Source organism: Arvicanthis niloticus, chromosome 1 (genome assembly GCF_011762505.2).
Source record: "Arvicanthis niloticus isolate mArvNil1 chromosome 1, mArvNil1.pat.X, whole genome shotgun sequence".
Taxonomy (NCBI): domain Eukaryota; kingdom Metazoa; phylum Chordata; class Mammalia; order Rodentia; family Muridae; genus Arvicanthis; species Arvicanthis niloticus.
The window spans coordinates 73,080,968-73,151,689 of NC_047658.1; the positions used below are offsets into that span (position 1 = coordinate 73,080,968).

A 70,722-nucleotide genomic window follows, 5' to 3' on the forward strand; every position below is an offset into this window, starting at 1 on the left:
TGCAATAATTACATATGAAGGTCTCATTAATATACCTATTATTATTTATATCATTGCTTCAGTTTTCTGAAAGTTTATTTGAGAATATGCTAATTACTTTGCTCATTCTTTGTAATTTCTCTATCCATGGTTCTTGGTGTCTTTAATGGGTTTGAATTTCAATAAATATGCTTTTGTGAAAATATTTATATGTTATCACTATATCTTTACTCATAGAAAGTATAATTGATTAGCCATTCCAAAATACAGTTTAGAAGGAAATACCAAAAAATAAAGCATATTCAAAATTATAACTATTTTTTGGGTAAGAAGATTCAGAATAGTGATTCATAGCACTTGCTTAGAAATTTACCTGAGGAAAATGCTAACCTTAAATTTTGTTTTTAAATATGACTGCATGGTGTTAAGATGGAACATACAGCCGGGCAGTGGTGGCGCAAGCCTTTAATCCCAGCACTTGGGAGGCAGAGGCAGGTGGATTTCTGAGTTTGAGGCCAGCCTGGTCTACATAGTGAGACCAGGACAGCCAGGACTAAACAGAGAAACCCTGTCTCGAAAAAAAAAAAAAAAAAAAAAAAAAAAAAAAAAAAAGACGGAACATACAAGACCATATTCATAGTTTCAAAGCAGAAAAGTGTTTCACACAATTTGAAATTAAAACAAAGATAAACAAAGTTGTTTTATTTAACTCATAGTTAATTAAATATTGAGTATGTGAAATTCACATGCTATCTCACACTTTCCTATTTGTAGAAGACTTAGAGTTTAACTTATTCAAGTTCTAATTAGAAAGCACACAACATTGAAACAGAGGGAGTCACTAATGTTCACAGAGGTTTCTTGGAGAAAAGCATTTTCAGGACCTGGTCACGGATTTGTTTAGTTTTAACACCATAGACAATGGGATTTAGAAAAGGTGGGACTAGCAGGTAAAGATCTGACAGGAGGATATGCACATAGGAGGGTATGTGAGCCCCAAACCTGTGTGTAAAGAAGGAGAAGAAGCCCAGAAGGTAGAATTGTAGGAAGACACAGATGTGAGCAATGCAGGTATTGAAGGCTTTGAATCGAGCCTCCTTCTGAGGCAGCTGGAAGACTGTGATGAAGATTCGCACATAGGAGAAGGCAATGAAGACTATGTCAAACCCTAAGATCGCAAAGGCAACAAGGAGGCCACATATCTTGTTGATTCTGATATCTTGAGCTGCCAATTTCACAATGGCCATGTGTTCACAGTAAGAGTGGGAGATAACAGTAGTTCTGTAGTACTTTAGGCGACATTTGATGAGCAGTATCATTGGGAATGTGAGAATGAGAGACCTGAGTAGGACACCAGCTCCAAGGCAAGTCATGAGTTGTGGAGAGAAGATAGTCGCATGTCTCAGGGGGTTGCAGATGGCCACATAACGATCCAGAGCCATGGCCAGGAGGATGCCTGATTCTGTTGCCTGGAATGAGTGGATGAGTTCCATCTGCAGCAGGCAGGCATCAAAGGAAATCTGTGGCATGTGAAACCAGAAGATACCCAACATTTTGGGAAGAATGCATGTGCTAAGGGCAATGTCTGTGACTGCCAAAATGGCCAAGAAAATATACATGGGTATGTGGAGGCTCTTTTCACTTTTGATTATAACTAAAATTAGGGAGTTCCCAATCATAGCAATAATGTACATGACACAGAATGGAATTCCAATCCAGCACTGCACTGACTCCAGGCCAGGGATCCCCACTAGTGTTAGGACAGAAGGCATGAAGACTGAGCCATTGAACTTGATCATGGTGAATCTTTCAGTAGAAATGTGTAGTAGTATTGCTGCTTCAACTTCTCCATACTAATACTAGATGCATTAAATATAAAAGAAATTAATTCATAAGCAAAATAAACTCTATGTCAGTTAGGAGCATCCCATCTTTTCTTCACCCCAAACCATTCTTTTCCCCAAAGAGATTTAAATACCAGTCACATTTTTTCCTTACCTGAATCATCTCTGTAAGTTAAATTCAGTAGATAGTTTGCTTCTGCTCCAAGACCAAAAGCCTTTGATCAAAAATGCCTTTCGCTTGATTCTTGTCCTCTCTGCACTTTTCTGGTTTTGCAACTGGAATTCACAGAATGAAGCTAGTATAAGATTAAATTTACCTGTATCTAGACATGAACAGTTCACCAGAGTGGGAGTTTATTCAGTTTTCTCAGGGCAGGTCTGTCAGGAAGATCTTCTATGTCTCTCGTTCTGTAAATGTTGTGGACCTTTTATAGACTGGTCCTTCTCTGAAAGGATCTACTAGATCGTATGCAAATTAGTTTTTTAGGCATTCATTTTTTCCCTCAAGTTCAACTGTTTGTTTTATACTTTTGTCCATTCTCTGAAAACCTATCCATTACTTTTTTACTCATCAGTCTTTTCTATTTTGGTCACAGGTGGTTCTTATCTTCCATTCTCTGCATTTGCCCATTATTTATGTTTAACACATCCCTACTTGCAGCCTCTGCTATCCATTTTTGTTTATCAGGAACTACCTCACCTACCTAAGGCTACCATGCATTTCTGTCTAGGTATTTGACTAATTCTGAAGGCTCCAGAAAGAGGAATTTCTAAAATTTTAATATATCCTTTGTATGCTGAGGAAATATTTCTATAGAGATGACTTTTTTTTTTTTTTTTGCTTTTACACTATTTGCTGGGAGACAAGTTTCATACTATTTCTCTTCCCCTTATTCTCCTTCTTTACTTTAATCATTCTCATTTAGGACATTATGTCAGACTTAAAGACATGCTTCTGTGCAGGAGGCTTTAGCTTTGCCATGTACCCAGAGGTACATGGGTGTGGGTGTCTTGCCTCATGGTTACTTGAAGCCTGTCTTTATAACTTTTTCAAGAAGGGTTTTCACTCCAGAAGATGTAATGTAATAAATAATTTAGAAAGGACATTTATTTCCTTTCAGCCATTCACAGATTTGTTCCCTGAGATGGTTTTAAGTATTAAATGCTAAGAGGATGAATTAAAACAGCAAATCAATAAAAGACACATCAGGTAAATGCGCTCTACTTTCCATTCTGCAAATATGTTAGTTGTTGCTCTTTTTGTTTTTCATATTATAAATACAGTTTGTCTCTGAGGAAAGAAAGGGGGTCCCTTCTCAGCTCACTCAGAAAAGAATAGTCTGAGTCCCTTTCTTTCATCCTTATCTAACTCTCATAAAGACTCTTGTTTCTGAATTTTCTTACACAGATGTTTTTCTTTAAATCACAATATTTTAAACTTTCTTATTGTAGAAGGCAGTGTTAATACACATAAATTGTAATTTTATATAGTACCAATTTTATTAACAGGCATTCTCCATAAAATCCAAATGTTCTTTGAAGTATTTGAGGAAAAAAATGAAAGTTTATTTATTCTACTTTTATAAAAATCAATGTTATGTTTGTTGTTTAGAATTGAAATAATACATCTACAATCCATTAAAGATATTTTTAAATATATTATCACTCTGCATAGAGTATGAATATTTTAGATTGCTTTCTTTATTCAGTTTGTGGTATTAGCACCAATTTTCTCTGATATGTGAGGGTGAGGAGAGAGAGAGGGGCAAGTCACAGTGTTTATCTCTATAGCTATGGTTGGTCTAAAACTTGTTATGCAAATAAGACTGTTCAGGAATTGTATTATCCCTCCTGTCTCTCTCAAGTACTAGCTTACAGGTGGGCCAGTATACAAAGTTACAATATGCTATCAATGGAAATGAAACTTGACAGTTGTTTACTGCACAGAGGATGTTACGAAAAAAAAGTAAAAGTAGATGATAAACAGAGAAACAAGTTAGTGAGAGCTGCTGAATGCTGCAGGAGAAACAGAAAGGTAAGGCAAAGAGATGGTCTCTGGTTAAGAGTGACTGGACAAGATGAAAAAGGGCAATCTAGATAAACACTGTGATTACAAATTACACATATTTAAGAGAAGAAAAAAAAGTCCTTTTTTTGGTTGATATCCATTAATACATCTGAATTTGTATACACAATACAGCAATTTAACTTTTTACTGAAGAAATACACCAAAAAAAAATGTTTCTTAGAGCTCCTTTTCAAAGTCTGTATTTTCCCAAGGTTATAAGAATTTAAGAATCAAAATTCATACTCCTATGAAGCTTAATCTTCATTCCCTACTACCTCAAGGATCTCTTTTCCCTAGTCTACCTCTCCTATGTTCACCATGTGATATCTACCAATATCAGTAAACCTTTGGATATTTTCTGGTGCAGTCTTACACATTGCAGGATAACTCTCAAGACAAGTGGATATTCTTTATAATGAACTTCAAATTAGCTCCTCCTTATTTCCCACGAACATTTTAAATCCACATTCCCATGATAGACATTTCCTGTAAGACAAAGAGTGAACTGCTTAAAATCTTTAGCGGGACACGACAATCTAAACTGCTGATTATTTTTCAGGCTCTGGAGCTAGTTAATAAATTAAGTTATTCATTTTCAACATAGGTAAAATATGAATAATATATACAAGCACATCGAACAAAGGTCACAAATATACTTAGAAATGATTTTAAAACACATTGCATCAGTAAATAGCAGATACTTGCAGAACTAGTTCCCTTGGTAACCCTGTAACTTCTGACATTTTTTCTCAGATCTAAACATGATAAAACTCTTTTAACCACATAGTTAAGTTTTTCACTCATTTATTTTCACTTTTCTTCATACTGCCAACTCAAAGCCTCTGGTTTGTAAAAATACTGCTTTAATTTTGTTATCTAATACTTTATTAATAGTTTCTGAAAGATTCCAAGTACACAGAATCTTATCACTGAAAATATTTCTAAAGCTGAAACAATCAATGACATTTGATCTATCTCTCATCACAGGGTATCAAATTCACGTTTCCATGATACAACCCTCTACCTCCCACTCACAGAAAAAAAAAATCCTAAGCCCATAGACTTATCTATGATCTATCTCTCATCACAGGGTATCAAATTCATGTTTCCATGATACAACCCTCTACCTCCCACTCACAGAAAAAAAAAAAAATCCTAAGCCCATAGACTTACCTGGAGCCATTTAATGAGATGTACACAGAGCTCATGAATAGAATCTTTGTGGTACTTTAGTCAGGGAACTAGTGTTTTATACTATAATGTGTCTCTGTGGAAATGAGTTTCCTAGTCCCTGTAGAATCTGAAGAGTGAAAAGAGAGTACAGCACAGCTGGCAGGTGGCTCTGTGGTGGAGACTTGTGTATTATTTGTGAAGTCACTATGTTTGTAACAGCTTTATCTGTGGTAGCCAGAAGCTGGAAACAACCCAGATGTCTCACAACAGAAGAATGGATATAGAAAATGTGGTTCATTTACACAATAGAGTACTACTCAGCTATTAAGAATGAGGACATCATGAGTTTTGCAGGAAAATGAATGGAACTAGAAAATATAATTCTGAGTGGGGTAACTCAGACCCAAAAGGACATGCATGTTATGTACTCACTAATAAGTGGATATTAGCGAAAATTGTGCAGAATACCTAGGATAAAATCTACCTAATTCAAGAAGGTTAACAAGCAGAAGGGCCCAAGTGAGGATACTTCAATCTCATTTGGGAGGGAGAAAACAATCACTGGAGGCAGAAGGAGGGAGAGACCTGGGTGGGAGAGGGAAGTGGGGGAGAAAAAGGGAACATGATCAGGCATGGGAGAGAAGACAGGAGAGAAACCCTGAGGGCCAGTAGAATGAATGAAAATATGCAACCTTTGTGGGGAGGAGAAGATGAGGGAGCCTCTAGAAAGTACCAGAGACCTGGGAGGTGAGAGACTCTCAGGACTCAAAGGGAGGGACCTTAGATGAAATGCCCTACAGTGGGTAGAAGAAACCTGTAGAGGCCACCTCCAGTAGAAAGACAGGGTATTAAGTTGAGGGAATGGGTTGCCATCCCACAGTGAAAAACTCTGACCCAGAATTGTGCCTGTCTAAAAGAACTTCAGGAACAAAAAAGGAGAAGAGATTGAGGGAAAGGTAGTCCAGTGACAGGCCCAACTTGGGATCCATCTCAAGGGGAGGCTAGGCTCCAAGGCCTGACCCTAATAATGATGCTATGGTATGCTTACAGAGAGGAGCCTAGCATGGCTGTCCTCTGAGAGGCCCAACAAGCAGCTGACTGAGTCAGATACATATACTTATGCCCAACTATTGGACTGAAGTTGGGGACCCTTGTGGTTGAATTAGGGAAAGGCTGGAAGAAGCTGAGGAGGAAGGCAACCCCTTAGGAAGACCAGCAGTCTCAACTAACCCAGACTTCTGAGATCTCTCAGACACTGATAGTGTTTCTCCCTTCTCACCCCCAAATTGACTTAGATATTAAAATTTGGTGCTTTTAAAGGTTAAAAAAAAGTAAAACAGAAAAAAAAAGAAAGGAAAGAGCATTGCTGAGTACTTAGGCAATCAATTACCTAAAAGAGGGTCTAGATCAAATTATTTTCTTTATCAAACTCTGCTGTGCCTTTGGAACATAGAAACAAAAGAACCCTAGTTTTTAAGGACAGTGAGAAAACATGGTATCTAGACGCCAAAATCAACTACATCCCCCCCCCAAAGTAATAACATAGAAACTCAAATAAAAGCACTTTAATGAATTCCTACTAATTGGTGTCTTCACAACTGATAGAGAAATGAGAGATTTTTAGCTGGAATTTGAGATAAATAAACAGATTTTTCATCATGCCCATGAATAAGAACTCAACTGACTTCCAGTTCCCATAATTAATCCTCTCGATCATTGGTGACATGAAGTGCTCCTGGTGTTTAAGCCAGTTCTCAGCAAGTTCTCATCTAAAGTTTGAACTAGCAATGTGTAGTTTAATAATTTTAATATCACTTTTAATATCAATTTCTCAGAATTTATGCCATAGCCTCTGCTTAATGAATAAAGGGGATATATGTTCAAAAACTTACTTTAGATGTTGAATTCTGGGTAACAACATATAAACCACTGATTATCAGAGGTTGAGTAATTAGACACTGGGAAGATACAGGTCAAAATTTCACTTGAGTGGATACAACAAGTTCAAACTAAATAAAGTTAAACAATATACTGTACACTAAATATCACTAAGAAGCTAGATTTCTAGGACTATTTTCATAAGTACTATATAAATTAGTACATATTTTAAATATCTAAACATCTTCATTTTATATCATGTACTTAAATTTGAACATGAAACACTACATTAATTTTTAATGTTTTATTTATATCTTTTGGCTGTGTGAAAATGTATGTGAATTTGTTTGTGCATGTGAGTACAGAGACCTCCTAGGCCAGGTGTTCATGTTGGATCACCTGGAATTAGAGATACAATTGGTTGTAAGCCACCCAAAGTGAGCTAGAACCAAATTTGTATCTTTAAGAAGTATAGCACTTACTGCCAGAGGGCCTGTACCAGCTCAGAGGAAAGAGGAAGAGGTATGGGAGAAGAAGGATTGTGGGAGGGAGTGACCAGGAGGGGGCCAATGAGCAAAATATAAAGTAAATAAGTACAAAATAAAATTAAATAGATTTTAAAAAAAGAACAGCACTTACATTTTACTTTACAGCCCTATGCCATAAACTTGATTGTATACATTTTATATAAAATAGATTTACTTATTTATTATATTGTCTTATATAATAAAAATCATAACATATAGTAAATTGTTAGTTATTATATATAATAATAACTTTTTAAAAAGAACTTATATAAGTACTGTATTTATATCATCTCTACCCCTCCCTCTCTCCTTCTAAACTTTCTGTAGTCTCCTCCACAATTTCTCAAATTCATGACTTTCTTTTCTTTAATTATGTGTATGTATCTACATATTTGTGTGTAAATATAACCTGATGAGTCCAATTAGTATTGCTTGCATGTATGTGTTTATGGCTAGCAACGTGATATTAGACAATCAGTTAAGGACCTTGTCCCTAAGGAAAACTGATTCTCCCTCTTACAGGAGTCAAGAATTGTAGTTGGTGAGATCTCCATCAGTGTTTTTAGGTCAACTGATCTTGTCATTGTTCAGGTCTTCTTTAGACAACCATTCTCCATACTGATGAGATTTCATGGATTTAACTTTCCTGTCATATATAAAAGACATAATCTCACAGTAAATAATGTATCTCTCCTCCTTTAAGCTTTCTATCCCCTTGCCTATGATGTTACACAGGCTTTAAGTGTAGGGGTTGTGTTGTAAATGTATTGACTAGGGATGGGTGACCCAAAGTTCTTTCTCTAGAGTTTGAGCAGTGTGGCTTTCTGTCATGGTCTTTCTCTTGCTGAAAAAAAAAATGTTTTTCACAAGGGATGAGAACTACTCTTTTCTGTAGGTATGATATGTATTTATCATTCAGAAAGAAATTATGCTGGCATGTGAAAGAGGCAACAGTAGATTCTCCTTTAGGTTCCATGGCTTCTTCAGTCAAAGTAATTAGATAGGATTATGGTACTGGACATGAATTTCCACTTATTATGTGACATTTAATTACAATTAGATAATGTTAGTTACTCCCAAGATATATACTTCATTATTGTACCTTTAGAGAAATCTTACCATGTTGGTCATTGTTGTGGATTGTAGGCATCACAATTGGTAGGATTATTCTTGGTAGCTTGCTGATAGCCTTTCTGATACCATGAGAGGTTGTCCTCACAGAGGACAATTTCAGTTAAGACAGACCTTGATACCTCCAAGGACTGTGTCTAGAGTATATGTTGTTTTCAACAATAGAAACATCCCATCAAATTCTGGGAGGAAATCAAAGATCATTGCAATAGCTTATATTATTTTGGGAGCCTTTTGGACACTCACTGCCAACAATTTAAGGGAAGTTTCCCGTATCTATAATATGCATAAAAGTCAATTCCAAATGGACCAAAGACTTCAATGTGGAACACACATGGTAACTACTAGAAGAAACCACGGAGAGGATCATATAAGGTACAGGTACAGAAAAGAACTGTCTTAAATGGATTTCTTCTGTTCAGGAATGAAGATCAACCACTGAAAATGGGGCCTCATTAAGCTCAGAAGATTCTGTACAAAAAAAGGAAAGGAAACAATCAATTGAATGAAACTCACAGAGCATAAGAGTGTCTTATCCAGCTCTTTGTCTGATGAATGACTAACATCTACAATATATAAAGGACTCAAAAAGCAAAGCTTCAAGAAACAAACAAGCCAATTTTAAATTGGCCTGTGGATTTAAACTAACAATTCTCAAAAGAAGAAATACAAATGACTAACATGTTTGAAGGCATTCAACATTCTTGGCAATTATGAAAATGCAAACTAAAACTACTTTGAGGTCCTATTTTACCCCAGTGAGATAATTATCCTCAAGAAAATAAATAACACCAAGTGATGGTGACATGACGATACTGTAAAAAGGAATCCCACTTGCTGCTGAAGTGATTGTAAACTGGTGTAACCATTACAGGTACCTGTGTGAAGATTTCTCAAAATGCTTGAAGTAGATCTTTTATGTGAACCAACTATACTATCTTTGACATATGCCCAAAAGACTTGACCTCTTATACTGCACATACATATACAATTATGTTTATTGCTACTCTATTCATAACAGCTAGGAAATGGCAACAATCTAAATGTTCTCTAACTGATAACTGGATAATTAATGTGATACATGTACACAATGGAATTCTACTTATCTGTAAGGAAAAATAAAATCATGACACTTGAATGTAAATGAGTGAAACCAGAAAATATAATGAATGAGGCAAATCAGACCCCATCCCCAAATATTGCAAGTTCTCTCTTGTTTGTGAGTCCTTGCTCTAAATATTTATGTGAGTCTATACCATGGAGTAACTGTAGAAACTAAGAAACGGAAAGAAGGTGAGGGTGGAACGGCACTCTAGAGACCGGGATAATAGAATTCATGTGCTATGAAAGAGAAATGGGAAGATGGATGGAGAGACTTTAACAGAAGTTGGGAGTGAGCTTAATACAGAAGAAAATAAATACAGCAGGAATAAGTAACACTAAGAATGTTTGAAAAGACCATAGGGAATTATTATTTTATATTTACCTAAAATAGAATATACATACATATGTATGTGTAAGTCATACATATTTTTCACTTAAATGAATTAATGTCCTTTGATTTGATAATGGACACCATAGACAATTTATGAAAAAAGCACAATAAAGAATTATATTAAATATTTCAGTGAAGCTTACCACCAGGAAAATGGATACCATTTTATGACATCATGATAATAAGTAGAAAGTTGTATGACTGTGAGTTGTCAGTAATGTTTTTATTTGTTAGCTACTTACTAATGATTATTTCTTTTATAATAACTTGGTTTAATAACCTTTCCTGTTTGTGAATTACATCTCTGAAATAAAAAATAATGTACATACAGCAGTGGCTGTATTACTTATCTTTTTATATTCACAAGTCAAAGACTAAAGTGCAACTTTCTACACATAGATGAGGTAAGAGGACTATCTAAGTGTATTTTTCTCTGAACTGTCTGGTCTGTTTATTTGTCTAGCCTATCTCATACAGAGAAAATTTTTGCTAAACTACTACTTTCTGTAATTGTCCTTAATTAAATATACCCATTAATGGCTGGACTGTCAACAGACTTCCACTATCAAAATTAATCTACAACACATTGTTCTTAATCTTATATTCAGTTTAATTTTATTGCTTATGATCCTTCATATGCAGAGGATGATGAATCCATGGTTTTATAAAGACAAAGATACATGGTATATACTTTTGCTGCTACATTCAGACAAATGTTTTGCCTTTCAGTTTATTATATTATTAACTAAATTTAGTCTAAGTTGATTTATGTACTTGTTACATTTTTTAATACCTACTACTTTGAATTGAGTTCACCCATGACTAATGGTGGCTTTTACTTTCTATTCATTTTGATTCTTATTAAACAATATCTTCTGTACTACTTATTTATTAACTTTCAAGTATTTCTGAAGGAATTTCTATATAGGCAATTGTTATTTCTTTTAAAATGCTGATTTCTAATGGAGTATTCATTGGCACTGTGTGTGTCAGATATTGGTATATATGATTCTGTAATGCATAATTAATCTAATCTATTCATTCATTAATTTATATTAGAGCATCCAAAATCTTTTTCATGCTAGCAACATGTTATTTTTATATTTTATCATTATTAAAACATCATAATATATTATATATTTATATATGTTACATATAATATATAAATGCATTATTATAATTAATACAGTTTATAGGTATTAAATTTTATTTTCTTATTTTTCTATTACTAATGTATATGCTTTGCATATATGTGTATGCATTTTCTTTCTTGTGCGAAAAAATTTGTGGATGTGCATACACATATGTGCATTGTGTGTAGAGGTGTGAAATTGATTTCAATAATCATCATCCATTGCCCTTCTACCTTGCTTATAGTAAAGCTTACCTTCTCAATCAAACCAAGAACTCAATGATATTTTTGCTCTCCAGCTTGAATTAGGGATTTTCCACACCTTTCTTTCAAGGCTAAAACTATAGACCGAATACTGTGCCAATAGAGCATGGAAACAGAATGTCTTGGAACAACCCCAAATCCTCATGTTTGTGCAGCAAACCTTAACATCTGATCCATCCCTCTAACACCAATACATTTTATTTTTATAACATGTTTGGGTTTTTACAGCTTTCAAAAATTCTTTGTTTAATTCAAGTCTACATCTTTCTATTAAATAATATTGTCTCATACATGTCTCTCTCTCTCTCTCTGTGTATATGTATGTATACATAAGAGAGAGACAGAAAGATAAAGAGAAATTCTTCAGTTCATTATTCATTTGAAGATTTATTTATCCAAAATGTGAAATCCAGATGATTTCCTCATCTACAATATTTTCTCTGTGTGCTTAATATTTTGTATTTATTCTTTACTGAAGAAAATTTAAACATGATGTCTGAAGATACATTATACAAGAAAAATTGAAAATGTAGACAAAGAAAAGGAAATGGTGTGAAGACAGACCCAGATTCCCTGCTCATAGTCAAGAGCCCAATTTAACATTACAAACTCCATTTTGCTTTCAGACTCCATTTTATGATTAACTTGACCTCTGAATGAACTCAACTACTGGAAAAATACCAACTTACCAAATACCAAATACCAAATAAATACCAAATACCAAACACCAAACACCAAACACCAAACACCAAACACCAAACACCAAACACCAAACACCAAACACCAAACACCAAATACCAGATACCAAATACCAGCCATGTCACCCTGGTAACAATCATAATTCCCCTGATCAAATACCCACTCTACTCCTAGCAACAACCAATCAGTTCTTAGAGAGAAAGTACCTAATGTCTAAAGTAGCTAGCAACCATTGTTCACACCAAGCTGAAATCATTACTAGCCAGTGTAATGATTTCATTACATTGTATCTACAATGTAGAAGTATACCAAGCAAATGTCAACCAATCATGTAACTGCCAAATTGACAAGTACCTCATCCTGCTACCATAAAAGGCAAGGCTGTTACCAGATCAGCACCATCCACACCTTCCACTGTGCAAGAGAGGTTGTAGGTTCTGAGCTTGAGCTTGAGTAAAAACAGTTTACTTTTGCATACGAGTTGGACTCCTGCTGGTCTCTGGTGGTCTATGGGGACCCAGTGATCTGGGAATAACCCATAGTCAATTGTATTAAATTCATGTTGGGCCTCAGGAACGGAGAATACTTTTCGTTTTACATTTTCTTTATTTCTGAGAATTTCAGGCGTGTATTCAACGAACTCCTTCGAACTCACTTCCTCCAACTTCCCTAATTCTCCATTTTCCCCTGAAAAGTTCCACTCCTAAATTTATGCTCCCACTTTTGATAATCCATTAAGTCCAGATAATGTTCATAGTGTATGAGTATAGGTGTGGGTGTGGGGTGACCCCGCTGGCTCATGAGAAACCTACCAGTGGCCAAATCCTCAAGAATAATGATTGCTCCCCAACCCCCATCAAACTGGGAGCTGGAGACCATCTGCCATATCTATGCTGGAATTTTGGCTGAATTATTTTTTGACAGGTCTTTTGTAAGAAACTATGGCTGCTGTGAGTTCTTGAGTGTAAGGATATAGCCATGTGATGTCGAGATGGAAACATTTCATAGCACACCTCACCATCCTCCAGCTCTTATATTCCTTCTTCATTCTCTGTCCTATTCTACCCTGAGTTGTGATGCGTGGATGTTGTGGAGGTGATATAGATGATATCTGGTTTAGGTTGACATCCATTTAGTCTCCCATTCTCATTACTTTTCCCAAATATTCATCTTCCAACCAATTGCTGCCCAGTGCTTAAAAATGCTCCACCTTAGACTGAAAATAGCCTAGGTCTGTGAGTCAAAATCCAAATATTTAGAAGACACTTTGATTCGATGACCAATTAGCAACATAATAGCAGGTTCTATGGGCCAATGCCCTCTCCAGTCATGAGCATTGATTAAAGTACCAACATAAAATTCTCTCCCATAGGGAGGTCCCAGAGCCAATCAGACAGCCATTATTTACACTAGAAGAGTCATGTAACTACTAAACCAATGGGTATATTTTACTAGCAGGTAGGTACTACAACATTTAGGTTTTGGTGTTGAATAAAACAATCTATGCAGGAAATTTCAATTCAAAGTTACTTTTAAAATTGTATTTGGACACTTGTGTAGTTAGAATATTTGTTTCAAAACAAAACCAAACACAAACAAAAAAACAAAACAAACAAAAAACCACAAGGCATCTCCAAGAGTGATTTTTCTAAATATAAACCAGAAAGAAGGCCTTAGCTTCCCAGGGTATGCAGGCATTGTGGCAAGAATTGCCATTGGACCAATGAGTGTAGGTCCAAAAAAGATAATTCAAGGTTATCTCTCACTGTTGGGAAACAGCCTTGGTGGCCTGGCTCAGACCTCTCAGCAAAAATTATGAGTCATTTCAGCCAAGGTGTAACATGCAGACCTAAAAACCTCAACACTCAGCAAGAGAGAAACACTAGGTTATAGAAAAAAACTATAGAATTAAATCAGAATGGAAGCCCACAAAATTTTATGTTGGAGACAAGGATTTGTTTATATTTCCACAGAAAATGAAAAATTGTGGATACCATCAAAACAGAAAAAGATTAGAATTGGACAGGAGAGGTCTGAAAACCTTGGCCACTGATCCAAAAAGCACTTATTTCATGAAAAAAAAAGTCTCTGTTTATAATTTCTCACTACATGCAACACAATGGCTTAAAACAGAAGGAGGGAAATGTAGTGACGATTTTGGAATTTTGGTTTCTTTTTTAAAAAACACAGAAATATTATAAGACTATATTTTCATTTTAATCGCAGGTGTGGGATATTGGTCTGCTTCAGATTGTCTACAGCAGCTGACTATGATTTGCCTGGTGCTCTAGCAGGGGTGTGGTAGTTTCTGCCATTGTGTGATGTTTGAAATTCTGGGGACTTTTTAGAGGGTATATAAATGCTAGGAATCCAGGAGTGGGGTGGGTTGTGGATTGTTGTTTGTTTGCTGTTGTTTGATCTTAGTTGCAGTTTGTTAGGTAGTCATGCTCAAAGAATAAACAAGAAGAAATTAGATATCCTGATGGCAAAAATCAAACTTGCACCAAGGAACTCATTACCCCTAATTAGTACTTTAATGATAACTTCACTCTTTCCTTTCTATCCCTTTTTTGCTCCTATCTACTGTGAGAAGGATAAATTGTGTAAATGGAATGAAAAAGAGAAGAAAGAAAAACACACAAAATAGCCAAAGTCCAGCTACGTATTAGCTTAGTCATTAAGGGTTTTCCACAAGTCTTTTATCATACATTCTTTTTTCTTGGATATTTTATTTATTTACATTTCAGATGTTATCTCCTTTCCCCAGTGACCCCAAACCCCCCTATCCAGTTCCCCCCTGCTTCTATGAGAGTGTGCCCCCACTCACCCATTTTCATACATTCTTAGTTCTCAATCAATACATTTTCTGCTCTTTACCCATTTCCCACATCCATACCAGTTTACTCTCTTCGTCCTAAATATACTCTTACCACTTTTATTTAAAAGGTATTCTATTATTAAATACATTTATTTTAATAACATTTTATTTATTTTTGAGAAATTTATACAATACATTTTGATCATATATTGACTTTTCACTTCAAACAACTGCTTGCTCCCAGTTGTTCCCTTATCCTCCAATTGTTTTATTTTATTAGATTGTGAGATAGCAGCCTTCCAGCTGGCTTTTTGTATATATTTTCTCTGAATTGGCCTTCTTCTCCACCCTGGTCTCCTATTATCTTTTCAAGTCTGCAATTTTCTTTTACCTTAAAAGTAATGAAGTAAAGTCATCTCTGTATGGATTATTTCAGTGTTTAATTATCTTTTGATTTGCTAGTTCTCAATGAAATACTTTTGACTAATACCAGGAAACAAATTTCATGTGTTCTAAACAGTGTCTAAGCAACCCTATGCTTCTTAGACAGATGAGCTGTTAGCACACAGTCCTCAGATGCTGTCATTAAGGCAATTTTAAAATACTACCTCGATATCTGACTGCTCTTTTTCTAAACTTTACTTAAAAATTAAAACTAAAATTTCATTAAAATTTACTAATGTTTGTGGCTCTAAGAATATTCTTTACATGAGTCTACTTTGTGTCTGCTTTTATGAAAGTTTCTTTAAGGACATGCTAATTAAATATCTTTCTTCCCATGAATCCTATACAAATAGTATGGTATCTTATATAGTTTAGGGATATAAATGAGTAAATTTGTATGCATGATAGGTTGTGCATTATCTTAGCATTGATAAACATTCACATAAAGCACATAAAAAGATAAATGAGCCTAAATCTATCACACTATAGATTGACAACACCATTAGGAAATGGAACAAAGCCCAAACTTCAGGTGCTTGGTGGACAGGAAATTCAAGGGTATTGATGTAAAAAAAATGTTTTCGTGGTTTGCATGAAGCAAATGCAGCTGATTGCAGTTTACTCTTAGAGAATCCACCTGTTCCAAGAATAGGTCAATTTAAATTGACAGACTCAAACTTGAAAAAAGACCATGAATTTGAAAGTGAGCAAGAAGGGAAATATCAGGGGGACCAGAGTGAAGAAAGGAAGAGGGGAATGATGTAATTACATTATCATCTCAAAATACAAAACAAATAATAAATTTCAATCACAAAGTCAGTAAATTATTCCACTGTATGTGATATTAACAGATTTATAATATTTAACATGGACCTCTATAAATTATGAATATCTGGAATTCATATACTGCAGTATATATTTATATTTAAGGAGAAAGATAAATAGTTCAACTCAATAAAGTTGTTCATTAGAAACCACACAAGTTTTCAATAGAGGGAGTCACTAATGTTTCTTGGAGAAAAGCATTTTCAGAACTTGGTCACGGATTTGTTTAGTTTTAACACCATAGACAATGGGATTTAGAAAAGGTGGGACTAGCAGGTAAAGATCTGACAGGAGGATATGCACATAGGGGGGTATGTGAGCCCCAAACCTGTGTGTGAAAAAAGAGAAGAAGGCTAGAAGGTAGAACTGTAGGAAGACACAGATGTGAGCAATGCAGGTATTGAAGGCTTTGAATCGAGCCTCCTTCTGGGGCAGCTGGAAGACTGTGATGAAGATTCGCACATAAGAGAAGGCAATGAAGACTATGTCAAACCCTAAGATCGCAAAGGCAACAAGGAGGCCACATATCTTGTTGATTCTGATATCTTGAGCTGCCAATTTCACAATGGCCATGTGTTCACAGTAAGAGTGGGAGATAACAGTAGTTCTATAGTACTTTAGGCGACATTTGATGAGCAGTATGGATGGAGATACAAGAACGAAAGCCCTGATTAATGCACCAGTTCCAAGGCAAGTTGTGAGTTGTGGAGAGAAGATAGTCGCATGTCTCAGGGGGTTGCAGATGGCCACATAACGATCCAGAGCCATGGCCAGGAGGATGCCTGATTCTGTTGCCTGGAATGAGTGGATGAGTTCCATCTGCAGCAGGCAGGCATCAAAGGAAATCTGTGGCATGTGAAACCAGAAGATACCCAACATTTTGGGAAGAATGCATGTGCTAAGGGCAATGTCTGTGACTGCCAAAATGGCCAAGAAAATATACATGGGTATGTGGAGGCTCTTTTCACTTTTGATTATAACTAAAATTAGGGAGTTCCCAATCATAGCAATGATGTACATGACACAGAATGGAATTCCAATCCAGCACTGCACTGACTCCAGGCCAGGGATCCCCACTAGTGTTAGGACAGAAGGCATGAAGACTGAGCCATTGAACTTGATCATGGTGAATCTTTCAGTAGAAATGTGTAGTAGTATTGCTGCTTCAACTTCCCCATACTAAGACTAGATGCATTAAATATAAGAGAAATTAATTCATTAGCAAAATAAAATAAAAGTAAGTAGTATACTTTTATTATCTCTTTATTATACTTTTTGTTATCTCAGCTCCTCCTAATTTTGACTTCCTTTCCAACAGGATTTAAACATTTTAGCCAGTACATTCCAAATTTGTCATCATTCTAATCACTTTGAATTAGTGAAGGCAAAATTGCTTTGTGGCTTTTTTCACCCCAGAAACCCTATCCCCCCAAATTCTTTTTTTTTTTTTGCTTATTATCTCTTTTCTGTGCATCATAATGTATGTCCAAGTGCAACTCATAGGATGAAGATATTATATGATCTCACACATACCTATTCTAGACGCAGACAATATGCCAGAGTGGAACAATTCTCAGTCTTCTCAAAAGAAGGCTAGAGTATTTTTGTTTTTGTTTTTGTTTTTGTTTTTTCTGGAACACCTTTTGGGTCTATACCTCAACTACTGGCATCTCAGGTATTCTCTTTATAAAAAGCCCATCTAGAGTTACACTCAAATTCATATTTTAAAAATTTGGCATTTTCCTAAACTCAATCATTTATTTTACACATTCTGCCAGTCTTGTGGGAACTTTTAACAATGAACAGTTACCCAAGTTCAAGGAAGAACAAACACATTTACATGACATAAGAAAAAATATGTAATAGTCTTGACTATTATACTTCTATTATATATAAAATTTTCTAAATTCTTTAAATCCCTCAAAACAGAAAAAAATTTGGAAAAACTTACCATGTTAAACTCAAGGGTAGATTTAGACATTTCTATAGAATGAACTACAATTTATCAATGAATAGGAATACAGTTATAATTGTTGCTAACACTGAGCAAATGAGATGAATACTGAAGACAGGTAAGTCAATAAGCTATTTAGCTTGCTTTATTCCTTCTACTTTCCTACCACGGTACAGAACCTTAAGCTCCTAGGCTTACCTGAAACCATATGATGAGACACACAACACTCATAGTATAGGATCTTTGTGATAGTTCAATAAGAGAAGGATGGTGGCTTTATATGATAGTGTGTCTCTGTGGAAATGAGATTTTCTAGTCCCTAGTGCATCTAAGGTCACTGTACAACAAAGTGAGAAAAGAAGCAGAGAAAGGCTCCAGGTGGCCAGTGGAGGAGAGTTGCCTATCATTTGTGAAACCATGGGTTTATTTCCAACAATGAAAAACAAAAACCAGAAAATGTTTGATAAATTATGTAATTAATTAACTAACAGGTGCTGATTATCAGATTATTTGTCTTTCTTCAACTTCTCTATTTGTTTGGATCACAGAACTAAAATCACCCTCAGTTTGAAAGCTAATGACAAGACAAGGTCCCTTGACGACATCATCAAGAACAGGCACTGATTTTCAAAATAACAACTTGAACATGAAAGTAAAATCTCCTTGAGTATGTCACACTTCTTTGACTTTCAAATGTACCAAGTTATCTTTAGAAATGTTGAACAGTTTTCTGAGAGATGGGATACTTATGTCCCTTATGGAAGTCTCTCACCTGCCTGAATTACAAAGGATTAAATTATATGTTCACCTGTCCCAAAGCCAGCAGAATTTCTGTTTATTCTTGCTAAATGGGTTGTGGAGGAAGGTTTGCAAGTAAAGGTTGTCAACATTGTAGGGGGAGATACAAGAAAAAGCTTGAGGACAAATTAGCCAGTATCAACTACATTGAGAAACATGACACTTTTAAAAGAAACTCTGGTGCAATCGATAGCAATTTCTTTTCAGATCCAGAAATGGGGTTGAGATAGTAAGTATACTTGAGAATTTCTATCAGCTTTCAGAACCTGGAAGTCTTCCATTTAAAAATAGATGACTTGAAGTCCTTCTGTATTTAATATGAATTTCATTGTGCTGTTCAAATTTTTAACTGCTATTAGGCACTTTTATCAGACTTTCATAACATTTATCATGTCAATAAACTCAGAACAAATGTCATGACTGGTATTTGCTTAACAGTAATGATGGTGTGAGCATTCAAAAAAAGACGTTAAAAGTAGAACTTTCAAAACCAAGAATAAAATATTGATTACTAGAGGCTGGGTGGACAGAGACATTGGGAAGATACATGTCAAAAGACATAAATTTTCATTTGGCAGGTCCAATAAGTCAAGATGATTAAAGACAAGAATAGCATGTTGCAATTTTACTTTTGTTGTTGTTGTGATTTTAAATTGCTAAGAAAAAAGATTTGTGAGGTATTTTTATAAATAATATACACATGTTCAATGTATGCGTATTTTAAATCTAACTGCACAAATAGATAACAAAATTGTATACTTTAAAATGTGTTTCACTTCTTGCTTAGGCTGCGAGGCTAAGCACTGCAAAGGAATATAAATAAAATTTTAAAATATGTTTCTGGGTTCCCTGAGGGACAAGCCTGACTGCATAGGGGTTGATGTCAAAAGTATCCCCTCTCCAGGAAAAAGACATTAGGACGGGTATGGCCCTCATGCCTCACTGGACAACAGGAGAATCGGAGCCATTACAAGGTCCCCTTTAATTACTGGAGGTCAGGCCTCTATCCCCGCCTTGGCAAGATTAGAATCACCATAGCCCTTCTATACTTGGAGAAGGGAGGAGATGTCAGGGGCAGCCCTGCTTATACACTGAAGGCCTAAAACCAGCCATAAGCCTAAAATCAGCAATAGGCCTGACATACATGCCTGCTAACACAAAGTCTTGGGTCTCTGTGGAAAAACACTGAAACAGATGGCTATAAGCTATTGTAAACAGGCAGCTTTTGTGGAAATTTACCAGCCTGAGTAGTCATAGACTTTATAAATAGACAACCTTGGCGGATAGTACCAACTTAGATAAGGACAAGTGAATTATAGGCAGAGTCATAGTGACCTGAACCTTTACCCAGCTGATACCCTGTTCTGAAAGATATCTGTACTCCCCCCTGAACACCTATGCTCCTGTGTCATCCTCTTCCTCACATCCTGCATTTTTGTATTTATAACCCCTGTGTTTAAAAGTAAAAATTATGATTTGATAATAATAAATAAATAAATAAATGTGTTTCACATACTTTGTGTTAAAAAAGGATTGAAAAATTTGGTTTCAAGAGATAAAATGAATAAGATTCCCCATTTCTGCTTATGTAGAAAGTACACTACTGACCGTCAGCTCTTTAGTTCTGCTTTAGAGAACATAACAGTGAGAGTCCAGCAAATTTCATTGTCTCACCATGTCTTGTCTTCTTCAAATGAACTCTTTACACTAACAGAATCTTTTACCATATGACATGTGCCCCTCCAATAAAACTATATCAGTTGAGAAACACTGGGATGGTTTGAGTAAGAACAGCCTCCATAGATTCCTCTATATAAATGCTTATTAGTCATCAAGGAGTGGTACTATTTGAGAAGCATTAGAACAATTAGGAATTGTGACTTTGTTGGAGAAAGTTTGTCAAGGGAGGAGTGAGTGGGCTTTGAGGTTTCAAAAGCCCACAGCAGGCCCAGACTTTGCATGGTTCTGTGGGTCAGGATGTAGCTCTCATCTATCTACTGTGTCAGCACCACACGTGTTGCTATGCTTCCACTGTACCTCCCATCATGATGACCATGGAGTAGCCCTCTGAAACTGCAAGTGAGTGAGTGCCTTATATAGTTTTTAGAATTTTCTGAATTGACTAAATAAAAAAAAAGAGGAATCATAGAAAAGTATGACTTAGCCAGAGTCATGCCTATAACATTCTGTTTTATTTCTGTTTTAAAAGGACTATCATTTAGCCATGAAAATAAATACAACTCTCATTTATCCTAATATATAAGTGGCTTCTGCAGGCAGTACCTCCTAGCCAAGAATTATTTCAGAAACCTTGTTGTGTTGGTTCATAATGACCTGGGGGAATATTTCAAAAGGATACTTCATTCCCACAAGCCTTTGCCTAGTCCCAGCACAGAAGCTGAGTGTGAGGAGAAAGAGAAGGAGGAGGAGGAGGAGGAGAGGGGAGGGGGATGGGAAAAGGAAGTGAAAGAGGAAGGGGAAAGAAGAGTACAAATATGGACTGAAGGATTCCCAGATATTTAGGAAAGAATATGAAAACTAGAACATTTTATTTTACTCTTCATTAATCTTTCCCAGTACCTAAATACAAAAGAGTTAGTACTGATACACATGATGTTTTATAAGATGCACAACTTTCCTTTATTAAATCTAATGCTTTATAAATGTAGACACTTCCTTCTATTGACAAAGTATTTGTCTCTTTTTCAAAAACAAAAAATAAAAATCCTGTATCCATAATTACTCATTTCTCTCATATTAGCCTTTGTTTTGCTCCTGTCTTATACTTCACAACTTTATTTTATTGATCCCCTTTCACAAGCTCAGTAACATTTCCAGAGAGTTCAGTTGTACAGACATGTCTAATTTCTGCCATGTAGAACTCTAAGCAAATTGCTGCACTTGGACTGAATCAATTCTCTCTCTCTCTCTCTCTCTCTCTCTCTCTCTCTCTCTCTCTCTCTCTCTCTGTGTGTGTGTGTGTGTCTGTGTCTGTGTCTGTGTCTCTCTGCGTGTCTCTCTCTGTCTCTCTGTGTCTCTGTCTCTCTCTTTCTCTGTGTGTGTCTCTGTCTCGGTATGTGTCTCTGTGTCTCTGTCTCTGTGTCTGTATTTCTCTCTCTCTCTCTCTCTCTCTCTCTCTCTCTCTCCCTCCCTCCCTCCCTCCCTCCCTCCCTCCCTCCCTCTCTGCCTGTCTTTCCCTCCCTCCCTTTCTCTCTCCCTTCTGCACCTTCTGTCTCTTCTATCTTCCTTCTTTTCCTTCCTTGTTTTCTTTCAAAAAGCAGTGCAATCTGTCTCCTAGGAATCATTTTACGTCCTCTGGATTTAAAAGAAATGGAGCAACGTTTAAATCAGCAGTCATATTATAAATTAATAAATCATTGAACAAGAAAAATCATAAAAATCATTTTTAAAATCCTTATGATAAAATGAATGTCAAACATTATTCCTTGAACATTTTTGTCAAAAACTTTTCTAGAATGTCCAGTCTGTAGCTGTGAGAAAATTGACATAACGTTCGGATCTTAGTAAATTTAGGGAAAATTGGAAGAGGGAAAGCCACTCCAGGTGTATACATTTGTGGATAAGAGATAAAGATGAAAGATTAGGAATCTGACATACTTTTAGCAAATCAAGAAATAATTATGCTGGTTGACACTTAATTTAGTTGATTTGGGGACAAGGTTGACCTCTGGGAAAATTCTCAATTTAAAAACACATCATCCATGAAAATGACTTTGGGCTAGAACAGGAAAGTTGGCTCAAATATTTTGGTCATCCTGATAAGCCCTTAGAAATAGTGATCATGAGACTGCTCACGAAATTTTGTTTATTGCCTTGCTTGTTCTTTGACTATTTGTGTTTATTGTCTTGCTTGTTCCTTGACTATTTGCATCTATTGTATTGCTAGTCTCTCAACCTAGAACTGATCTGAATACTTGCATGTAATTCAAATGGTATAAAAGCAAAAAGGAGGAGTGGGGATGGCATAGGGGGTTCTAGGGAGGGGAAATGGGGAAAAGGGATGACATCTGAAATGTAAATAAATAAAACATCAAATAAAAATAAATAAATAAAATCATGTCATCAACAAATAAAAATACATTAGTTCTTTTATTTTCTATTTGACTAACTCATGATAATGTCAGATGAAGTTATGTCCAGGGTCCTTTTTCCTCAAGCTATCCCAAAGCATTGGTCTTTATATACACAGGCCATGTGCCACCTCCATGCTGTTAACTGCTAGAGTTTCAGATGCAGATTTTATTTCTCTGCTCCAAGTAAAGAGTCAGAACTCCCTACCCTAATCTTAGCTCATGCTTGATGCTCTCGAAAAGGTCAGGGATCACTTCACTTTACTTCAGAGTTACAAAGATATGTTTCTAGTTCATGTGTGAGGTTTGAAGACATTGTTCACCTACATGTGTATCTTTCCACATACTTACTTCATGTATGAGGTTTGGAGATATGTTCACCTGCATATGTTCACATATTTTTGCTTCAATCTGCTACATATTCTTTATTGTGTTATAAATTCTAATTTGTTTCTGCCGAAGACTAGTTTCAACATCCAGGGTAAACTGAGGTGGGGCATAAAGCAGACTTTTCTTTGAGGAAATAAAAGCTTGATACACTGGGGTCGGCAAAAGAAATTCCTTGGAGACCAACAAAAAGAGGATAACACACACACACACACACACACACACACACACACACACACACACACACTGGGTGGATAAAGCAAGCTTCAGTAAGCTCTAACAGCTTTGCACATACACATACATACACCTTCATTCACACTTTTTGTGGATGGGTGGAGCAAAGCTCCAACAACTTTATTTTTTCTCACACAGCTTAAATATCAAAGCCAAATCTTTCATGCAATAAAGCAGTTACAATGTAACTACATTCTATTTTTCTTCTAGTGAATGATTACAATAAGCATAGATAAGAAAAAATGTTCTCTAACATTCTCACATGAATAAACATTTTATGTGCAAGTGAAAAAGAAACAAATTATTCCCAAGAACCCACATACATTCATAACTAATCAACTTGTTATAGATTAACAAAGTGTAATTGAGGTAATATCCTCAGCCAGTATCTTTTACTGGCAGGCTGCAGTTTGTGGTTACAAAAAAAGGCTCAATTACTTTATTATTCATCTTAAAAAATAATCTTAAAACAATCTTAAGAGAATCACAAATTTAAACTTTTATATGAAAATTCAGTCATTACTACTTTAAATCTTCAGGGTGCACATCTACTCATTAACAATTTCTTATTAAATCATTTCAGAAAGCTGAGGACAAAAACGATTACAAGAAATTAATCATCACCTTGATCACCAGCTCTGCTTCAGTAAGAGTTACATCAGCCAATGCTAGCTGGGCTTCCATTGTTCTTGTTCCTTGACCTTAAAAAAATCCCTCAATTTAACTATTATGAATGTGCCTTTCTGAGCTTCAAATTGTACTCTAAGATTTTTCTACAACAGAGCCATTAAAAAAAAAAAATCTTAACCTAACTTTACTAACAATCTATTTCTCCAAATTCTTTTTAAGGGTGGCGGTCATTGCTAGCAATGTACATCTCTAAATTATTTCCTGGGATGATGGATAAGTTATTAATCTGCTCCAGCAGCAATGCTTGAAAAAGACCAAGCACTACTATTGAAAATGACAATGATACTGCCCAGTGAGGACCTTGGAGCCCCCTTAGAGTTTTCATACAACTCATAGATTACGAGAGGTATGTACATGAAGGTAACAAGTAGAGCGATATTCTTTAAAAGCATGAAGTCCTCAGGTCTTGTAGTCCTCTGAGTTCTGCCTCTCTGAGGCACAACCATCATAGTTGGGCTAACCCATGGGCTGAATTCTAGGAATTTTAAAGCTGTTTCCTCTTTCTCTTGCAAGGTTCCCAGCATGTGTCCACAAAAAACAGAGAGACATTCATTCCAAATATAGGACAATCAAACACTCAGTAAAATCTATTAAAGTAAGTTTCCAAATTTCACATTTTTAAAAAGCAAAAATTAAAAATCATTTTGAACGTTGTATAAATAGGTAATATACATACTATCTTTCTCTTTAAGTATTTGTGGGAGTAAATAGTCATTTGTTCTAAAATGTCTTTCTCTATGAAAAATATGACTTAACATTGCTACCTTATGATCTTGGCAGTACGACAATGGCATTGTCATAAACTCTAATGTCAGTAGTTAGTATGGATAAATTATATAATACCTTTATGACAAGCCATCTGATAACCACTGCTTTGAATTCAAACTTCAAAAATGTTTTAATTAAAGGCCAAAGAGATGGCTCAGCTAACAAAGATGATTGCTGCCAGACCTGATAAGTTGATTTCTGTCCCTAGACTCCATGGTTGAAAATGAAAATGAGTGTTAAAAAGTTACCTCATAACCTCCATAAATGTGCATGTGTGTGTACATATTCACACATGCATTAAAATAGAAGAAATAGTTTTAATGCTTTAATTTGTATTATACTTTATATATTTTTAAAGAATTAACATTGTAATAGAATGAACAATTGCTTCATTTATTTTAAGCACACATTTTATTATTACTTAGAATTAGACATTTTCATAATTTTAGTTTACTATAAGTTGCTGCTGTTATGTAACATTTTTATATTATCAAGTGAAACTCATCTCCCATGCTTTCTGTCACATGATCCTGTCTTCATCAACAAATACATTTATCTGAAATAAAATGTATATAAATTATTATTATTAATTATCTCATTTCCACTAAGACCTCAATTACACTTCAGGCTTCACTCCCTGGGCTTTTGAAAAGCTATTGCAATTGCCACCACCAAAATAAATGATAATAATAACAGTAAAATTATATATCAACCAATTGAACAAACTAAAAGAAATGGATAGCTTTCTTGACAGATTTAACCTGAATTATTAGAGCCGAATAATGAAATATAAAACCTGAGCAGACAAGAAAAAAGACAATTGAATCAGTATCATAAATACATAATGTCTCTCATCACACAGACAGACAGACAGATATTTTAGAGCTGGGTATGGTGGTTCACTTAGAGTTGAAGATTGCTATGACTTTCTGTAAAATATGGATCACAGAATTAAATCTTGTCTCAATAAACAAAAAAAAAAAGAAAACAAAATAAGAGGAGGAAGAAATTAAAAAAAATAAGTTGAGACTATATGGCTTGACTTCAATGCTGAGTTATATCAATACTTCTTCAGCTTTTAACAAAATAAAAGCAGAAAAGATATGTAACAAATTAATTTTTTGAGGCCAAAAAAGACAAAGACACTGCAAAAAAAAAAAGTTATACCACAACTGTAGAGATAGATGTAGCCATATCTTCAACAAGATACTAACAACCAAAATGAAAGGATGCATTGAGACTAGTGCTCTATGGTAAAGCAGTACTTATACACAGGAAGTAGAGATGAATCAATGTTCCACATAAATTCATTTGATACACTTTGTTAACAAATCAGAGATATACTCATGCACTCCCATTAATATATGTGAAAATTTATTTTATGAAATTTGTCATCCTTTAATGATATTTCTTAACATATTGGGCAAATAGGAAAAGTTTCCCACCAACATAAAAGTCAAATTAGATAAGTCTGTGAACAGTATGACAGGACATAGATAGGTGATGGGCTTGACCCCACCCTACCTGAGGAGCTCTTGGCAGGTGATGGCCATTGAGGAAAGAGGAGTTCAGTTTCGTCCACAGTGTGGCCCATAGTACAGTGCTTGATTGTTAGAGCTAGCTGTCTTCTGTCCTCTCATGAGGCAAATAATACATAAAAGTAATATCAACTTTTTATAGCATTTGGTATATGTTAGTCTAGTATGGATATATGAAAATGCTTGTGCATACATAAGGACAAATAACTGTATGTACACACACAGTTATAAATAGGATAGTAACAAATTCTGACCAGGTTACAAAGTTATTAAGCTCACTTCTAATTTCTAAATGTTACTGAACTGTGTGTGTGTGTGTGTGTGTGTGTGTGTGTGTGTGTGGACATTTTTTTTTTTTTTACATTTTCTTGAATTTTGGGGGATTTATCAGAAAAGGGAAGGATTTTTAGCAAGTTGAATTTTTGTATAATGTGTTCACGCACATGATTAAATCCTTTTTTCAGTGGAAGTTTCTATGTTAATATTTCAATGAAACTTCTTTTGGATTTTTCTGTTAACTATTGGGGGTGGGACTTTCCAGGCATTTACTCTTACAGAGGCTCTGTTGACACCAGGATGCTCCCTAGTATCTTTCAACTAAAGTCCCAACACATATGTGGAAAATTAGAGCTTTTAGAAAACTAGAATGATATTGAGAGCTAGCTTTATCTTAGTAAAATATATTTAACTTACTATTGACAACTTATTTAATGTATACATTGTATAAGTTTATACATTGTTTAAGTTTATTATTTAAAGTGGCTTTTACTAATTGTAACTATACACACACATAGTTACCATTGCTGCATATATATATATATATATATATATATATATATATAATATAAATATATATACATACACAATTGCAGACAGTAACAACAGTTACAAAGGACAGGCAGATATCTCCATGAAACCTAGTCTCAAAAGAAAAAAAATAGAACTCCTGAAATATCAGGAAATCTTAAAATAAATGATTTTAGAGTTCTTAATTTAGTATAAGAATTATGTTGACAAAAATAACTATAATATAAAGACTTCTATTGCCTCATGTATCTGCTGATGGTCAGAGAAATGCTTTACACTTCAGCAGAAAGTGAGATCCTTTGAAATATCAAAATATAATGTAATAATTTCAGAGAATTAATAAAAATAGTCTTAAGATAGCCAATGGATTTCTGTTTTTACTTTCTTTACATAAGAAATTGTATCTTCACTGTTATCTATATATAAATATAAAATAATTTGAAGTCTACACTAATAGGAAGTCACTAAGATATTTTCCCACACTCTCTGGATGTATTAGATTATATAGTGAAAATTTGCATGGATATTATCGTTTTGAAAGTGAAGCATTTTAAGTAAATTTCATTTATTCTTATTTCTCACAGAGCTGACATTTAAAAGAAGTTTTGTTTGAGAATACACTATCTTTAACATCTGTTCTCATGTTAACATGTACTCACTGAAGAGAAAAGGAAAACCACTCGATCTTGGATATGCTTAGTCTTCACCCCATAAATGATGGGGTTAAGCATTGGGGGCACGACCACATAGAGGTTGGCCACTAGGATGTGGATGTGGCGAGGGATGGTTTTGCCTCCAAAGCGATGGGCAAAAAATGAGAAGAATGCAGGTGTGTAGAACAAAAGAATAACACAGATGTGGGAGCCACATGTGTTGAGGGCCTTATATCTGGCAGCCCAGGAAGGGATTTGAAAAACAGTGTGAAGGATCATGGTGTAAGAAATAATGATGAGTAGTATATCCATCCCTGTAGACAAGAGGGCCATAGTAAGCCCATATATTATGTTGACAGTGATATTGTCACATGCCAATCTGGCAATGCCCATGTGCTCACAGTATGAATGGGGAATTATGTGTCTCCCACAATACAGAAGTCGATATACAAGGAAGATGAATGGACCACAGATGAGAAAGCTTCTGACCACAGCTGCTGTGCCAATCTTGCCAATGACTGAGGAAGTAAGGATGGTGGAATATCTCAGTGGGTAACAGATGGCCACATAGCGGTCAAATGCCATGGCCAGAAGAATAGCTGACTCTGCCACAAAGATGAAATGTATGAAGAACATTTGGGACACACAACTACCAAAGGATATACCCCTGGAACGGAACCAGAAGATGGCCAGCATCTTGGGGGCTGTAGCTGTGGAGAGCAAGAGGTCTGCTAATGCCAGCATAGAGAGAAAAAAATACATGGGCTCATGGAGACTTCGTTCAGTCACTATGAGGAAGATCAGGAGGATATTGCCTATGATAGCCACAATGTACATAGAACAAATGGGGATGGCTATCCAGGTGTGTAGATCTTCCAGTCCTGGGATTCCAATCAGAACATACCACACATCCTGTGGATTGGTGTGGTTGTGAAAGGAAGAGGCCACCTTCATTGTATACACAAGCTTTGGCTCTTTAACACGCACTGCAGCGTTAAAGATTGAGGAGTACAACCAAGACTGGATGAGGTCTCATCATATCTTCCCCAATATTTGCATCTGTGTGAAAGCATTGAGGAGAATTAACTAGGCTAAACATGCTGCACACCTTTGATCAAGCAATTAATTATTGAACCTTGAAAATGGTTATCATTTAATAAATATTTAATATGTACTTTAGCACTTTATGTATATAAGCTTATGAAATTCTTATGGTGACCAACTCGGGGGTCTCTGTGTTAACCTATAGCATCCACATATTATTCACATGGGCAGAAAAGAAAGGGTTTATAAGCTTTGAGTCTTTTTCCATAGAACTCATTGAATCAAAAACTCAGGCAAAGAAAATCTTAGCTCTAATCTTAGTCATCCTCCACTACTTATATTTCAAAATAAAACTAGACACAGGATATGTATACCATCAAGTCTCTCATTCATCATATTCTTGAAAAAAAGATATGAAATTGAGATTTGTTACTCAGAAAATAAAGTTTGATAAGGTAGATTTCAAGCATAATAGCATAACATGCCCTCTTCTATCAATGATCAATGAATTGATGCTAACCCTTGTTTTAGCCATTAAGACCACAAAAATGAAGTAAATATATCCCTGTCTGCCTACAACCCAACTCTGAAAAATCTGTATGAGATTTTAAAGAGCTGAACTATTTGAAATACCAGATTTTATTGGGCTCTGAAATGAACAAGACCACTATGTCGTCAAAATTTTTTTTACTAGAATCAACTTAAGTTTCTATTGGAAATTAGACAATAGACCTTTATATTATCAAGCACAGAACATAAGCAAATGATGATAGCTACAAAAACAAATAGAACCTATCACACAGTCAAGAATGCATAGTTCTTTAATAAAAAAGAAAAGTGGTTTGCTGGTTACAAGTTTTACATGAGGGGATAAAAGATAAAAGCCAATACATTGCTAGACTAATGTACTAAGATAGTGTGTGTGTGTGTGTGTGTGTGTGTGTGTGTGTGTGTAGATAACACACAGAATAGACATCACTATGAGATTACAAATTAATAGACAGCTCCATAGTTCTCCAAGCCCAGATAGCAAAAATCCTTTATTGCCAAAATGCACATGGGTTACAAAATGATTATCTCAGTCTACTTAACAGAGAAAACTCTTTGTCAGCTGTACATCTAACAGGGAATTAGTATTGTTAATATATAAAGATCTCAAGAGATTAAGTATGGTAAAAGAAAGTCATCAATTGAGTATATGGGTTTTGGGACTGAATAGACGGTGATCTACAGGAGAAAAAGGGCAATGTTTGAAAAAGTGTTTGACATTCTTAGCCATCGAGAAAATACAAACGGAAACTGATTTGAGGTTTCACTGCATCTCAGATAATTGAAACTATGACTTTCACAGGGAAGTGAATGCCACTTGGGACTATTATGTTAAGCAAAGGAAGCCAGAATCAGAGATATAAATATTACATGTTTCCTGTCATATGAGGAATGTCATTTTAAATTTGCATATAGATGTATACATGCATATGATATGTAGGTCATCAAAATATAGTCAGTTTTATGAGAGGAGGAAGTAATATAAATATAGAGAGGGAGCTAGAAACAGTCGTGGAGTGTCTATGTCATGAATATATGTGGAAACGTGTGGTAAGAGAAAAGGGACTGACCATGTGGGGTGCGAGGGGAGCAGGGGATGAGGAGGAGAGTGAGGATGCTAAGTATAATGATATAGATGGAGCTACATACAATGATATAGATAGTCAGAACTAAATATAATAATATAGCTGGGTAAATAAGTTACAATAAAACACATTTGTGTGTGATTAACCAAATCGTTAACTAACAGGGGAGCAGATGCCCTTTGTACCTTGATTCCACTACAATCGTGTCCTATCCACTATAATTGAGCACCCTAACTGTGCACCAAGGCACTGTATTGTTACCACCTTTCATTTGTTACTATGTGCAAAGTTGCCTCCTTTATCTGATTGAAATATTAGGCACTGCTTATTTAATTATTAATTAAGTATATAAGTTTAATTATTAGTTAAATATATAAGTCGGTATCCGCCTATATGACTTTAGCATAAGTCGTCATGAAGCTGTTTAAAAACAATGAACATTAATAGATCTGTTTCATTCACATAAACCAACTGGTAAATGGGACTTAGCTGGGAAGAAGAATCTCCATAGGGGGGGGAAAAAAAAAAACAAAACATGGTGTAAAGATGTAAGGGAAGCAAACAGATTTTCCCTTCAGATTTTCCTTGTTGGCGGTGAGCATTAGCTACCAATTATATTTTATTTTATTTTATTTTATTTTATTTTATTTGTCTTTCACTCTGGGATTTGTGATTAAAGTGTTGGTTTGTGCTCCTTGTAAGTGCACTATGACTATATCGATTGCATAGTCTAGCTGCAGCTGCCCACATTGGACCTGAACACCATCAGCTAAGATGTACTTGGCTGTGTGCACAGACTGTTACTTACTTGAATTGTAGTTCTCTTGCTGATAAATTACCTAAAAATTCAGCACCATTATAAGTCTAATCTCAAGTTAGCAGTTCAGGATAATAGCAACATAAATTACATAATAGCTACATAAATCTCTATTTATTGTGCAACAAATGACATTAGGGCTCTCATAAAATTACCAACATTAATATAAAAGTAATTGTTAATTTAAACAAATTTAACTTTCTGAGCTTCAGATTAAATTTGTTTATAACACATTCCCAAAACCAAGATACATTATCTTACCCTAACTATAACAATGTATAGTCTAAAATCATCAATTATTTTTATAATAGCCAGTGATAGAGACACTGGATGAAATTAAACTGCTGTTCCTACCAGTATATGACCTCCATCACATTCAGAGTTAACATCTCCAAGTCTCAGCTTTTTAATACACATCAGGACTGGTACCTGATATTATCATGCTCGGTACATTTTATGAAAATGTTCACACATTTGTTCTGGAATATATAAGATTTGTCTTTACTAAAATTTTTAAACAACTTAACCACCAGGAATTTATTGCACCTATATTCAAATCCTGATAGAAAAGGCCATTGTATAAATACAATATTAATAGGGAAATGTTGTGACTGGTGACTAAATCACTCAAAATAAAACCATACCACCATTGCAGAACAACTTAACTAGAGTTAAGTGCTGTACTCTATGAGTCAGAACTGCAGAAAACATGACTTAAGTTTCTCTAGTCATCTGCTGCAAGTTTCCTTTGAGCATAGCTGTGTACTTACTTGTTTCTGTTTGAAATTTGAAAATATTTAACAGGAGAAAGAGCAAAAGCAAGGACATTCCCAGAGCCTAAACAGCAAATCTGGAGCATTTACTTATACCTCTTTTTAGCTATCTCTTGGGCCCCAAACGTTTAGCCCAAGAGCATTGAGTTGTATCCTAACATAGAAGAAACGCCCAGCACCGGCTCTTCTCTTGAGAACTTCCCTACTCCTCCGCAGTCTGAGAAACATTTCTTATGGTTAGCATTCCCAAGCACTAAAGTTGACACATGTTCCAGTTTTCTTTGCATGTCAGAGATTTGTACTAGCACAATCATATTCTGTTCCCTGGAGGCACCTACTGTAATATGGCTGTAAATACAATGTATTGCAGAAGTGCTGAATTTGGTTTCAAAGCCACTATAAGGAGTTCTTTTTCAGCACATGTTCCTTCAAATATTAAGTCTCTTTGTCTTTCCTTCTGTTCCCTGGGTTACATGCTAGAATTATTCAGAATCAGAAGGGTCCAAAACTGCAAAAAGATGTCATAGAAATCTCTTTTGGCTTTTGAGTGAGATTTTTATTATTTTAATTTCTTATTATTTACTTAATTGATAATTAATTAAGATATTAAGATATTAATTTTTGTTTTTGTAAAGTATGAGTCTGTATGTGAATATACGTTACATGGAGGCTAGAGGCACCAGGCAATCCTGAACCAGGAATTAACGGTCATTATGAGCTGCTATTATAAGGCTAATGTGGATGTTGGGAACTGAACCCCAGGCATCTCTCTAGCCCAATTACCTAGCTTTCTTATAAAGCCCAAGGCCACCTGCTTAAAGATGGGTCCTCTTAAAGGTGGGCAGGGCTCTCCTTCATCAGTTAACCACCACCAAGGCAACCTTCCAGAGCTATGCCCACAAGCCAATCTCATCTAGTCCTCAATTGAGACTTTTTTTCTAGGATGAATCAAGGCTACTTCAGGTTGTCAGTTAAAGCTAACTGGGATATACTGTTATCACCATCTGAAGGTAATTTCTCTAATGATCCTGTTACATACCGGTAGGGGGCAGAAGTGTTCCACTGATTTTTTTTTCCCCCCAAAGACGCATGAAGCAAGTCTACTTCTAAATGTGGCCAGGTCATCTAGGGTTTTGGTATAGCTGAAAACATAGATAAGAACCCTTTAAAAAGTTTTTTTCCAAAGAACTGGGGCTTACAGGTTCCAGATATGCTGATACCGGACAGCACAGTTAACCACACACTTGGAGACTTTGCTATCAGTGCACATGAGTTGCATGCCTACTCATTCTGTACCTGCTCTCTTTAGTTACTCACAGTGTCTCCATTATTTTATTCACTGCATATTTTATAAGACATGTATAAACAATATGCTAATCTTAACTTAAATATAAAGTGTTTTCTATTTAATATTATTTTCTATTTTTAATATATTTTAAACATATTATTTCATATTTTATAATATACAGCAACATAATAAAGTATACATGAATAATACACCTATTTAACTGTGGCCATCTGAGGTTTCTGAGTAGCTGCCACCAAAATTTAAATTATTTAATTGATATAAGACAAAAATGGTCTCTCTCAAGTGAGTTTTGTTTTGTTCTTTAAATAATCTCTCTTTATGGAACCACAGAAAAAATAAAGTCAGCCATAAGGATGACTGTAAATCAATAAAGCAGAAAATAAAATGACAAATGAACCTATCTTTTAAATGTATTTCTTAAAATTTCTGACAAATAATAGTTGTGTGTTTTCATGGAATACAATGTACCTGTATAAACTATAGAAAGCATCAATCCAGCCAATTAATTTATCTACCACCTCACTAAGTTACTTTTTAAGTGATAAAAAGGTCCATTCTTTGAAAGAAAATAGATAAAAATAGAGCTTATCATGCTAAAAGATATGTTATATTGGAAGACAAGCGTGATATGCTTTCTCTTATATGTGGAACACACGAGGTAAGAACATCAAAATGGAGTATTACAGAATTTTAAAGGAAGTCCTATATGCCACCATCCAGCACAGTGAAAGCAAGGGAGCAAGTTTCCAGGCAAGCTCCAGCTCCATTTCTCTGTGGCCTACAACTGTAGTGTGAGGTGTCTTCATTAGGAGATGTCAACATCTAGGAAATAGCCTGTAGTGGTGGGGGCATTACTATCTGTACTCCAGGTCTCTCTGAGCAGTAACTGACAGGGAAGCAGCCCACAGCAGCACTGGAATTAATAATCTATCTAACTTCACACCACAGGTGATGTACTATTCTTAATCCCACACAATGTTAGATCCCTACAATCACAAAAATTCATTTCAACATAAGCATACATATGGAAAGACTCATAGCCAAAGAGAGAATGTAGCATTTGTCTTCCTGGGCATGAGGTACCTTACTTAGTAAGCCAGTCTCTAGTTCCATCCATTTTGCTGAGATTTTCAAAAATTCATATTTTTTTACAGAGTCTTAAAATCTTGTCTGCCACATTGACATTATTTACTTCCCTGTCATTGGACATCTCAGCCAATTCCATTTCTTGATTGTGAATCAATCTGTAATCAACATGAGTGTGCAAGCATCACTGTAGTTCTATATAAAATCTTTCTGAGTGGTGAAGCCAGGTGTACAGGTAGTTCTGGTTTGAGTTTTTGAAGAATTTTGCCCACTGGTTTTTATAATGTTGCACTGGTTTTCACACCCATCAGTAGTGAATAGGGTTTCCCTTTCCGTATGTTTTTCCTCGTGTTCCCCACATTTGTTTTCTACGATAGATGGCTATTCCCACTAGAGTGAGGTGAACTCTCAGAATAGTTTTGTTTTACATTTTTCCTTATGGCTACACATATTGAAAACTTTTCAAAATATTTATAGGCAAAATTACTTTTCTTTCGAAAATCCTGTGTTGAGTGTCACAGTCAGTTTTTGATAGGGGCAAGCCAGTAATAACAGGAAAAAGTGCAGGACTGACACGAACACACATGTAAACCAACCAGCTATAATAGACGACCCAAAAAGAAACACAAGGATTGATAGCCACCTGATGTTTTTAATGGAGAAAAATGACAGAAACTCTCACTGGAGAAAAGTGTCATAACATTCACCTGTGGATGTTTTTCTCATTTAATTATAAGAACTTAGTGGATATATTTATCTTAATGTCACTCAAAACATCAGAAAATATTAAAGATACCTAGAATATGGATAAGCCTATTAAACAAGTTTACAAGGTAAAAATAATTTGAAGCCAATTCTTACTCTAATTTTTTAAAATGCTACTGCATATATTCGTTTGTACTGTGTATTAATGTGAACAGTGATGCCAATAGTCAATGTAGTGGCTGGCTGCCGGACTGCAAGACTTGTTCCCACATAAAGAATAAATTTTACTTTCAGATAAAAGAGAAATTTTGTATTTCTATGATGAATCTGTTCTTTCTTCTTCTTACTCTCCTAAATAATGTCACTGTGGGAATGAATAATTAGCTGGATACTATGGGTTTCGTCAAATCAGGACCCTAACACTTTCAGCTAAATCGATCTCCATTAATGCTTATTAGTCAGGTGATCAGCAATGTTTAATACACATTTTCTTTTCTTCGTGTTACATTTAAAAATTCTTATGACATTTACAAATGGAAAAAAAGAAAAGGGACAATTGGAAATTTTGTATAATAAAAACAAGATGAGTTAATATGAGAGAAAATTAAAATTCAATACCAAATACAGTTTTCCTCATAAGCTTCTCCTTAGTTTGAAATGTTTTGTATAAAATTTGCCTAAAAGGAGTATCCTTGGATCATGAAATTATGTGTCTTCCTTTTAGTTTCTATTTGTGACCCAGTCTTTTGATCCCCTAAGCTATCAATATTTCTGTTCCCCAACCCTTATTCTATGTGCCTGGCATTTCTGTTTTAAGTTTCTCCCCTTTATTCTCTGTAGTACTTCAGGGTACTGAATCAACAAATTCTGTCAGGATGCAGTAGCAGTGAGCAGTGTTTTCATATCAATGCACCACCACATTGAGGACTGTCTTTGCTGATAAGGAAGACTAGCTGTTTGTTTGGTGTGAAGTTACTACTGCAATTTAAAAAATACATCTTGCCTAGTTCTTGGGTTTTGAAGTATATATACCTATGAGAGAGGTGGAGAGTGAAAGAGACAGAAAGAGAGGAGAGAAAGAGGGGGAAGAAGGAAGAGGAGGAGGAGGAGGAAGAGGAGAGAGAGAGAGAGAGAGAGAAAGAAAGAGAGAGAGAGTCATGTTCTCAGAGTTATATTTTTGGTACAGTAAAAATCATCATAAGGGTCTATTTTTTGGTTTTTTGGTTTTTTTTTTTTTTTTTTTTTTTTTTTTTTTGGTGTTGTTGTTGTTGTCATTGCTGCTGTTTTCCTCCCAGTGTGAGTGCTTTTCATTTTCCTAACAATACATGAAGTAAGGGAACAGAATGTCTATTTCTGTGTGCTGAATAAAAGTTCAGTTTCCAAAACTGGCATGGGGAGTTTCTGATTAAATCAGCCCAGATACCAACAATAACCAATGATCAGAAAACCAAAGATAATACATTTTACAATAGTGAAATCTATAGGTACAACTCTTAAATGACTTAAACTACCTCTTATTAGTCTGTATCTGTTGGTGGTCTTCTGAACCCTGACAAAGCAGGCTGAGAGCTCAGTTGCTGTGTGGAGGTTGCTTCTTCCATCTCCTTGGGGGGTTAGAAAGTCCACTTGTGTCAGTTAGTGGAAAATTGTAAAAATCTTGAGTTTCAAATGAAACAATAAGGCATTGCCTCCAGAAAAACTGAGTATGACTTTCACAGGAGGTCCACATTTTATAACTGCAGCTTGACTCTGTTAGCAGGAATGCATTTATTTCTATTAATTAATTTATTTATTCACTTTATATGTCTATTGCAACCCCCTCCCAGTCCTCCCCTCACACAGCCCTCCCCCCCAACCCCCCTCCCCTTCTTTTATGAGAGAGTGGAGGCCACCCTTGGTATTCCCCCAACCCTGACAGATCAAGTCTTTGCATTTTATTAACCCAGTGTTAAGCTGGTTCCCGGCCTCCTTGAACTGATATTAGATAGATGTTCTGCCACGTGTGAAAGAGCATGCAGAGTTTGATTGCTGGTTTGTATTTAGAGTCATTTCTCAACTGGGGGATTTCCACTAAAAGCACTTAGTTCTGGACTAAAGACATTATACTTTGCCAAGTCAGGTTTTATACAGTTGAATAGATTGTGATAGTCTTTACAAATGCGAGTGACCTTCAGTAAAACTCACAAAAACCATAAAATGTCTCCCCATACCTATGCACAGTCATTGCATGCACTATGAGCAAAGACAGAAGAATCCGTAATCTACAAAACCACCTTGAGAGGATGCCAATGTTAGCACTGCTAGCTGTACACACACACACACACACATATGCACACTCACATTCTGCTCCAACACATGTCTGTTGCCTCTTTGAGAGCAACTATTCTAACAAACAAACAAAAAATAAAACAAAACAAAAAAAACCACAGTGATATCCCTTGGTGCCTTTCGATTTGCATTTTCTTAATACTGAGTTTCTTTTCATAAATGTCTTAGAAATTTGTGTGACTTCTTTTGAAAAATATGTTTTATTCCTTCTTGTATTTTACATTCTTTCTAGTGAGTGGCATGGGTTCCTTCTATACTTTGTATAGTAATCCATTGTTGGATATTAGTTCATAAATACTGTCTCTCATTTTAAATTAATCGTCATTTTGTTGATTATTCTCTATGCTTTGCAGAAACTTTATTATTTCCATTTTACTTGTTCATTTTTGTTCTTCTTGTCCATGTTTTTTTCTGTTCTTTTATTGGATATTTTCTTTATTTACATCTCAAATGTTATTCCCTTTCCTGGTTTCCTCTCCAGAAACCCCTATCCCTTCCTCCTCCTACTTCTTCTATGAGGGTGCACCACCACAGCCCTGCCAATTCCCACTACCCTGCCTTGGCATTCTCCTACACTGTCTAGAAAATTATCCATTTCATCCATAATTTCCAGTTTTGTTGGGTATAGTCTTTTGTAGTAGGATCTGATTATTTTTTGGATTTCCTCAGTCTCCGGTGTTATGTCTCTCTCTTCATTTCTAATTTCGTTAATTTGGATACTGTCTCTGTGCCCTCTGGTTAGTTTGGCTAAGGGTTTATCTATCTTGTAGATTTTCTCAAAGACCAAGCTCCTGGTTTTGTTGATTCATTATATTGTTCTTTTTTCTTTCTACTTGATTGATTTCAACCCCAAGTTTATTTCCTGCAGTCTGTCCATGATTCTACTGTTAGATTTTCTTTTTAAAAATGTTGGATTTTGCTGTTGTCTATTAAAACAAACCCCTCACTATGTATCCTAGGCTGTCACTATGGTTGTGCCTCAGGTTCTTGAGTGCTGACATCATAGGGATGCACTACAAACCTGCCTAAGAGCCAATCTTTAAAAACTTTGCCCTTCATTTAATTTTAGATATTTTGCAGTTTTATTTCTTAAGACTTTGATTAATTTTTAAGTTTAAGACAACAGATCAATTTAATTTTGTTTTGATGATTTCATCCTGTAATCTCATAATTGGTCTGTATTTATATGTATCATATGTATTATTCTAACAACATTGCCTTGTAGTTGAGAATAAGGAACACTTGAAATTCATATTTTGTTTCCAGAATTTCGCATGACCTAAATGCTTACAGAGTGAGGAACTGCAAACATGAAGTATTGCCAAGAATAAAACAAACAATTACAAAACTAGGAGAAAAAAAAAAAAAAAAAAAAAAAAAAAAAAAAAAAAAAAAAAAAAAACCAGAAACCAGTTCAGAGAGTCTAATCTCCATTCCCTTCATGGATTTTCAAAACAGACACTGGGGAAAATGTACTTGTGTTTGAGGTGAGCCCATGAAAGCTTCCTAAGTCAGCAAAGACTATCAAATAACAAAACATTCTAGTACTGTGTTTACCCCCTATTAACACCTCTAGCCCTCCAATGCAAACTGTGAATATGTGAAGATTCATTATCATTGTTAATGGGAGAAACTGGAGAAAAGGACTCAAAAGCTCCTGGGTTTCCTCTTCAAGCATAACTCTATAACACAGTGGGTTTTTTTGTTTGTTTGTTTGTTTGTTTGTTGGTTGGTTTTTTGGTTTTTGTTTTGTTTTGTTTTATTTTTAAGATAAAAGAGGTCAGGAGAAAATGGGAAATGTTCATAGAAAAGCAAGCAAGGAAGACACCCTTTAGGAGTAATGGACACTTGAGGGAGGGGAGCTTAGACTGAAGTCTCTAAGGTACTGGGCAAAAAGTGAAAAGACAAGGGGCATGTGTGAGAAAAATTAGAACAATACCAAGAATTACTATACAGCATAGTGGAAAACTATGCTGTAAATTAAACCCTTACTTAACTTCTTTTTGAGCGGTAAGCATAGGTGTCAGGGAAGGCTGCCCACAGAGTAGCCACTTACTGTCTCGCCACTTATCACAAAGCACCAGAAGTCAATTAGCACGAAGTTAAACTGAATACATTGTTTCTGAACTCTACTTCTTTGGTATTTTATTCTTGAAGAGTTTGGATTGAAATAGAAAGACATGACTTTCACCTTCCCTTCCCTCCCTCCAGCATGTTCCAACTGCTTTATATCATAAATGCTTCACATTAATCCTTCCAAGAAACACAAGTAATTAAAGACACAATTTTGATGAAAGTAAACATTATTTATTAGGCGCCCAAAGGTCTTCATCATTTTCCCCACAATTGACAGTTGTTCTCTAGGGGACACATAACCTTTCTGCATAGACAACAGCAGGAATGGGCTTAGTGGTACTTGTGAGCCAGGGCATTGGCCACTCCAGCCACCACCTTCTGGAAGGCAGCCTGTGCAGCAGGGGTGAATTCCTTGCCCAGGTGGTGGCCCAGCACAATCACAATCATATTGCCCAGGAGCTGTGGGAAGATGGAAGAGCCATCAACATAACTGTAGAGCAACAATAGCAGATGCTGAAGGCCACCTCAAATGGAATATACAGTTATAATCTTAAAAGCTAGGCAGAATGACAACTGGGTTCTACCAGTAAATTTTGATAAGAATTTGTCTATGGCAGACAAAATTTATAATCAAAATATACTCTTCTCTATCATCCTAGTCTAAAAGATAATTCATGCTCTATTATTCATTAGAGCTGTGCAAAGAATCAGAGAATCATTTATCTTTTTGTCCTCATAGTAAGTTACAAGGAAATATATGAAAAAAAAAGAGAAAGTAGAAAAAAGATGCACTTTAAAACTGCAACTGAAAATTAAAAGCTTACCAAAGAACGAGGAAATGGCAACAGAAGAACAGAGTGAGTGGGAGCAGCGGTTGTGAGTAGAAGATAAAATAACTGGACTCTTGTCAACACTCCACAGGGAACACCCACACACCATCATCAATACCGCTCCCTAGAATCCCTTTCCCTTTGCTTCTGATAGGAAGGTGAACAAGAAAGCCAGGAGAAGCAAACCCAGGAGCGCTCATCAGACTCACCCTGAAGTTCTCAGGATCCACATGCAGCTTGTCACAATGGAGCTCACTGAGGGTGGCAAAGGTGCCCTTGAGGTTGTCCAGATGTTTCAGGCCATCATCGAAGGCGTGTATCACCTTCTTGCCATGGGCCTTCACCTTGCCATTACCCATGATAGCAGAGGCAGAGGATAGGTCCCCAAAGTGGTCAAAGTACCTTTGGGTCCAAGGGTAGACAACCAGCAGCCTAAGAAGGAAAACATAGACAAGGGACACTGAAAGTTAGTGCCTGCTGAAAAGCAGACCTCTGTCTTCATGCACCCAACTTCTACTTGTTGGTAACCTGGATACCAACCTGCCCAGAGCCTCACCGCCAACTTCATCGGCGTTCACCTTTCCCCACAGGCCAGAAACTGCAGCCTTCTCAGCATCAGTCAGGTGCACCATGATGTCTGTTTCTGATGTTGCAAGTCAATACAACAGTATCAGAAGCAAATGTAAGAAGCAATTAGTCCTGCTCTGTTTTATATGCCAAACTCTGGTTACTGCCCACTGTGCCCTGTGTGAGCAGATTGGCCAATGCCAGGGTGTGGCTCTGCAGGGTGAGGCTTCAGAGATGACAGCAATGGCTATGGCACAGGCTTAGGCATCTGAGTTTTGAGTCCTCACTCTGAATAATGTCTGTTCTTATCTTTGCAGAAAACCTTGCTTCTAAAACATCTTTGCCTATTATATTATAAATTTTTGTATCCATAACCTAGTTTGTTAGATGCTACCTCTTCAATGTTGTTTACCACAAAAATATAACATTGAAGCACATTATACATGAGAAAATTTACCTGTTTTGTTTTGTTTTGCTTGGGTGGGTCTTTCTTTCTTTTTTTGCTTTCAGTTTGAGTGCATCAGAGGATCTCCCCTCTCATGAAACATAAGATAAGAAGACAAAATAATCATTATTCTATTGTTTTTCTAAGTCTATTTTTCTTCATGTTTTGAAGAAATCTTCAGGTAGGAAAATAAATTCATGTTTCTTTGTTTCCTTGTTTCTCTAATTTATTAATTTAATCAGATAATTTATAGAAAGTAGCATAGACCTGTATTGATCATGTCTTAGACATGATTGTCTTTTTTAGTTTTTGGGATACAGAGATGGAAACAGAAAACTCTCAATTCAGAAAAAATAAAAAATATATACGAAGCCACTTATAACCAAAGATTAGTGGCAATATTCAGAGAGAAAGAAAGAAGGAGGGAAAGAAGAGAGAAAGGTTTTTCCAGTGACAGGGAAAATCAGTGGCAGGGAGCTTGAAAGACATTCTCCCTGTGTTCAAGAGTCTCTCTCTCTCTCTCTCTCTCTCTCTCTCTCTCTCTCTCTCTCTCTCCCTCTCTCTCCTCTACTCACTGATTCAGTCACTCATCCTGTTGTTTTCTGGGCAGTGTGTATACTATGTATGTTTTAGAATCATGTTCTTGCTTGATAATCCTTACCTAGTCCCATTTGCTCTCTATATTTGTCATTACTATTAAATTATGTAATTTTAATCTTCATGCCTTTTCAATCTCACTTTATCCGCCAAACTTTCACATAAAATTTCCCCAGCTTCTCATTCTAAGAAGAACTTCAGGTGTGCTTTTTCTTATTGGTATTAAAAGCCCCAGGAAGCTTTAAAGAAGCTCTGAGGTTCACACAAAGAGAAGGTACAAAACTCTGAAGAGGAGGAGGTCCTGAGAAGCAAGGCTTCAGCATGAGATGAGGGAGGGACATGGGGTGAGAATGACTCATGTGCATGAGAGAGATATGTGAAAGCATTGAACCTTGAAGAGAAGCAGTAAGCACTTCTGAGCAGTGGGTTAGCTCTGCTCTTGCTCTCTCTCTTTCTCTCTCTCTCTCTCTCTCTCTCTCTCTCTCTCTCTCTCTCTCTCTCTCCTCTCTCTCTCCTCTCTCTCTCTGCTCTGTCTCTCTCTATCTCTGCCTCATTCTGTCGCTCTCTGACTCTTAGTCTCATTCTGTCTCTCTCTCAGTCTCTCTCTGTCTTTGCCTCTCTGTCTCTCCTTTGTTTCCTTCCTTCCTTCTTCCTTCTTTCCTTCCTTCCTTCCTTCCCTCTCTATAAGACCCCTATGAGCCCTGCTTACTTGTTTAGTTAGTCATGTTCTCGTGGAGTCCTCAACTCCTCTACCTCCTAGAATTCTTCCTCTTCCTCTCTTTTGAGACCTGTGGCTCTGCCTAGTGTTTGCCCGTGGGTCTCTGTATTTGCTCCTATCAGTTGCTGGATGATGGCTCCTTCATGATGAGTGAAATACACACTGATCAATCTATGAGTATATGAGAATATCATCAGGAATTACTTCATTGACATTTTTAAAAAAGGTTTTGCCTGACATGTTTGGGTCTATCCTGGGTCTCTGGGCTGACTATCTCTGGTTCTTGCTTCATGCCTGATTTCTATGAAGATTTTACTATGCTCAGGAATGTAAGAGTGAGCTTCTTGGAATGACTCTGAAGTAGCTCCATTTCTGTCCTACAAGCCTGTGATGTTTGGGGACTTTCCCAGATGTGAAGAGGTCTCAGAACCTGTGTATACTTCCCTGCTCAGGAAAATATGGAAAGATATAAGAAAGCATTTGCACTGAGGCTTGACACAGCAAACCATCTATACAAACCCATACATGCATGCAATAACAATTGATGAAAAGAGAATTTGAAGGAGAGTTGCAACAGTTATTTGAGATTGAAGATGGAGGGAAGAAACATTTTAATTAAATTATAATCTCTAAAAAAGAAAAAAGCTATAAAATAAACATATTTAGTGTAGTTTGTCAGTTATACATTTCAGTGTATAACAGGCAGAGATACTGTGATTGCAATCTTGCACACAGAACATTGTTATTTTTGTTTAGCAGGTCAATAAAAATAACCAGTAGGAAAACAGTATAGGTATAACATTTCTCTCTCCCTTGCCCTTACGTTGTGTGGAAGTGTGTGTGTAAAGGGGGGGTGTTGAGCTGCACGGTCCTCCTCTCAAGTCAACTTACATACCTCTATTTTCCAGTTTCCTTGTGCCCTAACCCTCATTTTATCTGGATTGATGAAACTTTCTGCATTTGTTTGCATTTCCCATATTGAATCTCATTCACTCTCAGATCAGTGTCAATTGAGGGGGCTATTAAAAAAGGCTAAACTAAGTTATCAGCAACCTACACTGTTAAGTCCCTTCCTATTTGTGTAGCTAGCAAGATATTTGGTACATATATCAATAGAGTATTTAGATAAATATAAATGAATCAGCTTATTTTCAGTTTTGGAACTCTAAGTAATCCAAGAAAAATTTCTATCAGAATGTGGCAGTAAGCAGTAATATATTCATATCAGCACATCAACACATTATGGGCTATGGCTGCTGATACAGACAGCTAACTATTGGGTGTTTACTTACTATATAATTTTTAAAAACACATACTGCAAAGTGTATTTGTGTTTTAGGAAAGGAGTGGGGAAGAATTTAGCATCCACACCTCCAGCTCCAGAGCAACTCTGGACTAGACACCAATCCACCAGCACCATGGGAAAAGCTACCAGCTCCATCTGCCTCAGAGAAAACAAACTAATACATTTTAATTAGGATTCAGTCAAGGATGACAACAGTACAATAATGTGTACCACCATCTAACTCTCTATAAATCTGTTATTGGTCTTCATTAAACCTAGGGGAAAGGAAGGAAGGGTTCTACCTACTACAAACGAATTGCTCACCCTATATTTTTGGTTACCCAAAAGTCTTTCTTTCATGAATTATGGGACAGTTATAAAATTTTTAGTTCTATTTGCAAATAGAATATATTGCTTTGAGAACAATGAAATATGGGTTTTAGAGCAGTGGATACTGCATTCAAAGAGGACCACATTTTATAAACACTGCTTGGCTTCTTAGTGATAATAAATAAGGAATATAATAAGTGTGCATATAATAAGTGTGCCTGGCCCCAGAATTATCTTAATGGGTCCTATATTTTATTCTTTTTTCCTATATTTTATTCTTGATGGTTTATAATTTCTCATCTTACTCTAAGCCTTTAGTTCACATAGAGGTGCATATTTTATGCCCTAGGACAATGACTCAAACTCATGTTATTTGGGATATTTTATTCTGTACCTATACAGATCATTCTGTAAATAAATGTCACTTATTATATGTAGTCATTTAAAAGTCTTACTAAAACTATAAAAGAGAGTAGAGTAAAAAAAAAAAAACCTCTTAGAATATATATTTTATTTCCAGAATTGAGCATAACCTGGACGGTTCTGGGGAAAAAAAAAAAAAAGAAATTAAGGGATATCACCTATTGTGTTAACTCTAGTAACTCCATATGAATAAAAGCTGTCCGAATGTATGAAGAAGAGATTTGATCCCTATCCATTCATGGATGTTGAAGATAGATTTATTGAGGAAGAAAAGAGCTTCCATTTACAGGGCATTATGGAAATTTCATAGGACACCAGTAATGAACCTTAAAAACTAGATATTCTTATTGTTTCTTGTCTTATATTTCTCTCATTCTTAACTCCTAACTCAGGCCAGAGCATGGTGTGATGTATGATGGTCCCAGGGGAAGCACCATTTGAATTCATTGTAACTACTGACTGTGGAGGCAAACAGTGCACGTCTATTCTCTCTTTAAGCATACCTCTACTGCTATTGGAGCTGTCTGAGATACAGGATTCAGGAAAACACAAATAATGTAACTAGGTAAACATGGAGGGAAAACTTTAGAGAATAGTGGTAATTTTAGGCAAGAAGAATTATTGGCTAGAGATCTGTGAGGTGCTGAGGAGGTAAAGAAAAGACAAGAGACATTAGTGAGGAAGACTAGAGAAAACAAGTAATTAACATAAAATGTAATCAAAATCTAGTGTGTAAATGAAACAATTTCTTGAATTTTTCTGAGTGGTTAGGACTGAGGCATTAAGAGTTGGCTTGCCGGGCGGTGGTGAAGCACGCCTTTAATCCCAGCACTTGGGAAGCAGAGGCAGGCGGATTTCTGAGTTCGAGGCAAGCCTGGTCTACAGAGTGAGTGCCAGGACAGCCAGGGCTACACAGAGAAACCCTGTCTCGAAACAAACAAACAAACAAACAAACAAAAAAGAGTTGGCTTACTGCTTGTTGTCCCGGCACATATCATGAAACAAAAGTCACATTTCCCTAATGTCAGAACTGAAACCTCATTTCTTAATATCTTGAAACCTTAGCATGAACCCTTCTATGAGACACACAAGTAACTTGACACACCATTGCAGTGAAAGTAAATGCTTTTTATTATTCAGAAGACAGATTTTCAAAGGTCTTTATCATTTTGCCAACAAGTGGCAGTTGCTCTGTTGGTAACAATTGACCATTGCACACAGACATGGGCAGGAAAGGGGGCTTAGTGGTACTTGTGAGCCAGGGCAGTGGCCACTCCAGCCACCACCTTCTGGAAGGCAGCCTGTGCAGCAGGGGTGAATTCCTTGCCCAGGTGGTGGCCCAGCACAATCACAATCATATTGCCCAGGAGCTGTGGGAAGATGGAAGGACTATCAGCATCACTGTAGAGCAACAATACCAGACACTGCAGTCTCATTTCAAATGGTATTTATGTTTCCAAAAAATTATAATAAGAATTCTTCTATGTCAGACAGAATTTATATGTAAAATACATTCTTCCCTTTCACCCAGGCATGAAAGCCAATTACTGCTACTATTCTTTAGAGCTATGGGAAGACACAGGGACATGCATATCTTTGTTGTCCCCAGAGCAAGTTACTAGGAAATATTAAAAAGAAAACAAAAAGTAGATAAAAGAGGAAGAAATGGACTGGAGAGAAAAGGGGTAGGGGAATGGAGAGAGGAGAGAGGGAGGGGCTGAGAGGAGAGGGGGAAAGGAAGCTGAGATCAAGTTGAAACTTAGTTGTGAGTAGAAGATAAAATAACTGGACTCTTGTCAACACTCCACAGGGAACACCCACACACCATCATCAATACCGCTCCCTAGAATCCCTTCCCCTTTGCTTCTGATAGGAAGGTGAACAAGAAAGCCAGGAGAAGCAAACCCAGGAGCGCCCATCAGACTCACCCTGAAATTCTCAGGATCCACATGCAGCTTGTCACAATGGAGCTCACTGAGGGTGGCAAAGGTGCCCTTGAGGTTGTCCAGGTGTTTCAGGCCATCATCAAAGGCGTGTATCACCTTCTTGCCATGGGCCTTCACCTTGGCATTACCCATGATAGCAGAGGCAGAGGATAGGTCCCCAAAGTTGTCAAAGTACCTCTGGGTCCAAGGGTAGACAACCAGCAGCCTAAGAAGGAAAACATAGACAAGGGACACTGAAAGTTAGTGCCTGCTGAAAAGCAGACCTCTGTCTCCATGCACCCAACTTCTACTTGTGAGCTGCTTGTAACCTGGATACCAACCTGCCCAGGGCCTCACCGCCAACTTGATCAGCATTCACCTTTCCCCACAGGCCGGAAACCGCAGCCTTCTCAGCATCAGTCAGGTGCACCATGATGTCTGTTTCTGGGTTTGTGAGTCAACACAACTATGTCAGAAGCAAATGTGAGGAGCAACTGATCCTACCCCACCTTTTATGCTCTGCCCTGCCTTCTGCCCTCTCTATCCTGTGTGAGCAGATTGGCCAGTGCCAGGGCGTGGCTCTACAGTTCAGGCTTCAGTGATGACAAGCATATTTCTCCCTGGATGCTGTAGCACTGGCTTAGGAGTCTTCGCTCTGGGTACTCTGTCTAAATAGTGTTTGTCCTTATCCCTGCAGGAAACACTGTGTCTAAAACATCCTTTTTGGCAACACAATTGCTCAATCAACTACCAAATTGGTTGTTAAAATTTTCTCATTATGCAAATGAGAAACTGAGAAGCAAAGCTTAGAAGTGAATTTCTTCTCCTTGTTCTTCAGTTTGAGTGCATGAAAGAATCTCCTTCTCTGTCCACATTCCCAGGAATGTGCAAAAAAAGAAAAATCTTTAGCATACATGATGATGACCCCATGTTGATTCTAAATGACTTCTTTCTGGTGTCAACTAAACCTCCTGATAAGAAAATGCATCTTACTTTGCTCTTTTTTTCCTTCTCTCATATGAATGTTTGTGTGGCTTACTCGTGTGTATGTGTTTTATATGTGTGTGGAAGGAGTGTACAAGGAGCCCAATAACTACCTTCAGGGAGTCGTCCTTGATTGTTCTATACCTTATTGTTGAGTCGGGATCTCTCAAGTATATCCAGAGCTCACAAATATGGTTAGCTTGGATAACCTGCTTTTCCAGGGATCGTCCTGGATTGTCCTGTCTTCCAAGCTTTTGAATTATAGGCAGGCAGCCTTGAACTTTATTCCCTGAACCAACTCCTCAGTACATGCTGCCCTTGTGTGTGTGTGTGTGTGTGTGTGTGTGTGTGTGTCCATGTGTATGTCTCAGAGTGTGTGTCTATATCTCTGTATGTCTGCGTGTATGTGTGTATATGTGTCTGTGTGTGTCTCTGTGTGTTCCTGTGTCTGTGTATATCTGTGTATATCTGTGTGTATGTGTGTGTGTGTGTGTGTGTGTGTGTGTGTGTATGTATGTATGTCTCTCTATGTGTATATGAACTTACCTGCTTCTTTCACTTTTACACATAGCTAAATAATGTTTTAAAAAGAAGGTAAGTTTGAACTGAGTATATCCTGTGCAGTAGTGATTCTATTTGATTTTTCCGGATCTACAGATGCAAATGGAGAAATCTCAATTCTAAAAAAAGAAAAATCAGTATAAAATTATTTAGAACCCAATGTTTTGACACATTAGTAGAAGCAATTGTCTCAAAGTAGAGACTATGGAACTATACCTGTTTCTCTTTATCTTGACCTGGGAATGTGCCTGGAGTCAAATAGCAAGAAGGTAGAAAGGGATTCTATCAGTGGCTGACTGATTGACTCATTCATTCAGTTTCTCTGTGTGTTGGCCATCAAGTGTATTATATTTTGAATCATTTTCTTGACTGAAATTGTTTACCCCAACCTCCGGTTGGATTTTGTTTTGTCAACTTGGCACAAGCTAGAGTTATTTGTGAGAAAACACAGTTGAAAAAAATACCTCCATCAAATTACTTGTAGGCAAACCTGTAGGGTAGTCTCTTGACTAATAACTGATACTGGCAGGCAGCCCATATAGGATGGTGCCACCCCCGAGCAGGTGGTCCATGATGCTGTAAGAAAGCAGACTGAGAAAGCCATGAGGAACAATCCAGTGAGCAGTGTTCTTCCATGGCCACTGCTTTAGTTCCTGCCTCCAGATTCATGACCTGAGGTCTTGTCCTGACATCCCTCTGCCCTGTCCCCTCTGCTGATGGAGCAAGACTTGAGGGGGCTGAGATGAGTAAGTGCTTTCCTCCCCAGTGGTTTTGATCCTGGAGTTTTATCACATGATAGAAATGCTAAGATTCCCCACTCCCAAGTTCTCTGCATGCTTCTTCATTCAATCTGTCTACTTCCTCAAAATTTACTTTTACATCTCTATAGCTCTTCCAAAAACCTTCTTGCTTTCTGTTTTTATTTTCCCCTGTGTAATACACTGTTCAGTTCTTAAGATAAGAAGAACTTCTGTAGTTTGATTTTTTGATGTTGAAGGCTGGAATGTAAACAGAAGAGGTGTTTCTGATGCAGCGTGGCATCCCAGCACTCCCAAGCTTCCTGCTAAATCTTCACCCTCTTTTTATCATCCAGGCCTTGCGATCTTCATCCCCTGCCTAAACTGATAACAGAGTGATACTTTTGTTTGTTTGTTTGTTTGTTTATTTTGAGACAGTGTTTCTCTGTGTATCCCTGGCTGTCCTGGAACTCACTCTGTAGACCAGGCTGGCCTCGAACTCAGAAATCTGCCTGCCTCTGCCTCCCAAGTGCTGAGATTAAAGGCGTGCACCACCACTGCCTGGCGAGTGATCCTTTTCTATTCATACTGTTACTTTACTTTATCTAGATGTCCCGTTATTCCGAAATATCTTCCTTCTCCTTGGTCATCACCAGCAACAAATATTTAATAGTAATAGAACATGATGTTTCTTCTGAATACTCATATATTATAATCCAGCCCTGTTTTTCAAATTTTAAAATATATATTTCATTCTTTAGAATTCCATACCTGTATACAATATATTTTGATCATATTCACTCTCTCAATGCACTTCCCAAGTCTTCCCAGAAACTCCTACCTGATCCTTACTTTACATGCTCTTTTTTGGACCCAGAGTTCAGCTAGTGCTGCTTGTATAAACATAGATGTAAGAACAACCACTAGAGCACAGACAAACCTCTAGAAACCACAGTCTGAATTAAAATTAAATAAAAATATAAATAAAAACTGCCTTTTTATCAAGCAAATTAGAATGGATTCTCTGTTGTTTGTTGATCACAGGAGATTTACACAATTTTAAATGCCTCTTCTCCAAGTAGCCCCTCCTCCATTGATGGAAGATTTCTCTTCTCATTTTACCTGTCCCAACTCCTCAGTGAAAGCACACAATCAAAACTCACTTTGTTTTTTTTTTTTTTTTTTTTTTTTGGCCATGTAGAAAATGCTAAGTTCTTTTACAGCTTTCTCCAGTTCAGGTAAGAATTACATATGCATATTTATTATTTCACATAATATATAATTTTATGTATCTCATGTACTGGTAAAGCTTTAATAGTCTCCACTAAAGCTCTAGTAGTGATGAGGTTTAATCATTTCCTTTAAGATTCGTATATTATATAAAAGCTTCCTACTTCTAGGCTCTCTGAGATCTTTCCCATCCCTAGAAAACACAAACAAAATAGCAACATAAAGGAAATACAATGTAGCTAATTTTTTATTGGGGAGAAGCAGTAAAAGTGAACATATCTCCCTGAGTGTAGAAGATAATGCTCCAGTCATCTTGAGGAAATTGTCCAAGGCTTCTGTGGTACTTGTGAGCCAAAGCTGTGGCTCCAGTAGCCACCAGCATCTGAAAAGCAGCCTGCACTGCTGGGTGAATTCCTTGGGGTGAAAGTGGAGGAACAGCACAACCACTATTGTGTTTTTCAAGAACTGTAGGGAAGAACACACACACATATACACATGTTAACAGAAATCAGGCTAGTCTTCTAAGGAATTGCACTAACACCATGGATTTCCAGGAAATTTCTTCTAAAATAAAAAGAACATAAATATGTGTATGTATTTGTGTTTTTATATAATATTTATATTTACTACTTAATTGATTAGTTTGATGGTGGGCTCTTTTTTAGCACCTGCTGTTGTCCCATCTCTAATATGACTTTCAGGCCTTCAATCCTCAGACATTCACTCTTCTTTCCTTATCTTTGTATTTACTATGCTTAAATTAATGAGTTTATTTATTTATTTATTTATTTTAAACTCCAAATTTTCTTTCCCTCCTGGTCCACCCTCCAACTGTTCCACATCGCATACCTCCTCCCTGCCCCCCTGTCTCCACGAGGATGTCTCCACCCTTCAACACCACCCCACCAGACCTCTAAACTTCCTGGGGCCTCCAGTCTCTTGAGGATTAGGTGCATCTTCTCTGACTAAACCCAGACCCAGCAATCCTTTGCTGTATATGTGTTGGAGGTCTCATATCATCTGGCATATCCTGCCTGGTTGGTGGTCCAGAGTTTGAGAGATTTCAGGGGTCCAGGATAATTGACACTGCTGGTCCTCCTACAAGGTCACCATGTTCCTCAGCTTCTTTCAGCTTGTTGCTAATTTTTTTATTGGATATTTTATTTACATTTCAGATGTTATCCCCTTACCCCCCACCCACCAAGGAACCTCCTATCCCATCCCTCCTCCTCCTGCTTCTATGAGGATGTGCCCCCACCTACCCCTCCACTCCCACCTTCCCACCCTTGAATTCCCTGACACTCTTCATACAGCTTTCATGGGACCAAGGATCTCCTTTCCCACCTATGCCCTACAAGGCCATCCTCCCCTACATATACAGCTGGAGCCATGCGTTCCTCCCTATGTGCTCCCAGGCTGCTGGTTTAAACCCTGGGAGCTCTGGTTGGTTGGTATTGTTGCTCTCCTCATGGGGCTGCAAACTCTTTCAGCTCCTTCAGTCTTCTCTCTAACACCTCCATTCATTAGGAACCCCTTGATCAGTTCAATGGTTAGCTGTGAGCATCCACCTCTGCATATGTCAGACTTTGGCAGACCTCTAAGGAGACAGCTATACCAGGCTCCTGTCAGCATGCACTTCCTGAGATCCACATCAGCATCTACCTTTGGTGACTGCACATGGATGGATACCCAGGGCACAGGGTCAGCAGCTTCTGTTCATTGGTTGGGTGCAAATATCTGCATCTGACTCTTTCAGCTGTTTGTTGGGTCTTTTGGAGGACAGTCATGATAGGTCCCTTTTTGTGAGTGTTCCATAGCCTCAGTAATAGTGTCAGGCCTTGAGACCTTCCCTTGGGCTGGATCTCACTTTGAGCCTATTGCTGAACCTTCTTTTCCTCAGACTCCTCCCCATTTCTATCCCTGCAGTTTTGGATTCAAGAACTACTTGTGTCTCTTCCCTCAGGAGCCTCTCAAAGCTCAAGTGATGGTAGCAATAGAAAGATGTCTTTCAAATGTAGATATAGTAGATGAGAGATAGTATTGATAACTCAGGAGGAATTCTTACAAAGGGGATTTGAAGATGAATAAAGGGAGGAAATTTGGGGAGAGGGAGGGAGAATGAGGGAAAGAGATTTGTTAGCGTTAACGAGGATTATAGAAAAAAAGGGGAAATGTAGACTTGTGAAGGAAAGTTGACAAGAGTGTTGAGTGAAGAAGTATAGAAAAGTAAAGGGAAGTGTGGAGAAAAAGCAAATGGGAAAAGAAGTGATAAAATGAACAAGAGCATGAGCAGAAGGCAGAGCATCAGGCCCACTCACCCTGAAGTTCTCAGGATCTACATGAAGCTTGACATGGTGCAGCTTCATCCGTGCTGGAAAAGGTGCCCTTGAGGTTGTCCAGATGTTTCCGGTGGATAGAGAAAATCAGTTCCCGCCAGACATTCTGCTCTCTCTTCACCTACCAAGCTTCCATGTCCTGCTTATGCAGTCTAATACACCATCTCCAGTGACTCACTATCAATGCTCCCCATGTCTACCTTGTCCCTCAGGCCACTGACGGCCAACTTTTCATCATCAGTCAGTGCACCCTGGTGTAGGGTTGCTGTTGGTGAACAACCTGTGTCAGAAGCAGGTGCAGGCACAGCTAGCCCTGCTCTACCTTTTATGCCCAACCCAGAGCACCTGACCTGCCTATAAATTACTTGCAGGTATGTTTTCAAGTCTGAGCATTTAGTAGTGAGTAACCACTTGGTGTGCTCTTCCCTGGGGAAGACTATTTCACAAGATAAAACTCATGCCTGGTACAGTTAACTGGACCCAAAACATTGCTGCCTAAGTCATAAAGTGAACACTAATATAAGTATTATCTTAAATAGTCATAAAAGCAAATTGTCACCTAAGTACTTACCCCTATACCCATAGAATAAGACAGCTTTCAACTCTCATTAGAGAAGCTCGTTCCTTTGTACAGATACCAAGAAACAGAGAAACATAAAAGTGGTCAGTGTTCAGAGAATAAGATTGCGGCAGCTCTTAATGGAATACCTATATCACACCTACTTCTTCCAAGGCTCAAGGATCATTTTGGAAGAGGAAAGGGTGAAATATTTTAAGAGCCAGAAGTAGTGGACATCTATAGAAAAATGGTATTTGCCATAAATGACAAGGCAAATGACTGGGTTTAAAAATAAACCAGATGAAATTGGGAAAGAAAGGGGGCAAGTGGGTAAGGGAAGACTTGAAAGAGAAGGACTGAAGGGTGGATTTGATCAAAACAGTTATATGTACATATGACTTTATCAAGTAATAAAGAGAATTTAGCTGCTTCTAAATGTCCACTCAAGTAAATTAACATAATAATCTTAGTGTATAAGTTAAACATTTATAAATTTTAATTTAATAAAAAATTAGACATATTCCACAATTCTTTCTCTCAAACCAATTGTCATCCTCTTCTTTTTGTCACACAAATCCCTGCCCACTCAATAATAACAATTCATTTAAAGGGCAGATAAAAAAGTTTCTTAGGCACTTAATTCAAGGGTGGATTTACCTTCAAATCAATTTATCCCTTCATGTCTCAAATGGGATGAAATAAAAAATGAAGATGAATCATTTTGATTGCCTTTATCTCTAGCAAAGCTCATATCTGCACACAGATGAGGATAACTATATGGCCAAATAGGAGAGATTTTCATATCAATAGTACTTTTTTAACAGCTGAAACAACTTTTAGATCTTCTATATAGAAATGGATATAGAGAGAATTTTTTTATTGACATAGAGGTACAGAATGTAGAGATTGAGAAAATGCCATGTCCTTCAATGTAGAATATTTGTGAGCCTATAGTACTACATACAACTCTTTCAGCATAGCCAAAAATACAATAGGGTTCAAAGTTGGTGATCTGAGCTGGGAGGATACCTGCATGTCCAGTATCTAAACTTCCAAGAATCTTAACTAGTAAGCCATCTTCTGTGTCTCTTTAGACATTTAGGATATACGTGATCTTAGATGCAGGAAAATTAAACTTATCACCTTACTAGCGATCTAGGAGTCATCTTTAATAATTTCTCTTTTCTTAGGCTTTTGGGGCTATTTCTTTCAAAGGTTAATTAATTACTACATGTCTATTAATGTATCATTTATTTTCCACATGATATTGCTCAGGTCTGAATGCTCACCTACAGGCAGTTCCTGGGTTTCTTCTTTCTTTCTTTTTATTATTAATTTATTTATTCACTTTGCATCTAGGTCACAGTCCCTGCTCCCTCCTCTCCTCCCAGTCCTACCCTCTGAAACCTCTCCTCCCAATACCACCCCCCCCTTATCCTCAAAGAAGGGAAAACCTCCAACTTAGGTACCATACACCCTGGAGAGCAGATTGTACCAGGACTAAGAGCATGCTCGCCCACTGTGGCCCATACCAGGTAGTCCAGCTAGAGGAAAGTAATACAAAGACAGGCAACAGAGTCAAAAACAGCTTCTGTTCCAAGTGTTAGGGGACCCATATGAATACCAAACTGCACATCTGCTACAAATGTGTAGGAGACCTAGGTCCAAACCATGCATGCTCTTTGGTTGGTGGTTCAGTCTCTGTGAGCCCTCATTGACCTAGTTTAGTTGTCTCAGTAGGTCTTCTTGTGATGTCCTTACCCCTGTGGCTCTCTCAATCCTCTCCCCTACTCTTCTACACCACTCTCTGAGCTCTGCCTGATGTTTGGCTGTAGATCTCTGCATGTATTTCCATCAACTGCTGGATGAAGGCTCTCTGAAGACAGTTATACTAGGCTCCTGTCTGCAAGCATAGCAGAGAACCATCAATAGTGTCAGGGGTTGGCTTTCTCCTACAGGATGGGTCTCAAATTGGGCCAGTCATTGCTTGGCCATTCTCTCAATCTGTGCTATCTTTATCCCTGAACATCTTGTAGATAGGACAAATTTGGAGTGAAGGTTTTGTGGACAGGTTAATGTCTCCCCCCTTCTCCACTGGAAGTCCTGCCTAATTACAGGAGGCGGTCACTTCAGTCTTCATATTCCTGGTTGCTAGGAGTCTCAGCTAGGGTCATCTCCTCATAGATTTCTGAAATCCTCCCCTTTCTCAGGTCTCTTGCTAATCCCAGAGATGCCCCCACCAATTTCTGTTTCCTCTCCCAGACCTCCCCACCTCACTCTATCCCACCCATGTTCTCCATACCTGATCCCCATTCCAATTCCTTCTTCACCCCCTCTCTCACCGAGTTTCCTCCCCCATGGCTCAGCCATTAAAGACTAGGCTTACAGTTTTATATTGTAACAAACATTTATTCAACAACTAGTTATTGAGTAACTATACCATAATAATTGTTAGTACTAAGGGTTTATGAAATGAAAGACAAAATTAAGTTTTCCTCTAGGCTCAAAACTAGGAGATGATAAACATAGAAAATGAAGAAAAGTAAGTCAATCAAATAATTTTAATATTATTTTCTAAGAGGAAAATTAATAGTAGGGAGTCATAAGAGTAGGGCATGGTTATATCATGATCATGCTCTCTAAGGATGAAGTTACTGTTTTGTATCCAAATGACCTATCATGGAAAAATACTGAAGAAAAAGTATTTTATAAGTTAGAATAACCAAGTAAGTGTTCTGAAACAGGAGAAAAAAACCAATAATTTGTATACTATAGAAACTAATAATGATCTTATGAGGGTAATATGGAAATAATAAAGTGAAACCTAGCAGGTTATGCTGTTGCCTATAAGCATGGTAAAACTTACCTTCCAGGGTAGGGATAAGGAACTGTGATGATGTAACCTCTAAACACTGTGTGTTTCTAAATGGAATACGTTCCCCTAAAATCCCTCCTTCTTTAACATCTGACTCTTGTGGTTTTATCTGTTCAGGAACATGAGCTGTATGAAATGGCTCTGGAGTTGCCCTGCTTCTGGGAGATGAGCTGAGGGACCTAGAAGATATTTTCTATCTGCAAAGCATTCTCAGTGTCTCTTATGTACTATGCATTGAGAAGGACAGATTGAACACAAAACAGCCTCTGCACTCAGGCTTGCTACCAACAGGACAGTGTAATGTGCTCAGTATATCCTGCAGCACAGGCAGCGTTACTACCATGGTACTTTCATATATATATATATATATATATATATATATATATATATATATATATTCCATATATGTGAATCTATATATGAGGGGGTGTGTGTGTGTTCTTTCTGAGACTGGGTGATTTCACAAAGAAAGAAGAGCCAGGTTCTGAATAACAAGTAAATCTAAAAGCAGCCAATAAGAACAAAACAATTTCAAGGAACACATGTGAGTCAGAAAATTCTAAAAACCTTTCTAATTTCAAATATAGTAGAAAGAACATTCAAAGAAAGAAATTTTTCTACACATGATCAGAATTCTGTGGTTTCTTCCTTTTTCCTTCTTGTAGTTTGTAACATTTATGAGTAGAGCTTTATATTATGCTATTATTATTCAAGTTAGCTCCAGCCACAGATGTTTTCATATAGTAAATAATGGTTTCTTTGTGCATGATTATTTTATTGAATTAATCTCACCTTACTATCTATATAATAACTTAATTGCAAAATATAATTTAATTGAAAGAAAGAACGAAGTATAAATATCCCCCCTACAATCCAGAAATTTGTAAACCATGACCATGTGTGTGTGCATCTGTGTGTTCATGTATGCAAGAGTGCATGTGTGGGAGTGTATGTGTGATTTAAAAAGCAATTTGAAAAGTTGGTAGAGTGAGAAAGTTTACAGAGATTTCTTTAGGCAGTAGTTAATGAGGGGCCAACATAATTCGGGACCTAAGTTTTAAATTGATAGTTGAGAGCTAGTAAGACAAGGAAGTTTTTTTTTTTTCTTATAGAAGGGTGACTTGAAATGTTGTAGTGTAGGCTAAAATCTACAGGTAAAGGAAGAATCATGACAATGCTTTCTAATAGTCAATATGCATTAGATTGGCATTATCATTGCATGGTAATTGTTGGATCACAACAGTGGCCAGCCTTGAGCCTGTTTCCCCAGTTTGAGGTCTCTCATAAATCTTCTAAAATAGTAGGGCCTTTTCTATATTAAAAACTTATGTCAAATGCTATTTGCATAAACACAGAGCAGCACCTTCCTTGTAGATCCTCTATAGTACTGACCATCCCTAAGTGGAAAAATGAATGAAGTAAATAATGAAACTATTTATTGGGCAGATGCTATACCATGAGGATGGACATTTCCCCCCAAACTTCAAAAGGCAGGATTCTATGACTATGCGAAAGGAAGGGTCTCAGTAATACTTGTGAGCCATAGCAGCAGCGACAGCAGCCACGAACTTCTCAAAAGCAGCCTGCAGTGCTGGGGTAAATCTGTTGCCAAAGTGTCGAGACAGCACAATTACTATCATGCTGCCCAGGAGCTGTGGGGAAGAGGAAGACAGACATAGACATATACACAGATAGAAAGAGAAATTAATCTTGGCTTTGAAGAACTGTACCAACACCATTGGTTTCTGCCAACATTCTATCCCAATTTGATCCCTAGGTAATTTCTTACAAAATAAAAAATATATAACATGTGTGTTTGTGTATATATGTATGTATACATATATTTTATATTTGCATATATATCCTATGTGTATGCTTAATAATCAACTGATTGGTCTAATGATGGGCGATCTTCTTACAACTGCTGTTACTTCATCTGTAACATGATGTTCAGACCTTCCATCCATATTTTTTTCTTATCTTTACATTTACTCCTAATTTCATGGAATTCTGATTGTTCTTTTTCTCATGTCCTCTAGAACCAGATGTTGTGTCTCTCTTTCTTGAGAATACTCTCAAAGCCTCCTATATTTGGAGGAGATGGAATGTTTTCCCAAATTTAGATTTAGAAAGTGAAAAACAGAATGTATCATTTACAACATGGTCTAGGCAAAGGACTTGAGAATAAATCAAAGTACAGCTGTGAATGGGGGACAAAAGACAGGATATAAAATAAATAAATTTCTTTAATAGAAGATTTGAAAGGGGTAAATTGAAAAGAATATTGAACAAAAGTTAAATGATGAAGTATAGGAAAGTGAAAAGAGAACATGGAGGAGCAGCAGTAAGTCGGAATCAGGAGCATGAGCAGATGGCAGTGCATCCAGCCACTCACCTTGAAGTTCTCAGGATCCACATGCAACTTGTCACGGTGCAGCTCACTCAGGCTGGCAAAGGTGTCGTTCAGGTTGTCCAGGTGTTTCAGGCCCTCACCAAAGGATTCCATCATCTTCTTTCCAAGAGCCTTCAGCTTGGGGTTACCTTCAGTGGCAGCACGGAAGGAGACGACTTCAAAGTGGTCAAAGTATATCTTGCTTTGTGGAAAGACAGTCAGGAGCCTAGAAGGTAAACATGAGGACAGAGAAACTCAGTACTTCCACATACCTCCTTCCACTTGTTGCGCTTAGCTGTCAAATACTGACCTTTCCAGGGCCTCACGACCCAATTCTTCTGCCTTCACCTTATTCCACATGCCAGTGATGGCTGCCTTCTCTTCAGCAGTCAGCCCTGCCATAGTGGTTCTGCTGAGGCTGCTAGTAAACACAGCTGTGCCAGAAGTAAGTGCAGGCACAGCTGGCCCTGCTCTGCCCTTTATGCCCAGCCCAGACTCCTGCCCTCCCTGCCCTATAAGCAAGTTACTCTGAGATATGAAAAACTTATTTGGCTTGTGAATGAAAGATATATCTACCCCTCTAGTTTATGCTAGCTGGCTATAGTGTTAGCTTTTCTAAATTCTGTGTTTTGACTTAGGAACATTATCCCCTCTGTTTATCTCCCATCTGGTTCACCCATTGCTTATTCATACATCCACCAACCACACACAGTCTTATCTATGTCTATGATTAAGTCTCATGGATAGAATGTGGCATGAAATTCTTATCAAGCTGACCCTAGTTACTCTTTCTCTCTAGAAATTTGTGTTTTCTAAAGTATTTTTAAAATTTTTATTAAAATATTTTATTGATTCATAAGTGATATCATAAAATGTATTTTAATCATATTCATCCCTAATCCCCCCTCTTACCTACTCCCAGATCCACCCTCACCTTCTTACAGCACCACAACTTTATTTCTCTTTTTTAAAAAAATATAATGCACGAACTCAAGTGGTACATACATATGTATTTTATCTTAAATTTGCCTTATTTGTTTTTCTTTGACTTAGTCTAATCGCTCTAGCTGGGACTTCCAGTACTATATTGAATAGGTAGGGTGAGAGTGGGCAGCCTTGTCTAGTTCCTGATCTTAGTGGGATTGCTTCAAGTTTCTCTACATTTAGTTTGATGTTGGCTACTGGCTTTCTGTATATTGCTTTTACAATGTTTAGGTATGGGCCTTGAATTTCTGATCTTTCCAAGACTTTTAACATGAAGGAATGTTGAATTTTGTCAAATGCTTTCTCAGCATCTAGTGAGATGATCACGTGTTTTTTTTCTTTGAGTTTGTTTATATAGTAAATTACATTGATGGATTTCTGAATATTGAACCATCCCCGCATTCCTGGGATAAAGCCTACTTGATCATGATGGATGATTGTTTTGATGCGTTCTTGGATTCAGTTTGCAAGAATTTTATTGAGTATATTTTCATTGATATTCATAAAGGAGATTGGTCTGGAGTTCTCTTTCTTTGTTGTGTCTTTGTGAGGTTTGGGTATGAGCATGATTGTGACTTCACAGAACGAATTGAGTAGTGTTTCTTCTCTTTCTATTTGTGGAATAGTTTGAAGAGAATTGGTATTAGGTCTTCCTTGAAGGTCTGATAGAATTCTGCACTAAAACCATCTGGTCCTGGGATTTTTTTGCTGGAGAGACTTTTAATGACTGCTGCTATTTGGGGGTGGGGGGTGCTATGGGACTGTTTGGATGGTTTATCTGATCCTGATTTAACTTTGGTACTTGGTATCGGTATAGAAAATTGTCCATTTAATCCAGGCAGGGAGATCAATGGAATAGAATTGAAGACCCAGAAATGAACTCACATACCTATGGTCACTTGATCTTTGACAAAGGAGCTAAAACTGTCCAGTTGAAAAAGGACAGCATTTTCAACAAATGGTGCTGGTTCAACTGGAGGTCAGCATGTAGAAGAATGCAAATTGATCCATTCTTATCTCTTTGTACAAAGCTCAAGTCCAAATGGATAAAAGCCCTTCACATAAAACCAGATACACTGAAACTAATAAAAGAGAAGGTGGGGAAGAACCTTGAATACTTGGGCACAGGGGAAAAGTTCCTAAACAGAACACCAACGGCTTATGCTCTAAGATCAAGAATTGACAAATGGGACCTCATAAAATTGCAAAACTTCTGTAAGGCAAAGGACACTGTCTATAGGACAAAACGGTAGCCAACAGATTGGGAAAAGATCATTACCAATCCCACATCCAATAGAGGGCTAATATCCAATATATACAAAGAACTCAAGAAATTAGACTCCAGACAATCAAATAACCCTATTAAAAATGGGGTACAGAGCTAAACAAAGAATTCTCAACTGAGGAAATTCAAATGGCTGAGAAGCACCTTAAGAAATGCTCAACATCTTTAGTTATCAGGGAAATGCAAATCAAAACAACCTTGAGATACCACCTCACTCCAGTCAGACTGGCTAAGATCAAAAACTCAGGTGATAGTAGATGCTGGCCAGGATGTGAAGAAAGAGGAACACTCCTCCATTGTTGGTGGGAATGCAAGCTGGTACAACCACTCTGGAAGTCAGTCTGGCGGTTCCTCAGAAAATTGGACATAGCATTACCAGAGGACCCACCTATACCACTCCTGGGCATATACCCAGAAGATGTTCCAACATATAACAAGGACATATGCTCCACTATGTTCATAGCAACCTTATTTATAATAGCCAGAAGCTGGAAAGAACCCAGATGTTCTTCAACAGAGGAATGGATACAAAATTTGGTACATTTACACAGTGGAGTATTACTCAGCTATTAAAAACAATGCATTCGAGAAATTCCTAGGTAAATGGCTGGAACTAGAAAATATCATTCTGAGTGTGGTAACCCAATCACAAAAGAACACACATGGTATTCACTCGCTGATAATTGGATATTAGCCCAGAAACTTGCAATATCCAAGGTTCAACTCACAGACCACATGAAGCTCATGAAGAAGGAAGACCAAGTGTGGGTTCTTCGATCCTTCTTAGAAGGAGTAACAAAATACTCAAGGGAGTAAATATGTAGACAAAGTGTGAAACAGAAACGGAAAGAGGGGCTGTCTGGAGACTATTCCACCTGGGTATCCATCCCATGTGTATTCATCAAAGGTAGACGCTGATGTGACGTCAGGAAGTGCCTGCTGACAGGAGCCTGATATTGCTGTCTTCTTAGAGGTCTGCCAGAGTCTGATATATACAGAGGAGGAGGCTCACAGCTAACCATTGAACTGATCAAGGGGTTCCCAATGGAGGAGTTAGAGAGAAGGATCTGAAGGAACTGAAAGGGTTTGTGGCCCCATGAGGAGAGCAACAATACCAACCAAGCAGAGCTCTCCAGGGTCTAAATCACCAGCCTGGGAGCACATAAGGAGGGACCCATGGCTCCAGCTGTATATATAGGGGAGGATGGCCTTGTTGGGCATAGGTGGGAAAGGAGATTTTTGGTCCCATGAAGGCTGGATGCTGAGTGGGGGGGAATTTGAGGGTGATGAAGTGGGAATGGAAGTGGGTGGGGGCACATTCTCATTGAAGCAGGAGGAGGGGGGATGGGATAGGGAGTTCCTGGATGGGGGGTGGGGGGAAATGGGGTAAGGGGATAACATCTGAGATGTAAATAAAATATCTAATTAAAAAATATATAATATAAAAAAATAAACATCAAAAAAGACAAAGAACATTAAACTGAAAAAAAAAAGCCTTTTTTTCCTCCTTTGACAAAAACCTGATGAGTACAAATCATTTTACTTTCCTTTATTGAAATGAATGTTCATAAAAATTAAATAAATGAATAGTGCTCTGGTACCTACAAAAATGAGCTACCGTGGTATTATTTTGATGAAACATATAAAGACACAAACCAGATATTTACTACATAACTGAAATTATAATGTGACAAAAGATCACAAAGGAAGTGGGAACCACACTGATTTTTATTCAAATGGGCTAGCTTTAGCAGTGTTTTGGGGAGGCAGGGAGAAGCACAGAAAGCCACAGATTATTTTCTAAAGGAAAAGAGTGAAGTGAACTAATGGGAACAGACACAGAAACCCACAGCCAAACATTAGGCAGAGCTTAAGGAACCCCATGGAAGAGGGGAGGAAGGATTCTTAGTAGTCATAGGTATAGGTAGTTACAGGGGTCAAGGAAACCAGAAAAACAAAACACTGGCCCACAAAATCAACTAAGCAGGGCTCATATGGACCCACAGAGAGTGAATCCCAGAATCATATGGGTCTACACTAGGTCCTCTGCATATGTGTTACAGTTAATAGAGTGATGTTCTTATGGGATTCCTAGCATTTGGAGTCAGGGATCTCGCTGATTTTTTTGCCTGCTTTTGGGACACCTTTTATTTTACTGTGTTGTCTGGCCCAACCTTGATGTGAAGATTTGTGCCTCATCTTACTGTAAATTCTTAGGCCAGGTTCAGTGGATATCCTTGGAAGACCTGCTGTTTTCTGAATGGAAATGGAGGAAGAACAGATCTGAGGAAGAGGAAAGGTGGTAGTGGTTGTGGGGAAAGAAAACTGTGGTAGGGTGTGTGAGAGAAGAGAGAATTATTCTTGTAGTCCCTACACAAGGTACAGAAAAGCTCTTATTTCATACTGCGTCTTTCCTCAGTCATGAACCCATCCATTTCTTTTGCTTTAACATCAATTAAAAAGCAGACAAAGAAAACTAGTGTTGGTTGCTCAGGAGAATGAAATTTATTAAGCAGAAGATCATAAGCTAAAGTTTCAGTGAAGACCTCATGTAGACAAAGCAGGGATTTGGTACACAGAAATGCCAATTTCCTGGGAAGAATGTTCAGTGGTGTTTGTGGGTCAGAACATTGGCCACATTATTCACCATCTTCTGCCAGGAAGCTTGCATCATGGGGGTGAACGCATCTCCAAAGCGAATAGACAGAACAATAATGATCATGTTACCCAGGAGCTGTTAAATGATAGACAAAATAGGAAAATGATAAGTAGAGTTGTGAAAAATATTTCTTGGGAAAGAATATTTTAAGGCTATATCATTGATGACTAATTCTCCACCTGGCTACCTAGATGTCTACTACAGACTTCACGCAACTGAATTATTGTGAGTCGGCTTATCTTTGATTTAACATTTCTTGCCTGGGTTCCTGCCTTTCCTTATTCTGCCATTCTTGCTTGTCTTTTTTGTTCCCTTGCTTGTTCATTAATGGTCTAATTGCTGTAACATGAGGATTTTTAGTGCAGCAATGTGATTAAAGAAGGAAAGTCAACAACACATGAAGACGCCTCAACTTCTGAAAACGATCAACTGGAAGGGGATGTTAATATTTAGACGTTTGTCAAACAGACTAAAAAAGATATGCTTTTTGGGATTCCCTCCGATTTTATCAATATATTAATTAGTAATATATACATAAGTAGCATATCTCTCTTTCTCTGCAACAATAGATCTGTTTAAAATCTCATTTCTTTTCATATATATCTGCTGATATCTAAACTCAGACTACATAGCAAACAAACTCAAACTTATTTTCTTCACTTCCCTGGTGGTTAATAATACCTCAGGCCTCATTCAGGCTACTAATGCACTCTACCAATAGAGGTAATTCCCAAAAAAGCCCTAATTCTATTCACATAAGGTTTTTTGAGTAGCTACAAATTAATTTGAACTACAAGGCATTTGTTGGCACTATATCTGGAACAATATATTTTGAAATTTTAACTGGCATTATAATCATAGTTTTACCTTCCACTATGGTGCCCTAGTCAAATGCACAGATCATGCATGCACATAGTTTCGACTGACCTTGAAGTTCTCAGGGTCCACATGAAGCTTGTCATGCTGCAGCTCACTCAGATGAGCAAAGGCCTCCTTGAGGTTGTCTGTGTTCTTAACAGTGACTGCAAAGGCACCCAGCACTTTCTTGCCATGGGCTTTGACTTTGGGGTTGTTCACAATGGCTGAGGGACAAGAGAGGTCTCCAAAGTTTTCAAAGAACCTCTGAGTCCATGGGTAGACAATCAAGAGCCTATGAGGTAGAGATTAGACATGAAGATCAGAACACATCGTGTCTACTGAGTAGAGACCTAGATTTCTGCCAGCAAGTTTCCTTTCTTCTTTACTGCTCTCCTGATCTCCACATCTTACCTTGCCAGGGCTGCTGCTCCATCATCTGCCACATTCACCTTTTCTCAGATGCTCTTGATGGCTGCCTTCTCTTCACAGATGAAATGATTCATTGTATCTGTCAAGAGCTTGAAGAAAGTTTAAGGTAATTACAAGCAAGTCTGATCAGCTGCTGCAAGGCTTGTCTTTCTATTCTTCAATCCTGGACTTCTTGCCCTTCCCCCATTCCAAATGTTGTAAAGTCATCCGTTAAAGGAGCCCGGGCAAGCCAGGGTGGGATGCAGTAGGGTAAGCTTTAGATAGCATTCTCATGAAGACAGTGCCAAATAGGCCCCCTCAAGGAGATCCCACTCCTGAAGCTCTTGGAGAACTGTCTTTCTTTCTTGTATTTTGTCCCAGCAAGAGCAAATTTGCTAGGAAGTATTTGTCAATTTTAATTATGTATATATGGGATGGTCACATACTAGATTGTCTAAAGTTTTCAAATACTAATCTTAATATTGAGTACAGCCAGTTTTATTCTGCATATAATATCTTTAGGTGTCCCCTTTCCTTATTTATTTACTTTTAAAACATTTATGAAGAAGCATAGAATATTTCTGTTGAGTAAGATTGACTCAGGACAAGAAGGTCATACCTCCCTGAAAACCCTATACTCTCTCAAGCAAATTCATTGAGATGAGCGTCTCAGGTCACTTTGTGGCCTCCTCTGGCTATGTTAACCAAAGTGCAATTATATCAGACATCTCTTTCATCTTTCTACTCATTCTCCCTAGTAAATTGGACACCATGTATTCTTCACAGTGACCCCTTCTATCTTTGCCATCCTTCACGGATTGGATGCCACATAGTCTTGGTCATGTTTTTATACTCAGGGACCTGTAACCTCTGAACTTTGTCATATTTTTCCCTTGTTTCACTGTTTTATCTATTGAGTAGACTTTATTCAAAATACCAATGTACCTTTCAGTAGTTAAAGACTCTAAGCCTTCTTATAATCAGGTAGTCTTCACTTACATGAAATCTTCCTTGTTCACAAATGATCCCCAAATTTATCACTCCTCCTAAATGTAAGCTCATTTCATGTAAGCTCATGTTACACCCCATTACAAGATCTGGAACACACGTAGCCTTTATTCCTCACTGTGCCGGTGGAATAACCTTTCCATGTACCTAAAGAAAGTGTAGCTACAGTAACCCTCTAACATTTTCAGGGATGTTACCAACTTTCATTCAATTCCCCCCTTCACTTTAATGTCTCAGTCTCACAAGGTGTAAGATAGCTCTTTCAAAAACATAACTAATCAAAAATAATGTGTTTAGTTCATATTTTAGATACATTAAAGTATTCTCTCAAAAATCTCCAGCAGGTCTTGGGCTAGAGAGGGGGCTCAGTGGTTATTAGCTCTTTCAAAGGACTGGACTTCAGTTCCCAGTACCCACATGGCAGCTCACTATTGACTGTATCTCAAGGTCCAGGAGATGTAATTCTCTATTGTGGCTGGCATGAGCACCACACACAGGTAGTACACACACAAACATGCAGGCAAAACACTCATATGCATAAAATGAAACTTAAAAAAAATACCACACCTCACTAGTCTTCTTACCCTCCAGGTACCTGCAACCCCAGTTTTTACCTTGTACAGTAAATACTTTGTACCCTATCTTATACTGAACAGACCCTTTCATCTGTTCCTGGAGAAGACTTCCTCATCTTTTCATCCTTCTTGACCCTTATCCATTTCCATAATAAATCCTTCCCTCTAGTGATTATCTACAGAAGCTTTCTGGTTTCTTCTTTTGCCTTTTCCCACCGATAAGCCCATCAACATATTTCTTCAACATAAAAGTAAAAACAAACAAACAAATAAATAAAACCAAAAAATTCAATGTTAGCTTATTAAAGATAAATTTTATTAAACAAAATTTGTGCTCTCAATGACTAATCCAGTCCTCATAGGCTCAAAGAGGATATAAGAGACACACAGGATTGCCGGGTCTACTGGAATGGGGGTTTAGTGGTACTTGTGGGACAAAGCATTGGCCACACCGGTCACCAGCTTCTGCCAGGCAGCCTGAACCTCTGGGGTGAATTCCGTGCCAAAATGAGCAGAAAGCACAATCACCAGCATGTTGCCCAGGAGCTGTAACAAAATGGCACATAGGAGTGATAGGTAGGGGTTCAAACCATGGCATGTAAAAATTACATTCCTTGAGGATTCCAATCCCTTAATACCTACCACTTCACCTGTGATACACTTGACAACTGAATGTCATGACTCCTCTTGTACCCAGTCACCACTCAACTGGCTACATCTGTACCTTTCCTCATCCTGCCCTATTTTACTTCCTGCCATCCTTGCTTCCTGCCTCATTCATCAGTGGGCAAATCTAAATCAACACATGATTGCAATATAAGATACTCAGTAGAATTGAATGTCCAACCAATGGGAAAGAAGTCTCAAATTATGCCAATGTTCAGTGAGAATATAAAAGTTTGTCAAAATGATAAGAAAAAAATCTATATTTTGATTTTCCATCAGATCTTCCATAAAGGATTGATCATTAAGATCAACCCAATTAAATAAAGTATTTTTACTTTCTAATGACAAGATATTAAATTCAAATTCAGTTTCTTATTGCATAGATGTACTAATTTCTAAAAACACAATCCTTAAAAAAAAAAATCCAGTATTTCAACCCTTTGTTTCTAATGCTAAGAATCAAACCCAAGGCCTCAGGCATGCTGGTAATACAGTCTAATACACACCCAAATCCATGTTGTCCACAATATTTGCACAGCTAAATATTAATTAAGACTTCTACCACATGTTTACTGACACGGGTTCTGGACACATGCACTCTAACATCTGTCAAAGCCTTACCAATCACAATCTCAACTCTTAGTATTGTCCCTAGTAAAATTTATAATGAACACATGAGCATGCTCAGAACTGACCTTGAAGTTTTCAGGATCCACATGAAGCTTGTCACAGTGCAGCTCACTGAGATGAGCAAAGGTCTCCTTGAGGTTGTCCATGTTCTTAACTGCCAAGCCTAGGGATGTCAGCACTTTCTTGCCATGGGCTCTGATCCGGGGGTTTCCCATAATGGCCGGGGCTGAAGAGAGGTTTCCAAATTTGTCAAAGAATCTCTGAGTCCATGGGTAAACAATCAGGAGCCTAAGACACAGGGCATTAGCAGTTAAAAAGTGTGTGTCACAAACCCCTGTAGGAAGCCTGAAAATTTTTGCCATGCAAAATTTCCCTCCATTCCTCCCCAGTCCTGGTCTCAGCCCTTACCTTCCCAGGGTTTCTCCTCCAATTTTTTCCAAGTCCACTTTATCCCAGATGCTTGTGATAGCCACCTTCTCCTCAGCTGTGAAGTGAACCATGGTGTGAGGTCTAGAAGCTTGGAGATGATGTCAGGTGTGCAGGAGCAAGTGTGTTCAAGAGGCTAAAGTTCTGTCCTTTTATTCTTCACCCTGGGCCTTGTCTCCCTTCCCCCTCCCCAGGACTCTGAGGCTATTGGTCAAGAGAGGTTGGACAAGACAGGGGTGGGGTCCAGTGGGGTAAGGTTTAGATAGCATTCCCACTAAGATAGTGTCGGGTAGGCCCCCTGCTTTGGGGAGGGAGACCCTCCTGCTGCAGTTTTCACAGAATTTACTCTTCCTTCCTTCCTTTCAGTTTATCCCCTCCTGCCAACAAAAGATTTGCAAGAGTGTCTTTCACATTCTTTCCTTTTTGTTTCAGATTTACATGTATGAGTAGGTTAAAGTTAAAGGACAGATAAATATGGAAAAACCCCAGCGAGTCTGAGGCTCATTTTAGGAATGGAGTTGAGGACCTACGTGACAGAAATATACCTGTTACTCACAAGCCACTAATGACAAAGAAGTGGCGTCCAAACCATTGAATGCATTTTCTATAGGTTTTGGCCATAATCTTTGTAGTTTCCACAGCCCCAGGAAAGCAATTCCTAAGACATTTCAGTTTCTGAGTAAAAATTACTGTATTGAAGTACAGCATGTCTCCACCTTGACCTCCATCATACATTAAAATAGAGCAATCTACTCTGTGTACATGATACCATTTTCCACCCTCTGTTGTCGCCATGCAATTGGCAGCCCCTCCCCCAGGATATGTGTAGCTGCCTGGTGAAAAGAGTGTTTAGCCTTCTCTGTGCTCATGAGTGATTAAATATTGAGAATGCTGAATGACCAATCTTTCAGGTTTCTTCAACCAGGCTGTTTTCACTTTTCGTGTGTTTGTAACCTAACTCTGAAGGGACAGGGGATGCTTCCATGCAGTAAGATCTACCTGCACTATTGCAGCTAGGACAGAATTAGACATTATGAAGTTTATCCCTAACAGTGACTTTCTACTGACACCTTTTAAGGTTTTAGAACTTTTTTTTTCCATAGTGGTGAATAGAGATTTTTATTTGTGTGCTGGTAAAGAACACACAGTGTCAGCAAGAACCCGCTATGGTCTTTCTTCCTTTTTTTTTCTTTCTTTTATTTTACTGATAATTTAATCTTTTTTTTAATAGTTCAGTCATTATCCCCCTCCTGCCCTGCCCTCTGACAGTTCCTCATCCCATACTTCCTTTCCCTTCTCCAAGAGGATGCCCCCCACACCCAACCAGATTACTGCACCCTGTGGAACCTCAACTCTCCAGAGTTAGGTGCATCTTCTCTCACTGAGATCAGACCAGGAAGTCTTCTGCTGTATATGTGTTGGGGGTCTCATATCAGCTGTTGTATGCTGTCTGGTTGGTGGTTCAGTATCTGAGAGATCTCAGGGGTCTAGATAGTTGAGACTGCTGGTTTTCCTATGGGGTTGCCCTCCCTCTCAGCTTATTCCAGCCAGCTTTTCCCTAATTGAACCACAAGGGTCTCCAACTTCTGTTCATTGGTTGGGTGCATCTGAGGCTTTCAGCTGCTTGTTGGACCTCTCTCAGAGGGCAATCATGATAGACTCCTGTTTGTAAGCACACCATAGCATCAGTAATTGTGTCAGGCTTTAAAGCCTCCCCTTGAGCTGGATCCCAATTTGGGCCTGTTACTGGACCGCCTTTCCCTCAGTCTCTTCTCCATTTTTGTCCCTGCAGCTTTTTTAGACAAGAACAATTCTAAGTCAGAGTTTTTTTACTGTGGGATGGCAACCTCATCCCTCCACTTGATGCCCTGTCTTTCTGCTGGAGGTAGATTCTACAAGTTCTCTCCCCCCACTGTAGGGCATTTCATCTAAGGTCACTCCCTTTGAGTCCTCACTTTCACTTCCCAGGTCTCTGGTACATTCTAGAGCCATGACTTTTTAAAAGGAAGTTATTTGTGAGATAGCAAATATGTACATACATATTCCTTTAGCTTCTATGCCCATGGTTTAATTTTGGAGGATACTTAGAAGTCCTGAGTTTAAGCTTCCAAATATCTTAATGAGCAAGCTTCAGTTGCTCTTCAGCAGACTCTAGGGACAATTTTCTACAAGGTTTTATTAATTAGTTCATGTCTATCAATAAACCATCCATATTCCCCATGTCATGTTAATCCAGAATCTGCAGTTGCATCTCTTAGCTTTCATTTTTCCTGAGACAAGGAATGCCTTCACAAAACAAGCCTGCAGTGGAGGTTTCATTGAAACCTTTTCTTAAATACTCCCTGCTTTCTATTAATTTGTCCCTTTTCTTACATGGGTCCCAGAGGACACCTGATAAAGTATCTGCTGGAGAATGTTCATTTAGAGTGGAAGAGAAGATGACTCAGTGTTTAAGAGCAA

The 70,722-nt window shown here is 37.5% G+C and overlaps 7 protein-coding genes and 1 pseudogene across 8 annotated transcripts; all 8 read right to left on the reverse strand.

Annotated features, from left to right (window-relative positions):
* Positions 1–647: 647 nt before the first annotated feature.
* Positions 648–5,195, reverse strand: LOC117724345 (olfactory receptor 52A5-like). The gene is made up of 4 exons (XM_076939691.1): positions 5,065–5,195; positions 4,265–4,377; positions 1,978–2,099; positions 648–1,838 (listed from the first exon to the last, which is right to left on the reverse strand). Exon 4 carries the CDS (start codon positions 1,776–1,778, stop codon positions 828–830), a length of 951 nt encoding a protein of 316 aa, XP_076795806.1. The 5' UTR covers positions 1,779–1,838; positions 1,978–2,099; positions 4,265–4,377; positions 5,065–5,195; the 3' UTR covers positions 648–827.
* A 9,957-nt stretch (positions 5,196–15,152) lies between these two features.
* On the reverse strand, positions 15,153–18,494 carry LOC117724504 (olfactory receptor 52A5-like). The gene is made up of 2 exons (XM_076913372.1): positions 18,430–18,494; positions 15,153–17,462 (listed from the first exon to the last, which is right to left on the reverse strand). The coding sequence occupies exon 2, from the start codon at positions 17,400–17,402 to the stop codon at positions 16,455–16,457; it is 948 nt and encodes a 315-aa protein (XP_076769487.1). The 5' UTR covers positions 17,403–17,462; positions 18,430–18,494; the 3' UTR covers positions 15,153–16,454.
* Positions 18,495–23,832: 5,338 nt separating this feature from the next.
* On the reverse strand, positions 23,833–32,518 carry LOC117718156 (olfactory receptor 52Z1P). 2 transcript variants are annotated; one of them, XR_013112348.1, is made up of 3 exons: positions 32,463–32,518; positions 26,724–29,256; positions 23,833–25,755 (listed from the first exon to the last, which is right to left on the reverse strand). XR_013112348.1 is itself a non-coding variant. In XM_034515684.2 (2 exons), exon 2 carries the CDS (start codon positions 29,149–29,151, stop codon positions 28,189–28,191), a length of 963 nt encoding a protein of 320 aa, XP_034371575.1. In that variant the 5' UTR covers positions 29,152–29,256; positions 32,463–32,518; the 3' UTR covers positions 23,833–28,188. The 2 variants fall into 2 exon arrangements, 1 of the variants encoding a protein (XP_034371575.1); XM_034515684.2 differs by having other exon boundaries at positions 23,833–29,256.
* A 7,660-nt stretch (positions 32,519–40,178) lies between these two features.
* LOC117723833 (hemoglobin subunit beta-1-like) lies at positions 40,179–41,504 on the reverse strand. The gene is made up of 3 exons (XM_034523394.2): positions 41,340–41,504; positions 41,009–41,231; positions 40,179–40,428 (listed from the first exon to the last, which is right to left on the reverse strand). The coding sequence occupies exons 1-3, from the start codon at positions 41,429–41,431 to the stop codon at positions 40,300–40,302; spliced, it is 444 nt and encodes a 147-aa protein (XP_034379285.1). The 5' UTR covers positions 41,432–41,504; the 3' UTR covers positions 40,179–40,299.
* A 4,767-nt stretch (positions 41,505–46,271) lies between these two features.
* LOC117720110 (hemoglobin subunit beta-1) lies at positions 46,272–47,594 on the reverse strand. The gene is made up of 3 exons (XM_034518576.2): positions 47,431–47,594; positions 47,093–47,315; positions 46,272–46,534 (listed from the first exon to the last, which is right to left on the reverse strand). The coding sequence occupies exons 1-3, from the start codon at positions 47,520–47,522 to the stop codon at positions 46,406–46,408; spliced, it is 444 nt and encodes a 147-aa protein (XP_034374467.1). The 5' UTR covers positions 47,523–47,594; the 3' UTR covers positions 46,272–46,405.
* A 10,196-nt stretch (positions 47,595–57,790) lies between these two features.
* On the reverse strand, positions 57,791–59,258 carry LOC117712810 (hemoglobin subunit beta-like). The gene is made up of 3 exons (XM_034508967.2): positions 59,074–59,258; positions 58,767–58,989; positions 57,791–58,023 (listed from the first exon to the last, which is right to left on the reverse strand). Exons 1-3 carry the CDS (start codon positions 59,163–59,165, stop codon positions 57,895–57,897), a joined length of 444 nt encoding a protein of 147 aa, XP_034364858.1. The 5' UTR covers positions 59,166–59,258; the 3' UTR covers positions 57,791–57,894.
* Positions 59,259–63,637: 4,379 nt separating this feature from the next.
* Positions 63,638–65,052, reverse strand: LOC117711351 (hemoglobin subunit epsilon-like; annotated as a pseudogene).
* A 1,827-nt stretch (positions 65,053–66,879) lies between these two features.
* On the reverse strand, positions 66,880–69,543 carry LOC117710862 (hemoglobin subunit beta-H1). Its single transcript, XM_034506137.2, has 3 exons — positions 68,245–69,543; positions 67,902–68,124; positions 66,880–67,086 (listed from the first exon to the last, which is right to left on the reverse strand). Exons 1-3 carry the CDS (start codon positions 68,334–68,336, stop codon positions 66,958–66,960), a joined length of 444 nt encoding a protein of 147 aa, XP_034362028.1. The 5' UTR covers positions 68,337–69,543; the 3' UTR covers positions 66,880–66,957.
* Between the last annotated feature and the right edge of the window lie 1,179 nt (positions 69,544–70,722).

Coding starts and splice junctions, on each gene's coding strand:
- LOC117724345 (XM_076939691.1), bottom strand. CDS start 1,778: ATGATCAAGTTCAATGGCTCAGTCTTCATGCCTTCTGTCCTAACACTA.
- LOC117724504 (XM_076913372.1), bottom strand. CDS start 17,402: ATGATCAAGTTCAATGGCTCAGTCTTCATGCCTTCTGTCCTAACACTA.
- LOC117718156 (XM_034515684.2), bottom strand. CDS start 29,151: ATGAAGGTGGCCTCTTCCTTTCACAACCACACCAATCCACAGGATGTG.
- LOC117723833 (XM_034523394.2), bottom strand. CDS start 41,431: ATGGTGCACCTGACTGATGCTGAGAAGGCTGCAGTTTCTGGCCTGTGG. Junction 41,232..41,339: donor GGCGGTGAGGCTCTGGGCAG/GTTGGTATCCAG, acceptor TTTCCTTCTTAG/GCTGCTGGTTGTCTACCCTT. Junction 40,429..41,008: donor TGGATCCTGAGAACTTCAGG/GTGAGTCTGATG, acceptor ATCTTCCCACAG/CTCCTGGGCAATATGATTGT.
- LOC117720110 (XM_034518576.2), bottom strand. CDS start 47,522: ATGGTGCACCTGACTGATGCTGAGAAGGCTGCGGTTTCCGGCCTGTGG. Junction 47,316..47,430: donor GGCGGTGAGGCCCTGGGCAG/GTTGGTATCCAG, acceptor TTTCCTTCTTAG/GCTGCTGGTTGTCTACCCTT. Junction 46,535..47,092: donor TGGATCCTGAGAATTTCAGG/GTGAGTCTGATG, acceptor ATCTTCCCACAG/CTCCTGGGCAATATGATTGT.
- LOC117712810 (XM_034508967.2), bottom strand. CDS start 59,165: ATGGCAGGGCTGACTGCTGAAGAGAAGGCAGCCATCACTGGCATGTGG. Junction 58,990..59,073: donor GGTCGTGAGGCCCTGGAAAG/GTCAGTATTTGA, acceptor TTTACCTTCTAG/GCTCCTGACTGTCTTTCCAC. Junction 58,024..58,766: donor TGGATCCTGAGAACTTCAAG/GTGAGTGGCTGG, acceptor TCTTCCCCACAG/CTCCTGGGCAGCATGATAGT.
- LOC117710862 (XM_034506137.2), bottom strand. CDS start 68,336: ATGGTTCACTTCACAGCTGAGGAGAAGGTGGCTATCACAAGCATCTGG. Junction 68,125..68,244: donor GGAGGAGAAACCCTGGGAAG/GTAAGGGCTGAG, acceptor CCTGTGTCTTAG/GCTCCTGATTGTTTACCCAT. Junction 67,087..67,901: donor TGGATCCTGAAAACTTCAAG/GTCAGTTCTGAG, acceptor ATTTTGTTACAG/CTCCTGGGCAACATGCTGGT.